Source organism: Rhipicephalus microplus, chromosome 2, assembly GCF_043290135.1.
Source record: "Rhipicephalus microplus isolate Deutch F79 chromosome 2, USDA_Rmic, whole genome shotgun sequence".
Classification (NCBI taxonomy): Eukaryota; Metazoa; Arthropoda; class Arachnida; order Ixodida; family Ixodidae; genus Rhipicephalus; species Rhipicephalus microplus.
The window spans coordinates 54,002,798-54,074,886 of NC_134701.1; the positions used below are offsets into that span (position 1 = coordinate 54,002,798).

Genomic DNA, 72,089 nt, shown 5'->3' on the forward strand with positions numbered 1-72,089 from the left:
ACTGCTGGTTATTTTTTCATCCACTTTTCTTTCTTCTTATTTACATTTCATTGGTTCTAATAACTTCCCCTGTACATTCCTTGGCATTACTGTCTGTGACATCTGATTAATATTGTGTTAAAGCACGGAAAAACGAGCCCTTAGGTATACACATCTTTCCGGTATTTAATTAAACGAGGGTCTCGTACTGGCAGACTTGGTGGCATTCGATTGTATATGAGGGACCATTATTCAGCTGCCCGCTCATAATAGGTTCACTTGCTACGTGAGGCCAAACATGCGCATAGAAGAGTGTTTTCACACTCGTCGCTGGGCTTATAAATGGGGGTGACTGTCACTCCTACTTCGAAATTCACGTGTAAACCCAAAAAAGTGGATGGAGGGAAGGCCGCTGTGGTAGCTCAGTGGTTATAGCAGCGGACGCGTTATTCGAAGGTCGTAGGTTAGATTCCTGCTCACGGCTGGTTATTATTTTTTCATCCACTTTTCTTTCTTCTTATTTACATTTGATTGGTTCTAATAACTTTCCCTGTACATTCCTTGGCATTACTGTCTGTTACATCTCATTATTATTGTGTTAAAACACGGAAAAAGGAGCCCTCAGGTATACACTTCTTTCCCTTATTTCATTAAACGAGGGTCTCGTACTGGCAGCCTTGGTGTCATTAGTTTGTATACGAGGGACTATTAATCAGCTGCGCGCTCAAAATAAGTTCACGTGCTACGTGACGCCAAACATGCGCAGAAAAGTGTGTTTTCACACTCGTCTCTTGGCTTATAGATGGCGCTGACTGTCACTCCTACTTCTAAATTCACGTATAAACCCAAAAAAGTGGATGGAGGGAAGGCCGCTGCGGTAGCTCAGTGGTTGGAGCATCGAACGCGTGAGTCTAAGTTCGTAAGTTCGATTCCTCTTCAGGGCTGGTTGTTTTTCATCCACTTTTCTTTTTTTTTACATTTTAATGGTTCTAATGACTTCCCCTGTACATTCCTTGGCATTACTGTCTGTTACATCTCATTATTATTGTGTTAAAACACGGAAAAACGAGCCCTTAGGTATACACTTCTTTCCCTTATTTCATTAAATGAGGGTCTCCTACTGGCAGACTTGGTGTCATTAGGTTGTATACGAGGAACTATTAATCAGCTGCCCGCTCATAATGAGTTCACGTGCTACGTGACGCAAAACATGCGCATTAAAGTGTGTTTTCACACTCGTCGCTTGGCTCATAGATGGCGCTGACTGTCACTCCTACTTCTAAATTCACGTATAAACCCAAAAAATTGGATGGAGGGAAGGTCGCTGTGGTAGCTCAGTGGTTAGAGCATCGAACGCGTTATTCGAAGGTCGTAGGTGCGATTCCTGCTCACGGCTGGTTATTTTTTCATCCACTTTTCTTTCTTCTTATTTACATTTCATTGGTTCTAATAACTTCCCCTGTACATTCCTTGGCATTACTGTCTGTGACATCTCATTAATATTGTGTTAAAACAGGGAAAAACGAGCACTTAGGTATACATTTCTTTCCCTTATTTCATTAAACGAGGGTCTTCTACAGGCAGACTTCGTGTCATTAGGTTGTATACGAGGGACTATTAATCAGCCGCCCGCTCATACTAAGTTCACGTGCTACATGACGCCAAACATGCGCATAAAAGAGTGTTTTCACACTCGTCGCTTGGCTTATAGATGGCGCTGACTGTCACTCCTACTTCTAAATTCATGTATAAACCCAAAAAAGTGGATGAAGGGAAGGCCGCTGTGGTAGCTCAGTGGTTAGAGCATCGAACGCGTTATTCGAAGGTCATAGGTTCGATTCCTGCTCACGGCTGGTTATTATTTTTTCATCCACTTTTCTTTCTTCTTATTTACACTTTATTGGTTCTATTAACTTCCCCTGTACATTCCTTGGCATTACTGTCTGTTACATCTCATTAATATTGTGTTAAAACACGGAAAAATGAGCCCTTAGGCATACACTTCTTTCCCCTATTTCATTAAACGAGGGTCTCGTACTGGCAGACTTGGTGTCATTAGGTTGTATACGAGGGACTATTAATCAGCCGCCCGCTCATACTAAGTTCACGTGCTACATGACGCCAAACATGCGCATAAAAGAGTGTTTTCACACTCGTCGCTTGGCTTATAGATGGCGCTGACTGTCACTCCTACTTCTAAATTCATGTATAAACCCAAAAAAGTGGATGAAGGGAAGGCCGCTGTGGTAGCTCAGTGGTTAGAGCATCGAACGCGTTATTCAAAGGTCGTAGGTTTGATTCCTGCTCACGGCTGGTTATTTTTTCATCCACTTTTCTTTCTTTTTATTTACATTTCATTGGTTCTGATAACTTCCCCTGTACATTCCTTGGCATTACTGTCTGTTACATGTCATTATTATTGTGTTAAAACACGGAAAAACTAGCCCTTAGGTATACATTTCTTTCCCTTATTTCATTAAACGAGGGTCTTCTACAGGCAGACTTCGTGTCATTAGGTTGTATACGAGGGACTATTAATCAGCCGCCCGCTCATACTAAGTTCACGTGCTACGTGACGCCACACATGCGCATAAAAGAGTGTTTTCACACTCGTCGCTTGGCTTATGGATGGCGCCGACTGTCACTCCCACATCTAAATTCACGTATAAACTCAAAAAAGTGGATGGAGGGAAGGCCGCTGTGGTAGCTCAGTAGTTAGAGCATCGAACGCGTTATTCGAAGGTCGTAGGTTCGATTCCTGCTCATGTCTGGTTATTTTTTCATCCACTTATCTTTTTTCTTATTTACATTTCATTGATTCTAATAACTTCCCCTGTGCATTCCTTGGCATTACTGTCTGTTACATCTCATTAATATTGTGTTAAAACACGGAAAAAGGAGCCCTTAGGTATACATTTCTTTCCCTTATTTCATTAAACGAGGGTCTTCTACTGGCAGACTTCGTGTCATTAGGTTGTATACGAGGGACTGTTAATCAGCCGCCCGCTCATACTAAGTTCACGTGCTACGTGACGCCACACATGCGCATAAAAGAGTGTTTTCACACTCGTCGCTTGGCTTATGGATGGCGCTGACTGCCACTCCTACATCTAAATTCACGTATAAACCCCAAAAAGTGGATGGAGGTGGCCGCTGTGGAAGCTCAGTAGTTAGAGCATCGAACGCGTTATTCGAAGGTCGTAGGTTCGATTCCTGCTCATGTCTGGTTATTTTTTCATCCACTTATCTTTTTTCTTATTTACATATCATTGATTCTAATAACTTCCCCTGTACATTCCTTGGCATTACTGTCTGTTACATCTCACTAATATTGTGTTAAAACACGGAAAAACGAGCCCTTAGGTATACACTTCTTTCCCTTATTTCATTAAACGAGGGTCTCGTACTGGCAGACTTGGTGTCATTAGGTTGTATACGAGGGACTATTAATCAGCTGCCCGCTCAAAATAAGTACACGTGCTACGTGACGCCAAACATGCGCATAAAATAGTGTTTTCACACTCGTCGATTGGCTCAAAGATGGCGCTGACTGTCACTCCTACTTCTAAATTCACGTATAAACCCAAACAATTGGATGGAGGGAAGGTCGCTGTGGTAGCTCAGTAGTTAGAGCATCGAACGCGTTATTCGAAGGTCGTAGGTGCGATTCCTGCTCACTGCTGGTTATTTTTTCATCCACTTTTCTTTCTTCTTATTTACATTTCATTGGTTCTAATAACTTCCCCTGTACATTCCTTGGCATTACTGTCTGTGACATCTCATTAATATTGTTTTAAAGCACGGAAAAACGAGCCCTTAGGTATACACATCTTTCCGGTATTTAATTAAACGAGGGTCTCGTACTGGCAGACTTGGTGGCATTAGGTTATATATGAGGGACCATTATTCAGCTGCCCGCTCATAATAGGTTCACTTGCTACGTGAGGCCAAACATGCGCATAGAAGAGTGTTTTCACACTCGTCGCTGAGCTTATAAATGGGGGTGACTGTCACTGCTACTTCGAAATTCACGTGTAAACCCAAAAAAGTGGATGGAGGGAAGGCCGCTGTGGTAGCTCAGTGGTTATAGCAGCGGACGCGTTATTCGAAGGTCGTAGGTTAGATTCCTGCTCACGGCTGGTTATTATTTTTTCATCCACTTTTCTTTCTTCTTATTTACATTTGATTGGTTCTAATAACTTTCCCTGTACATTCCTTGGCATTACTGTCTGTTACATCTCATTAATATTGTGTTAAAACACGGAAAAAGGAGCCCTCAGGTATACACTTCTTTCCCTTATTTCATTAAACGAGGGTCTTCTACAGGCAGACTTCGTGTCATTAGGTTGTATACGAGGGACTATTAATCAGCCGCCCGCTCATACTAAGTTCACGTGCTACATGACGCCAAACATGCGCATAAAAGAGTGTTTTCTCACTCGTCGCTTGGCTTGTAGATGGCGCTGACTGTCACTCCTACTTCTAAATTCATGTATAAACCCAAAAAAGTGGATGAAGGGAAGGCCGCTGTGGTAGCTCAGTGGTTAGAGCATCCAACGCGTTATTCGAAGGTCATAGGTTCGATTCCTGCTCACGGCTCGTTATTATTTTTTCATCCACTTTTCTTTCTTCTTATTTACACTTCATTGGTTCTATTAACTTCCCCTGTACATTCCTTGGCATTACTGTCTGTTACATGTCATTATTATTGTGTTAAAACACGGAAAAACTAGCCCTTAGGTATACATTTCTTTCCCTTATATCATTAAACGAGGGTCTTCTACAGGCAGACTTCGTGTCATTAGGTTGTATACGAGGGACTATTAATCAGCCGCCCGCTCATACTAAGTTCACGTGCTACGTGACGCCACACATGCGCATAAAAGAGTGTTTTCACACTCGTCGCTTGGCTTATAGATGGCGCTGACTGTCACTCCTACTTCTAAATTCATGTATAAACCCAAAAAAGTGGATGAAGGGAAGGCCGCTGTGGTAGCTCAGTGGTTAGAGCATCGAACGCGTTATTCAAAGGTCGTAGGTTTGATTCCTGCTCACGGCTGGTTATTTTTTCATCCACTTTTCTTTCTTTTTATTTACATTTCATTGGTTCTGATAACTTCCCCTGTACATTCCTTGGCATTACTGTCTGTTACATGTCATTATTATTGTGTTAAAACACGGAAAAACTAGCCCTTAGGTATACATTTCTTTCCCTTATTTCATTAAACGAGGGTCTTCTACAGGCAGACTTCGTGTCATTAGGTTGTATACGAGGGACTATTAATCAGCCGCCCGCTCATACTAAGTTCACGTGCTACGTGACGCCACACATGCGCATAAAAGAGTGTTTTCACACTCGTCGCTTGGCTTATGGATGGCGCTGACTGTCACTCCTACATCTAAATTCACGTATAAACCCAAAAAAGTGAATGGAGGGAAGGCCGCTGTGGTAGCTCAGTAGTTAGAGCATTGAACGCGTTATTCGAAGGTCGTAGGTTCGATTCCTGCTCATGTCTGGTTATTTTTTCATCCGCTTATCTTTCTTCTTATTTACATTTCATTGATTCTAATAACTTCCCCTGTGCATTCCTTGGCATTACTGTCTGTTACATCTCATTAATATTGTGTTAAAACACGGAAAAACGAGCCCTTAGGTATACACTTCTTTCCCTTATTTCATTAAACGAGGGTCTCGTACTGGCAGACTTGGTGTCATTAGGTTGTATACGAGGGACTATTAATCAGCTGCCCGCTCAAAATAAGTTCACGTGCTACGTGACGCCAAACATGCGCATAAAATAGTGTTTTCACACTCGTCGATTGGCTCAAAGATGGCGCTGACTGTCACTCCTACTTCTAAATTCACGTATAAACCCAAACAATTGGATGGAGGGAAGGTCGCTGTGGTAGCTCAGTAGTTAGAGCATCGAACGCGTTATTCGAAGGTCGTAGGTGCGATTCCTGCTCACTGCTGGTTATTTTTTCATCCACTTTTCTTTCTTCTTATTTACATTTCATTGGTTCTAATAACTTCCCCTGTACATTCCTTGGCATTACTGTCTGTGACATCTCATTAATATTGTGTTAAAGCACGGAAAAACGAGCCTTTAGGTATACACATCTTTCCGGTATTTAATTAAACGAGGGTCTCGTACTGGCAGACTTGGTGGCATTAGGTTGTATATGAGGGACCATTATTCAGCTGCCCGCTCATAATAGGTTCACTTGCTACGTGAGGCCAAACATGCGCATAGAAGAGTGTTTTCACACTCGTAGCTTGGCTTATAGATGGCGCTGACTGTCACTCCTACTTCTAAATTCACGTATAAACCCAAAAAAGTGGATGGAGGGAAGGCCGCTGTGGTAGCTCAGTGGTTGGAGCATCGAACGCGTGAGTCGAAGTTCGTAGGTTCGATTCCTCTTCAGGGCTGGTTGTTTTTCATCCACTTTTCTTTTTTTTTACATTTTAATGGTTCTAATAACTTCCCCTGTACATTCCTTGGCATTACTGTCTGTTACATCTCAATATTATTGTGTTAAAACACGGAAAAACGAGCCCTTAGGTATACACTTCTTTCCCTTATTTCATTAAATGAGGGTCTCCTACTGGCAGACTTGGTGTCATTAGGTTGTATACGAGGGACTATTAATCAGCTGCCCGCTCATAATGAGTTCACGTGCTACGTGACGCCAAACATGCGCATTAAAGTGTGTTTTCACACTCGTCGCTTGGCTCATAGATGGCGCTGACTGTCACTCCTACTTCTAAATTCACGTATAAACCCAAAATATTGGATGGAGGGAAGGTCGCTGTGGTAGCTCAGTGGTTAGAGCATCGAACGCGTTATTCGAAGGTCGTAGGTGCGTATCCTGCTCACGGCTGGTTATTTTTTCATCCACTTTTCTTTCTTCTTATTTACATTTCATTGGTTCTAATAACTTCCCCTGTACATTCCTTGGCATTACTGTCTGTGACATCTCATTAATATTGTGTTAAAACACGGAAAAACGAGCACTTAGGTATACACATCTTTCCGTTATTTAATTAAACGAGGGTCTCGTACTGGCAGACTTGGTGTCATTAGGTTGTATACGAGGGACTATTAATCAGCTGCCCGCTCAAAATAGGTTCACGTGCTACGTGACGCCAAACATGCGCATAAAATAGTGTTTTCACACTCGTCGATTGGCTCAAAGATGGCGCTGACTGTCACTCCTACTTCTAAATTTATGTATAAACCCAAAAAAGTGGATGAAGGGAAGGCCGCTGTGGTAGCTCAGTGGTTAGAGCATCGAACGCGTTATTCGAAGGTCATAGGTTCGTTTCCTGCTCACGGCTGGTTATTATTTTTTCATCCACTTTTCTTTCTTCTTATTTACACTTCATTGGTTCTATTAACTTCCCCTGTACATTCCTTGGCATTACTGTCTGTTACATCTCATTAATATTGTGTTAAAACACGGAAAAATGAGCCCTTAGGCATACACTTCTTTCCCTTATTTCATTAAACGAGGGTCTCGTACTGGCAGACTTGGTGTCATTAGGTTGTATACGAGGGACTATTAATCAGCCGCCCGCTCATACTAAGTTCACGTGCTACATGACGCCAAACATGCGCATAAAAGAGTGTTTTCACACTCGTCGCTTGGCTTATAGATGGCGCTGACTGTCACTCCTACTTCTAAATTCATGTATAAACCCAAAAAAGTGGATGAAGGGAAGGCCGCTGTGGTAGCTCAGTGGTTAGAGCATCGAACGCGTTATTCAAAGGTCGTAGGTTTGATTCCTGCTCACGGCTGGTTATTTTTTCATCCACTTTTCTTTCTTTTTATTTACATTTCATTGGTTCTGATAACTTCCCCTGTACAATCCTTGGCATTACTGTCTGTTACATGTCATTATTATTGTGTTAAAACACGGAAAAACTAGCCCTTAGGTATACATTTCTTTCCCTTATTTCATTAAACGAGGGTCTTCTACAGGCAGACTTCGTGTCATTAGGTTGTATACGAGGGACTATTAATCAGCCGCCCGCTCATACTAAGTTCACGTGCTACGTGACGCCACACATGCGCATAAAAGAGTGTTTTCACACTCGTCGCTTGGCTTATGGATGGCGCTGACTGTCACTCCTACATCTAAATTCACGTATAAACTCAAAAAAGTGGATGGAGGGAAGGCCGCTGTGGTAGCTCAGTAGTTAGAGCATCGAACGCGTTATTCGAAGGTCGTAGGTTCGATTCCTGCTCATGTCTGGTTATTTTTTCATCCACTTATCTTTTTTCTTATTTACATTTCATTGATTCTAATAACTTCCCCTGTGCATTCCTTGGCATTACTGTCTGTTACATCTCATTAATATTGTGTTAAAACACGGAAAAAGGATCCCTTAGGTATACATTTCTTTCCCTTATTTCATTAAACGAGGGTCTTCTACTGGCAGACTTCGTGTCATTAGGTTGTATACGAGGGACTGTTAATCAGCCGCCCGCTCATACTAAGTTCACGTGCTACGTGACGCCACACATGCGCATAAAAGAGTGTTTTCACACTCGTCGCTTGGCTTATGGATGGCGCTGACTGCCACTCCTACATCTAAATTCACGTATAAACCCAAAAAAGTGGATGGAGGTAAGGCCGCTGTGGAAGCTCAGTAGTTAGAGCATCGAACGCGTTATTCGAAGGTCGTAGGTTCGATTCCTGCTCATGTCTGGTTATTTTTTCATCCACTTATCTTTTTTCTTATTTACATATCATTGATTCTAATAACTTCCCCTGTACATTCCTTGGCATTACTGTCTGTTACATCTCATTAATATTGTGTTAAAACACGGAAAAACGAGCCCTTAGGTATACACTTCTTTCCCTTATTTCATTAAACGAGGGTCTCGTACTGGCAGACTTGGTGTCATTAGGTTGTATACGAGGGACTATTAATCAGCTGCCCGCTCAAAATAAGTACACGTGCTACGTGACGCCAAACATGCGCATAAAATAGTGTTTTCACACTCGTCGATTGGCTCAAAGATGGCGCTGACTGTCACTCCTACTTCTAAATTCACGTATAAACCCAAACAATTGGATGGAGGGAAGGTCGCTGTGGTAGCTCAGTAGTTAGAGCATCGAACGCGTTATTCGAAGGTCGTAGGTGCGATTCCTGCTCACTGCTGGTTATTTTTTCATCCACTTTTCTTTCTTCTTATTTACATTTCATTGGTTCTAATAACTTCCCCTGTACATTCCTTGGCATTACTGTCTGTGACATCTCATTAATATTGTGTTAAAGCACGGAAAAACGAGCCCTTAGGTATACACATCTTTCCGGTATTTAATTAAACGAGGGTCTCGTACTGGCAGACTTGGTGGCATTAGGTTATATATGAGGGACCATTATTCAGCTGCCCGCTCATAATAGGTTCACTTGCTACGTGAGGCCAAACATGCGCATAGAAGAGTGTTTTCACACTCGTCGCTGGGCTTATAAATGGGGGTGACTGTCACTGCTACTTCGAAATTCACGTGTAAACCCAAAAAAGTGGATGGAGGGAAGGCCGCTGTGGTAGCTCAGTGGTTATAGCAGCGAACGCGTTATTCGAAGGTCGTAGGTTAGATTCCTGCTCACGGCTGGTTATTATTTTTTCATCCACTTTTCTTTCTTCTTATTTACATTTGATTGGTTCTAATAACTTTCCCTGTACATTCCTTGGCATTACTGTCTGTTACATCTCATTAATATTGTGTTAAAACACGGAAAAAGGAGCCCTCAGGTATACACTTCTTTCCCTTATTTCATTAAACGAGGGTCTTCTACAGGCAGACTTCGTGTCATTAGGTTGTATACGAGGGACTATTAATCAGCCGCCCGCTCATACTAAGTTCACGTGCTACATGACGCCAAACATGCGCATAAAAGAGTGTTTTCTCACTCGTCGCTTGGCTTGTAGATGGCGCTGACTGTCACTCCTACTTCTAAATTCATGTATAAACCCAAAAAAGTGGATGAAGGGAAGGCCGCTGTGGTAGCTCAGTGGTTAGAGCATCGAACGCGTTATTCGAAGGTCATAGGTTCGATTCCTGCTCACGGCTCGTTATTATTTTTTCATCCACTTTTCTTTCTTGTTATTTACACTTCATTGGTTCTATTAACTTCCCCTGTACATTCCTTGGCATTACTGTCTGTTACATGTCATTATTATTGTGTTAAAACACGGAAAAACTAGCCCTTAGGTATACATTTCTTTCCCTTATATCATTAAACGAGGGTCTTCTACAGGCAGACTTCGTGTCATTAGGTTGTATACGAGGGACTATTAATCAGCCGCCCGCTCATACTAAGTTCACGTGCTACGTGACGCCACACATGCGCATAAAAGAGTGTTTTCACACTCGTCGCTTGGCTCATAGATGGCGCTGACTGTCACTCCTACTTCTAAATTCACGTATAAACCCAAAATATTGGATGGAGGGAAGGTCGCTGTGGTAGCTCAGTGGTTAGAGCATCGAACGCGTTATTCGAAGGTCGTAGGTGCGTATCCTGCTCACGGCTGGTTATTTTTTCATCCACTTTTCTTTCTTCTTATTTACATTTCATTGGTTCTAATAACTTCCCCTGTACATTCCTTGGCATTACTGTCTGTGACATCTCATTAATATTGTGTTAAAACACGGAAAAACGAGCACTTAGGTATACACATCTTTCCGTTATTTAATTAAACGAGGGTCTCGTACTGGCAGACTTGGTGGCATTAGGTTGTATATGAGGGACCATTAATCAGCTGCCCGCTCATAATAGGTTCACTTGCTACGTGACGCCAAACATGCGCATAGAAGAGTGTTTTCACACTCGTCGCTTGGCTTATAGATGGCGCTGACTGTCACTCCTACTTCTAAATTCACGTATAAACCCAAAAAATTGGATGGAGGGAAGGTCGCTGTGGTAGCTCAGTGGTTAGAGCATCGAACGCGTTATTCGAAGGTCGTAGGTTCGATTCCTGCTCATGTCTGGTTATTTTTTCATCCACTTCTCTTTTTTCTTATTTACATTTCATTGATTCTAATAACTTCCCCTGTACATTCCTTGGCATTACTGTCTGTTACATCTCATTATTATTGTGTTAAAACACGGAAAAACGAGCCCTTAGGTATACACTTCTTTCCCTTATTTCATTAAACGAGGGTCTCGTACTGGCAGACTTGGTGTCATTAGGTTGTATACGAGGGACTATTAATCAGCTGCCCGCTCAAAATAGGTTCACGTGCTACGTGACGCCAAACATGCGCATAAAATAGTGTTTTCACACTCGTCGATTGGCTCAAAGATGGCGCTGACTGTCACTCCTACTTCTAAATTCACGTATAAACCCAAACAATTGGATGGAGGGAAGGTCGCTGTGGTAGCTCAGTGGTTAGAGCATCGAACGCGTTATTCGAAGGTCGTAGGTGCGATTCCTGCTCACTGCTGGTTATTTTTTCATCCACTTTTCTTTCTTCTTATTTACATTTCATTGGTTCTAATAACTTCCCCTGTACATTCCTTGGCATTACTGTCTGTGACATCTCATTAATATTGTGTTAAAGCACGGAAAAACGAGCCCTTAGGTATACACATCTTTCCGGTATTTAATTAAACGAGGGTCTCGTACTGGCAGACTTGGTGGCATTAGGTTGTATATGAGGGACCATTATTCAGCTGCCCGCTCCTAATAGGTTCACTTGCTACGTGAGGCCAAACATGCGCATAGAAGAGTGTTTTCACACTCGTCGCTTGGCTTATAAATGGCGGTGACTGTCACTCCTACTTCGAAATTCACGTATAAACCCAAAAAAGTGGATGAAGGGAAGGCCGCTGTGGTAGCTCAGTGGTTATAGCAGCGGACGCGTTATTCGAAGGTCGTAGGTTAGATTCCTGCTCACGGCTGGTTATTATTTTTTCATCCACTTTTCTTTCTTCTTATTTACATTTGATTGGTTCTAATAACTTCCCCTGTACATTCCTTGGCATTACTGTCTGTGACATCTCATTAATATTGTGTTAAAGCACGGAAAAACGAGCCCTTAGGTATACACATCTTTCCGGTATTTAATTAAACGAGGGTCTCGTACTGGCAGACTTGGTGGCATTAGGTTGTATATGAGGGACCATTATTCAGCTGCCCGCTCATAATAGGTTCACTTGCTACGTGAGGCCAAACATGCGCATAGAAGAGTGTTTTCACACTCGTCGCTTGGCTTATAAATGGGGGTGACTGTCACTCCTACTTCGAAATTCACGTATAAACCCAAAAAAGTGGATGGAGGGAAGGCCGCTGTGGTAGCTCAGTGGTTGGAGCATCGAACGCGTGAGTCGAAGTTCGTAGGTTCGATTCCTCCTCAGGGCTGGTTGTTTTTCATCCACTTTTCTTTTTTTTACATTTTAATGGTTCTAATAACTTCCCCTGTACATTCCTTGGCATTACTGTCTGTTACATCTCATTATTATTGTGTTAAAACACGGAAAAACGAGCCCTTAGGTATACACTTCTTTCCCTTATTTCATTAAATGAGGGTCTTCTACTGGCAGACTTGGTGTCATTAGGTTGTATACGAGGGACTATTAATCAGCTGCCCGCTCATAATGAGTTGACGTGCTACGTGACGCCAAACATGCGCATTAAAGTGTGTTTTCACACTCGACGCTTGGCTCATAGATGGCGCTGACTGTCACTCCTACTTCTAAATTCACGTATAAACCCAAACAATTGGATGGAGGGAAGGTCGCTGTGGTAGCTCAGTGGTTAGAGCATCGAACGCGTTATTCGAAGGTCGTAGGTGCGATTCCTGCTCACTGCTGGTTATTTTTTCATCCACTTTTCTTTCTTCTTATTTACATTTCATTGGTTCTAATAACTTCCCCTGTACATTCCTTGGCATTACTGTCTGTGACATCTCATTAATATTGTGTTAAAGCACGGAAAAACGAGCCCTTAGGTATACACATCTCTCCGGTATTTAATTAAACGAGGGTCTCGTACTGGCAGACTTGGTGGCATTAGGTTGTATATGAGGGACCATTATTCAGCTGCCCGCTCATAATAGGTTCACTTGCTACGTGAGGCCAAACATGCGCATAGAAGAGTGTTTTCACACTCGTCGCTTGGCTTATAAATGGCGGTGACTGTCACTCCTACTTCGAAATTCACGTATAAACCCAAAAAAGTGGATGGAGGGAAGGCCGCTGTGGTAGCTCAGTGGTTATAGCAGCGGACGCGTTATTCGAAGGTCGTAGGTTAGATTCCTGCTAACGGCTGGTTATTATTTTTTCATCCACCTTTTTTTCTTCTTATTTACATTTGATTGGTTCTAATAACTTCCCCTGTACATTCCTTGGCATTACTGTCTGTTACATCTCATTAATATTGTGTTAAAACACGGAAAAAGGAGCCCTCAGGTATACACTTCTTTCCCAATACATTTTGGCGAGATGAAAAAGGCATATCGCCGTGATTATGTGTTTTTCAGTAGAGCTGCTGTGTGCATACTGCATTTCTTATATGTCTGAACAATTTTGGGTCTGACAGTTTCTTAGTTCTGTACAAGAGCATATTATTAGAGTTCAGTGCTCTCTAATAGGCTTTATGAGGAGGCAGTGTGCACACAATGTCACTTTATATTGAATATATTGTGAAGTGAGTGTATGAGTATGCAGGTTATCACTTCAGACTTCTGGCATTGCTTAAGTGTTTGTGTGCCTTTATCTGAGACTCGAAGCATGTAATTACGTCTGAGTGTCAATGATCTTGAGTACACTCAAGATCATTGCCACTCAGACCTAATTCTCAGGCCGCGAGGGTTCCGACGTCGACCAGTGGCAACGCCTTTATTAACGCGTCAGCGCCACATACAGGCGGCATCCCACACCTATGATCGCAAACGTCATCTTTTCTCTCGAAGGAACCCTCGAGTTTGGTTTAACAAACACAATCGTGACATTACAAGCTGGGACAGCTTCAAGGAAAAGAGCCGTGAGAGCCCTTCAAAGAAAAGAGCCGGCAAACCCTTTGGTTGTTGTGAAGCTAAGAAGAATGAGTCGTCGACTCGCGCACAATCTTCTACGGATTCCTACATCAGTTACATTCAGGCTGTCCTCTCACTATGCCGCTAAGCTGACGAAAACAAGTCCGAGCCTGACAAGGTTGCGCATATTTTAAAGGGTATCACCGATGATGCGTTCAACCTCTTGGCATTAAACAATGTGTCGCCTGTTGATGCGATTATTCAAGAATGCTGCCGGTTCCAACAAGCTAAAAGCAGGCGCATCTCCCACTCGTTCTAGTGCCTTCTGAACACCACTGCAACGTCCTCGTGTCTAGAAACATATCATCCCCCAGGCACCTGTGACAACTTGCCGTGACTTGTCAGGCGGAAACATGAAGTGGCTGCTCCACCTAAAGTGGGACCAACTGCCTCTGACCCTTCTCGTCCAACTACATTGCCCCTCATTCAAGCAGTAATCCGGCAGGAAATCGCCAGCTTGGGAATTCACTCTATTTCACCGCCTCCTCGCACCGGCTTCCAGCCCCAATACACGACCACAAGTCCCTTCCCGACCAGCTCTCCCTCAACGTTTCGTAATGCCTCCGCAAGGAGAACACACGATGACAAGCCAATCTGCTTCTCGTGTCACCAAATCGGTCGTATTTCTCGCCATTGCAAGAGTCGCAGGTGTCCTCTTGCACAAGCCTCCTTCCGTCGCTTTTAGTGTGTCCTGCGTATTACCATGAGAACAGCCGCGACCACTTTGTCCAGAAACCTGCTACTGAACACCGGTACACTCGCTCTCCATTCCCCCAACGTCCCCAGTCTCAATCTCTACAGCCCCGCCACCGTCTTCCCCCGCCTTCCCACAAGGTTCTTCGACGGAAAACTAGGCGTTGCAGCCCCCGGAGATGGCGCTGCATCACTCGGACAGACAGAAAATCCTCTCTTTACGATATATACAAAACGTAACCTTACAGACGTACAAGAATACGGCGTACATGTCACTGCTCTTGTCGACACCGGCACTCAATTTTCCGTTATGACGAGTAATTTTGGCCGTAAGCTCAAGAAGGTTCTCACAACTGTGACCACCCAGTTCGTCCGTGTTGCGGATGGCGGAACAGCATCTATCGTTGGAATGTGCTCCGCTCATGTAAGCATTGCGGATCGACAGACAGTTGTTCTCTTCACCGTCCTTGATAAATGCACCCACGACGTAATCTTAGCAGTCGACTTCCTGTCCGCGCGCTCTGCCCTCATAGACTGTTCCACCAGTACGCTACGTCAACATTTGCCCGCTATAGAACCTTCTGCACAACGGCCGAGTCGGCTTTGCACAACGGGACATGCGCGCCTCCCTCCACAGACACTGACCTAGGTATAGCTCGTCTCAATATCACCAGTTCCCGACGGTGACTATGTTCTGACCCCTATCACCGAAGTCCTCATAAACCGCGGCATTACATTAGCGCGCACCATTCTGTCCATCGTAGGAAATTCTACGTGCCTCCCAGTTATCAACTTTAGCTTGACACCTCAATGCTGCCATAAGGGATCTCCTTGGCGTTGGTCTGTACACTAGAAGACAATGCGGTAGATGTTTTCAAGATGGCCGAGCCTTCTGACGACCACGCTCAACATCAATCTGACACTTGCTCCGACAGCGCTATTACGTCGATGATCGCTTCCAACTAGACGCAGCAGCAGACTGACGAGCTCCACCGGGTTTTGCTGTCCTACATCAAAGTTTTTTACCTCAGCGGCCGCCCGTTGGGGTAAGCTACGGATATGGCCAACCACATAAACACTGGTAAAGAGCATCCTATTTATAGGTGCCCATATCAGGTGTCAGCGGCCGAGTGTCACATTATCCAAAGTCAGGGTGACAAAATGCTCGCCAAGAACATCATTGAGCCATCCTGCAGTTTTTGGGCTTCTCCTGTAGTGCTAGTCCGCAAGAAAGACGCCACATGGCGTTTCTGCGTTGATTATTGACACCTCCACAAAATTACCAAAAAAGACGTTTAACCTCTGCCACGAATAGATGATGCGCTTGATTGCCTCTATAAGTCCCACTATTTTTCTTCCATACACCTTCGTTCCAGCTACTGGCAGATAGAGGTAGATGAAATGGACCGTGAAAAGACGGCATTCATAACCCCCGATGGCCTTGATTAGTTTATTGTCATGCCCTTCGGCCTTTGTAGCGCTCCAGGCACCTTCGAACGAATGATGGATTCCCTGCTCAGAGGATTCAAATGGTCCAAAAGTTTGTGCTACTTCGACGACATCATCGTCTTTTCACGAACATTTCAAACTCATAAAGTACCTCTCAGCCATCTTAGGCGTCTTCTGTCGCGCTGGCCTGCAGATAAATTCGTCCAATTGTCACTTTGAATGCCATCAAGTCACAGTACTTGGCCAATTGGTAGATGCCAACGGTGTACAACCAGACCCGGTAAAAATCAGCGCCTTCGAAAATTTTCCTGTACCACAATGTCCGAATGATGTACGCAGTGAAACGGGTTGTTGAACAAGCAGGAGTTGACTCGGCGGAGGAGAGCTCTATTTAGCGCAAGGGCTAACTGAACGCAAGCCTGCGATCACAGCAAGTCTTCTTCCTTTTCTATACTCGAGCTCCATGCCCACTGCCTTCGTTACAATCACCCCCGGCCGATAAGGGAGCCATCCTGGTGACCTAAGGACAAGTGTACACAGAAGGGTCATGGTATGGCTTGAGCCCAGAGATGTGTACGATTTCTTTTCCCCGACGGCGCTTGTCCGGAGATGCATCCAGCGGCTTAACAAGGTAGTTGACAGGGGATGTTTGGCGTACAACTCGATAAGGGCCATGGTACCTGGACGAAAGCTTGTGGGAGAGTCCTGGAGTAGTAGAAGGAATCCATAACCACACCAGTGAGTTCGGAGCAAAGCTCATATGCGTGGTTGACACGTCGTGGCGATGTTTTTGGCGCGTCTGGTCATGTGACGTGAACGCACGAACAAGCTTCCGACATTCTTCAGCGTGTGCTGCTGCTCGAGAAACGGTAGTCATCTCTGAAGGGTCCGGTCGATAAGGAAGAATGGTATCCATTGTTGATGATGGCTCGCGTCCATAAAGAAGGAAGAAAGGCGAAAATCCAGTGGTGCTTTGCGTTGCAGTTTTGTAAGCACATGTCACAAAAATGATTATGCTATCCCAATTTGACTGCTCGGATGAAGCGTACTTGGCCAGCATATCCCCAAGTGTACGATTAAAACGCTCTGTCATCCCATTAGTTTGCGGGTGATAGGCTGTGGTAGTGCGGTGTATGATGCGACACTCGCTCAACAATGCTTTGATGACATCGGAGAGAAAACCGCGGCCACGGTCGCTTAGTAACTCCCGAGGTGCTCCATGCCTTAAAACCAGGTTTTGCAGTATAAAACACGCAACGTCTTTTGCGGTAGCAGAAGGTAACGCAGCTGTTTCAGCGTACCGCGTTAGGTGGTCGATAGCGACAATGACCAAGCGGTTGCTACTCGAAGTATAGGGAAGCGGACCGTAAAGGTCGATTCCGACACGATCGAAAGCTCGTGCTGGACATGGCAATGGCTGCAAGGAACCTGTGGCATGTTGAGTGGGCATTTTGTGTCGCTGGCACGTAAGGCAAGACCTTACGTAACGGCGAACGAAACGGTACATACCGCGCCAGTAGTACCGCAGCTGCAAGCAGGTGTATGCTTTTAACACACCAGCGTGGCCACATTGCGGATCATCGTGGAACGTGGCACAGATGTCAGAGCGCAGATGTCGGGGGATGACGAGCAACCACTTACGGCCGATCGAGCTGTAGTAGCTTCGGCGGTAAAGCAGGTTATCCCGAATAGCGAAGTGTCCTGCTTGACGGCGACGCGTCCTGGAAACTGGAGCGGGCGTCCGGTTTGAGAGAAAGTCCAAAAGAGAAGAAATCCAAGCATCTTTGCGGTGCTCGGAAGGCATGTTCGAAATGCTGATGGCCAAGGCAGCACTAGTGGAGATAGGCGAGCCGACAGGCTCTGAAGCCAATGGCAAACGTGACAGGGCATCGGCGTCGGAATGCTTCCGGCCCGAACGGTAGATAACACGGATATCGAACTCCTGTAACCACAATGCCCAACGAGCGAGCCGACCATTAGGATCTTTTAGTGAAGATAACCAGCAAAGCGCATGGTGGTCTGTTACAATATCAAACGGACGTCCATATAAATAAGGCCGAAATTTTCCGATTGCCAAACTAATGGCGAGGTACTCCTTTTCAGTTACACCGTAATTCTTCTCGGCTTTACTGAGGGTGTGGCTGGCATAGGCAACGACGTACTCGTCAAAGCCCTCCTTGCGTTGGGCCAGTATGGCCCCTAGCCCGACACCACTAGCGTCCGTATGAAGCTCCGTTGGAGCAGACGGATCGAAATGTCGGAGTATGGGAGGCGTGGTGAGGAGCCGTCGGAGTTCCTGAAATGCATCATCACACGCCCGCGACCACGCTGACAAATCAGAACTTCCGGCAAGAAGATTGGTCAAGGGGGCGATAATGGAGGTGAAATTGTGGACGTAGCGCCGGAAGTAAGAACATAGGCCGATGAAGCTTCGAAGCTCTTTGATGGTAGTTGGCTTTGGGAATGCCGCGACTGCATTAAGTTTTGTAGGGTCCGAGAGAATGCCGTCCTTAGAAACCACATGGCCGAGAATTACAAGCTTGCGAGCGCCGAAGTGGCATTTCTTCAAGTTAAGTTGAAGTCTCGCCGTGGAAAGGCACGTAAGAACTTGCTCGAGGCGGCTGAGGTGGATCGCAAAGTCACTTGAAAATACCACAATGTCATCGAAATAACAGAGGCACGTTTTCCCTTTCAGACCTCGCAAGACGGTATCCATCATCCTTTCCAAAGTGGCAGGCGCATTGCAGAGGCCAAAGGGCATAACGGTGAATTCATATAGTCCATCCGGTGTTACAAAGGCTGTCTTCGGGCAGTCACCCTCTGCCATGGGCACCTGCCAGTAGCCGGAGCGTAAATCTAACGATGAAAAGAACTCTGCTCCTTGTAGGCAGTCCAAAGCATCATCGATGCGCGGCAGAGGGTATACGTCTTTGCGCATTATCTTGTTGAGTCGGCGGTAGTCAACGCAGAACCGGATGGATCCGTCTTTTTTTTTGACTAGAACAACCAGTGAAGCCCAGGGACTATTGGAGGGCTCGATGATGCCACGTTTCAACATGTCGTCCACTTGTTCGTCGATGACACGGCTTTCAGCAGATGACACACGGTACGGACGCTGCCTTAGCGGGGCTTGTTGACCGGTGTCAATACGGTGAACGACCGCAGAGGTTCGGCTTAAGCCTGACTGGTCACGATCGAATGGAGAACGAAAGCGGAGAAGAAGATTTATAATCTCTTCGCGCTGAGTTGGTGCGAGCTCAGAGTCGATGGCATTCGAGAATACGTCCAGAGCATCATTAGGCGCGTTGGTAGGAGTGACAGCACAAATTGCTGGCAAATTCATAGAATCGGGTATAGTAGCCGGAAGAATGAACTCGTAAGGTTCGTAGCTTCCCAGGCATTCTCCACGTAGTAGGGATGACGGGCTGTCCGAGGGATTGCACACATAAATTGCAGCGTGACCATTGCGAAAAATGACGACGGCGAACGGAAGCGTGATATTTTGACGGCACGCAGATGGGACCGATGGCATAAACAACACAGGCGATTTCGGAGGGGAGGCACACGACACCGAGACAACATCAGCTAAGAAAGGCGCAATGTCAACGTCAGAAGCAGCAAACACTCTACAAGAAGCACCATCGTCGGGGTCATAGCACGGCACAGATAACGCGAGTTCAGGACGAGCACAGTCGACCAAAGCAGAATTTGACGAAATAAAGTCCCACCCAATTGATTGATTGATATGTGGGGTTTAACGTCCCAAAACCACTATAAGGATAACGTCATGCGAAGAACGGAATGAAACTACAAATGTGATGACGTACATCGCACCTTGAATGACGACTCGTGCAGTGCACAAAGCTGAAGGCTGAATATGGGGGGACGTAGCTGTCTGCAGAGATAGGTCGGTAAGTTTTGTGGTCACTTTCTTCAATTTCGGCACAGCTTCTCGCTAATTACAGATACGGCAGCTCCAGTGTCAACAAGTCCGTGCACCTAAATGCCATCAATATAGAGTTCGATTTCGTTCGGGGGACAGCAGTTAGGTCTTGAAATTTTTGCTGCCAACGCAGTTCTTGCCTCCGGAACTGCGCCCGTCAGTTTTCCCCTCGCGGTGGGCTGTTGCGACGTAACATCGGAGAAATAGATCGACTACGAGGAGAAGGTGAACGGCTTGCGCCGGATGGTCGGCGACCGGGACGTACGTCTAGAGGTGGATCGGCAGGAACGGGATATCGTGGCTGAGTGGGCATGGTGGGCATGTAATGTGAGGCCCTTGCAATGTCGTGAGAAGGGAAGCTGCGACAATGGCAGTGATGAGCTACGTGGCCTGGGATGCCACATGAAAAACATATCGGCCGATTGTCCGGAGTGCGCCATTGGCTGACGATAGGGGCACTGTTCGCTGAATAAGGTACCGTAAATGGTCGTGCAGGCGGCGGCGTCATATAAACGTTCTGACCTATTTCATATACAGCTGGAGACGGGAAGGTCAGCGAGCGGGAAGGTGGCGTCGACGAATAAACGTGGCGAGTAGCTTTGTAGATGGCCGGAGACGCTGGCGCACGTGGCCGAGCTACTGCGGCTGCATACGTTAGTGGTGCGGTAACAGTTGGTGGAGCCTGAGCTGGCAGCAATGCCTCGGCAACTTGCGATTGAATGACCTGGCGAAGCGAAGGCGACAAGGGTGCCATCGGCTCGGTAGTTCTTGTGATTATAGATAGCTGCCGGGTGACCTCCTCGCGTATGAATTGCTTTATGACTGGCATCAACGCAGAGTGGTCGGCGGTGTCATGGCGATAGTCGAGGGATGAGATGTCCGCGGTGTCTTGAGAAGCGCAACGTGTAGAAGCGCGCTGCCTACGCAGCTCATCATAGCTTTGGCACAGCTGAATCACCTCGGCGACCGTCTGGGGACTCTTCGAAGCCAGCATTTGGAATGCACCGTCGTCGATTCCTTTCATGATGTTCTTGATCTTGCCTGCCTCGTCCAGAGTCGAATCGACGAGCTTGCAGAGAAATAGCACATCTTCGATGTAGCTCGTGAAAGTTTCATCTGCTCTTTGTACTCTGCCCCGCAAGCTCTGTTCAGCACGAAGGCGGCGGACAGCAAGACGGCCAAAGACTTCCGCGAGGGTTTTCGCCAATTCCGACCAGGTACTGAAATCACTTTGATGATTTCTGTACCATAGTTTTGCCACGTCGGTCAGGTAAAAACTCACATTTGTGAGCTTATCGGCTGCGTTCCACTTATTGACGGCGCTCACTAGTTCATACTCGGCAATCCAGTTGTCCATATCTTGGTCCTCTGTGCCACCAAATATATGGGGGGTCGCGCTGCCGGAGAGCGCCAGCGCAGAAGACAGGCACAAGTGCGAGATCTGCAGTAGCAGCATGAGATGGCCCCGGATCAGTCATTGTAGAAGGTCGTTGGAGTGTGCGGCTGCGAAGTTCCAGGGTGAGGACCAGATGTACCCAGCACTTCCACCACTTGAAACGGGTTGTTGAACAAGCAGGAGTTGACTCGGCGAAGGAGAGCTTTATTTAGCGCAAGGGCTAACTGAACGCAAGCCTGCGATCACAGCAAGTCTTCTTCCTTTTCTATACTCGAGCTCCATGCCCACTGCCCTCGTTACACTTATCGCACTATGTTCCTACTTCCGACGCTTCGTGGGAAATTTTGCGCACACAGCGAGGCCGCTTGAGCAGCTCCTCAAGAAAGACGTCCCGTTTTCATGAGGCTCCGAAGAAGCTTCTGCGTTCTTGACAGTCATCGCTCTTCTCACTACTCCTCTGATTCTGGCGCACTTCAACCCTGCTGCCCCTACGGAAAACCGTACAGATGCAAGTAGACGTAGCAATGATGCAGTCCTAGCTCACAAACATTAATGCATATGACAGCCGCCTCCTATCCGCCCTTGAACGCAACTATTCGATCACAGATCGTGAGTGCTTGGCTCTTGTATGGGCGGTGGCGAAATTCCGACCTCATCCATACGGACGCCCTCTTTTGGTATTTACCGACCACCACGCGCTCTGCTGGCTACACTCTCTGAAATACCCATCAGGCCACCTTGGTATCTGGGCTTTGCGCCTGCAAGAGTTTTCCAATTTGGTGGTCTACAAATCCTGCCGCCTACACCATGATGCCGATTGTTTCTCCCGGTACCCTGTCGACGATTGTGAAACACTGACGAGCCCACGGAGAACTCTTTCTTGTGATGTTTGACTTCCTTAACATTGGGGAAGTACAGTAGTGCGATTCAATACTGCTTGACATCATCAGTCGTACGGCATCCTCCCGAAATGATGCTTCTGTCGGCTACTTTGTCATTCAAAAGGGTGTGCTATACCGCCACAATATCCGACCAGATGGGCCTTACCTTCTCATCGTTGTGCCTAAGCATTTGCGCTGCTGTGTTCTCACCGAACTTCACGACGCTCCCATGGCTGAACACCTTGGCGTGTCCCGCACGTTTGAGCGCGTCCGGCGCCGTTTCTTCTGGCCAGGCCTTGCTCGCTCGGTACGCTGATACATCACCCCATGTGACCTATGCCAACGTCGTAAAACACCGTCACCCCTAACCGCTGTCCGTCTTCAACCTGTCGACATACCCACAGAACTATATTACCGTGTTGGGATAGACCTGCTTGGTCCTTTTCCCACATCAACATTGGGAAACAAATGAATTTACGTGATTACAGACGATGCTACACGCTACGCTATAACGTGAGCTCTACCGACCAGTTGTGCAAGCGACGTCGCTGACTTCTTTTTACGGGGCGTTATATTGATTCCCAGTGCTCCAAGACAACTCCTCACAGACCGCGGCCTCACATTTCTATCCCAAGTCATCGCCGACATTCTGCGTTCTTGTTGCACGCAACATAAGCAACCACTTACCACCCTCAAACAAACGGCCTCACGGAACGATTCCACCGTACTCTAACAAATATGCTCGCTATGTATTTGTCGCCCGGCCACCAAGACTAGGACTTTGCCTTACCCTACGCAACTTTCACGTATAATTCATCCCGTCACGACACAGCGGGCTTTTCGCCGTTCTACTTATTGTACGGAAGAGATCCGACTCTACCACCAGACACAGTCATTTCGCTCATACCTCGTCCATCAGCGAGTATGCCCACGACGCGATTTTTGCGAGCCGATCATGCCTGTCAGCTCGCCTTGGCTGACGGCGTCGCAAACCAACCAATGCCGTCGGTACGATGCGGAACATAGAGACGTACATTTCGCTACCGGTACCCTAATTTTGGCTCTGTTGAAATCATCATCAGCTGGTTCTATATGAGAAACTTTTCTCTCATTACACGAAACCTTACCGTGTATTGCGTCAAGTATCACCTGTCACATATGAGATCAGCCTCTTCTATGCATCATCACCTGTTGTGTGGTCCAGTGGTATTGTACACCTCGCGGATCAAGCGCTATAAGAATGCGTCAGATAATGGCCGTTAAAGCACCGGTACGGTGCCTCCGGCACCGGGGGTCATGCTACGGGCCAGTGCATGGAGATGAAGAAGACAAAGCATATGGACTGGCGCAAGCTGATCTCTGTGGCGGGCGCTGCTCGCTTAACCGGCTGTAAATACATCTGTGACTAACCCTCAGAGTCGGTCTTCTTCTCGTAATAATATTTTCGTTGCTTTGAGTTCGAGGCACTCCAAATTGCCAAATATCTTTCTGGAGCTAGTCTCAGTGCATTTCATATTCTTTTGCTGACCTAAACATACATGTGCCTCGAAAGTTGTGTATTAAAGTAGACACCAAAAATTCTGTGTTTCTTGCCGTTTTTTTAGCGCATTATCTACCTCATGATGGGTATTTGAAGCGAGGTGAGTGTTTTCGGGGGCGAAATTAGTATATTTAGTTTTAGAGCTGTTGGCATGGGGTTGGTTTGCATAAAGGCCAAGACGTTAAGTATTTCATGGCTGTTGCTGCTTTGTTGCATATGCAAGGGAGTTTAATAGCGACGCCAGGTAGCAGGCAGGCAGCCGGTACGAACAGAAATGCTCGAGCAGTCCAGCGTCTACAGCTCGTGCACACACTCGCGCTTCGCACTGCGAGAGAGATGGTCCCACTAGTTAGTACCTTGCGAGTTCCCCACTACAATACCCCGGCGACGAAGACGAGCCATCCTGGCGACTCAAGGTGACGAGAGAACAGGAGAGTCGCAGCAGGGCTTGAGGCGACTGACGTGGACCACCTCACGACCAAGGCGGCGCTTGTGTGTGGATGGCTTGAGCGGTTCAATCACATAGGTGACAGAAGAAGGGTGCTGTATGACGCGGTAAGGGCCCGTATACTTCAGTGCAAACTTGGGAGTCAGCCCAGAAGAGTGGAAAGGCAGTCGGAGCCACACGAGAGAACCGACAGGGAAAGTGTCCTGAACAAGATCACGGTCGTGGCGTTCTTTTTGAAGGGCTTGATTATCGGCTGTGAAGGACCGTGCAAGCTGACGACACTCTTCGGCATGTTCTGCCATTTCAGAAAGTGGGCTGAACTCGGAGGCATCAGGATTGTATGGCAGAATTGTGTCGAGTGTGCTGCATGGGTCACGACCATATAAAAGAAAAAATGGAGAAAAGCCCTTTGTTGATTGAATCGCCGTATTGTAGGCATACGTCACGAGAGGAAGGACAACGTCCCAATTGGAGTGGTGGGAATCAATATACATAGCGAGCATGTCTCCGAGGGTTCTATTGAAACGTTCTGTTAGGCCGTTTGTCTGAGGGTGGTAGGCTGTTGATGTGTGGTGTACCGTACGGCATGAATGTAAGAGCTGCTGCAGAACTTCGGACAAGAATACACGGCCCCTGTCACTCAGGAGCTCCCGTGGTGCACCATGACAAAGAACAAATTGATGCAAGATGAAGGCTGCAATGTCATGAGCACCAGCCAAAGGTAGCGCTGCCGTTTCGGCGTACCTTGTCAGATGGTCGGCAGCCACAATCACCCATCGAATACCACCAACAGAGCACGGTAGCGGGCCGTATAGGTCAATCCCAACACGGTCAAATGGGCGTGCAGGACATGGTAAAGGCTGCAGTTGACCGGGTGAATGAGGGAATGTCTTGCGCTGCTGACACAGGAACTTGAGCGAATGTGTTTGCATAGCAACATGTACATACCCCGCCAGTAGTAACGTTGGCGGATCCGTGCATACTTCTTTAGCGCACCGGCGTGTGCGTGTTGCGGCTCAGCATGAAAATATTCGCAGATATCAGAGCGCACATGGCTGGGTATTTCTAGCAGCCATTTACGACCCACCACTTGATAGTTGCGACGGTATAACAGGCCATCTCGTATGGTGAAATGCGTTGCTTGGCGGCGAAGAGCATGCGGGTAACCGGAAGTTGATGCGTCAGAAAGCATAATCAAGAGCGAGACAATCCAAGGGTCTTTCCGCTGTTCGGATGACATGTCTGTGACGCTGACGGCAGAGAGGGGAAGGTCAAGGGCTAATGTTTACGTATCATCAGATTTCACGGGTGATCGTGAAAGCGCATCTGCGTCAGAGTGCTTTCGCCCCGATCGGTAGACGACGCGTATGTCGAATTGCTGGAGGCGTAGTGCCCAACGTCCGAGGCGGCCGGAAGGATCTTTCAGTGAAGCCAACCAACAGAGTGCGTGATGGTCTATTACCACGTCAAAAGTTTGGCCGTACAAATAGGGACAAAATTTGTTTAACGCCCACACAATCGCCAGGCACTCTTTTTCAGTAACAGAATAGTTGGCTTCTGCCTTAGTGAGGGCGTGGCTGGCATAGGCGACCATATACTCCGTAAAACCTGGTTTGCGTTGCGCGAGTACTGCACCAAGGCCGACGCCACTAGCATCCGTGTGTACTTCGGTCGGCGCAGTAGGGTCGTAATGACGCAGTACGGGTAATGAGGTAAGGAGTTGGCGCAGTGTTGTGAAGGATTCGTCACAGGCTTCTGTCCACTTTGAAAAATCTGCAGGGCCAGCAAGGAGTTTGGTGAGCGGAGCGATGATAGAAGCAAAGTTTCGGACAAACCGACGAAAATAGGAGCACAGGCCCACAAAGCTCCGTAGTTCTTTAACTGTAGTAAGCTTAGGAAATTCGGTAACAGCACGAAGCTTGTCAGGGTCAGGAAGGATGCCGGCTTTCGAGACGACATGACCAAGTATGGTGAGTTGGTTAGCCCCGAGATGACATTTCTTCAGGTTAAGCTGAAGCCTGGAGTTTGTAAGGCACTGTAGAATTTCACGCAGACGAGTGAGATGCGAAGTGAAATCGGGTGAAAAGACCACAACATCATCAAGATAGCACAAGCAGATGTTCCAATTGAGATCGCGTGAAATGCTGTCCATCATTCGCTTGAATGTGGCGGGCGCATTGCAGAGTCCAAATGGCATTACGGTGAATTCATAGAGACCATCTGGTGCGACGAACGCCGTTTTTGGACGTTCAGACTCCGCCGTTGGGACCTACCAATAACCTGAGCGAAGGTCAAGCGAAGAAAAGAGTTCTGCACCTTAAAGACAATCGAGAGCGTCGTCTATGCGGGGAAGAGGGTAAACATCTTTCCTCGTAATGCTGTTTAGGCGCCTGTAGTCTACGCAGAACCGGATCGAACCATCCTTTTTTTGACGAGTACCACTGGTGGAGACGAAGGACTACAAGAAGGCTTGATGACTCCACGCTGTAGCATGTCGTCCGCTTGTTCTGCAATTACGCGACGCTCCGCCGGAGACACATGATAGGGGCGCTGGCGCAAAGGAGTACTCTTTCCTGTATCAATTGTGTGCACAACGGCGTTCGTTCTTCCTGGAACCGCTTGGGGAAAGTCGAACGAACGCCTGAATTCGTGCAACAGGGTAACAAGCTGCTCTCCTTGAGCCGGGGCTAGATGGCAGTCAATAGAACAATGAAATGCATCGGACGACACACTGTTCGAGGCAAAGTGAGGAACCAACGCGTTCAGCTCCATATTCGGCTTGGTGTCGAAGAAGTCGGCAGGCACGATAGTACCTTCATCGATAAGCTGAATGTGGTCGAGTGTCTCGTTGCGGCGCAAACTGAGGGGGCACGAGTTCGCATTGGAAATAAATATTCCGGTAGTGTCTTGACAAAGCGCAAGTACGGCGAATGGCAGCGATGTGTGATGGCGGCAACCGATGATGTGAGATGGCGTGAATAGGACGGTAGCGTCAGAAAGTGAAGTGCAGCAGGCGGGGACAAACTGTGGCCCTGAAAGGAGGAAGGTCTATGTCCGTCGCAACGACAACGTTAGCCACACTAGATACGGCCACATCAACAGAAGGCGCATCACGAAACGGTAACAGCTCAACTTCGGCCCGAGCGTAGTCAACGACGGCGTGATGACGTGATAGGAAATCCCATCCTAGGTTGACATCGTGGAAACACGAAGCCAACACGTGAAATTCAATGATGTACAACACGTCTCGAATAACCACTTTTGCCGTACATGCCGCGACGGGCTCAATTTGTTGGGCGCTCGCAGTGCTAAGAGAAACTACGGTAGAAAGCATCGTCACTTTAAGAAGACAGCGGCAGAATCTTTGACTAATCACAGATATCGCGGAACCGGTATCGATGAGTGCAAGTGTTCGTACACCTTCGACGATTACATCGATAAGATTGGCGGGAGACAGGCGAGGACTTAAACGATTAGACGATGACGCAGCTCGTGCCTCCGGAGCTGCTGCAGTTAGTTTTCCGTCTTAATGGAGGTGGGTCGTCGACGCACAGGCGACACGGAACGACGACTTGGTGAAGGGGAAGGCGAGCGGGAAATAGAACGTCGAGAAGCGGAGCTGCTCCGTCGAGAAGCGGAGCAGTTTGCGCATCGCGTTCGTGAACTTCAGGTGGCACGTGAGGCGCGTGGCATGGAGGCCGAAACGAGTAGTCAGGGTATCTTGGTGTATTAGCTGCGAAGCGCCGACGACATAGACGCGCAACGTGACCTGGAATCCCGCAAAAGTAACATATCGGCTGGTTGTCAGCAGTGCGCCAAGGATTTCCAGCGTGCTGCTGTGTAGCTGGAAACGGCGCAGTGGAAGGTCGCACAGGTTGTGGCGTATACAATGGCAGACGAGGCGGAGGCATTGTCGCGACGGCCGCATAAGTCAGTGGCGCGGCAACAGGTGTTGATGGAGACGCACGCGTAGGTAATGGCAACGCCTCGGAGACCTGCTCCTGAATAGCGGGTCTGATTGTCGCCGTTAGACGGTTCGTTGGTGCTTCGGTGGTCGGCAGATACGAGAGAACCGAAAGCTGTCATGCGACCTCGTCACGTACATATACTTTTATCTGCTCCAGCAGGGTGCTGTCACCACCGACGGCCAGGGAAGCGAGAGAGTCGTCTGCTGTCATTGACCTCCGAACTAATGCACGTTGCTTGCGAATCTCTTCCAAGTTCTGGCACAAGGTCACAAGTTCGGATACGGTACTTGGGCCCTTTGCCAGCAACATTTGAAAGGCATCATCGTCTATTCCTTACAAGATATGCCTGATCTTGTCTTGTTCGGTCATCTCAGGGTTAAAGCACCGGCATAAATCGATAACATATTTATTGTAGCTGGTGAAGTTTTCGCCCTGCCTTTGCGCTCGTCCGCGTAGGCGCTGTTCAGCACGCAGCTGGCGCACTGAGGGGCGATCGAACACAGCTGCAAGGGTGGTCTTGAAAGCGACCCAAGTGGTAAATTCAGTACCGTGGTTTGTTAACCACAGGCTGGCGACGTCTCTGAGATAAAATGGGACGTACTCTAATTTCGAGGGGTCGTCCCACTTGTTGGTGACACTCACCTTTTCAAGCAGTTGCAACCAGTTTTCCACACCTTGCTCCTCGGTGCCGCTGAAGAAGGGGGGATCCCGTTGGCGCAGGGTGGTAAGTACGATGACCAGTTGAGATTGGGCCATGCTCTGCAGGGAGGTGCCTTGCTCGGTCGTCTGATCATGCATTGCTGATGCAGTGGGCAGCTTCCGGCTTCGAAGTTCCAGGTTTGCGTACCCAGCCCACTTCCACCACTTTGCAAGGGAGTTTAATAGCGACGCCAGGTAGTAGGAAGGCAGCTGGTAGGGACAGAAATGCTCGAGCAGTCCAGCGTCTACAGCTCGCGCTTCGCACTCCAAGAGAGATGGTCCCACTAGTCAGTGCCTTGCGAATTCCCCACTACACATAGTATATTTTCGTTTCTGTCTGTTGCAAATGTAATAATGTCGTCAGCTTAAAGGATACAATCTTCATATGTGATGGATGGTAGATATTATTAAAACGTAAAATACAAAATTGGCCCCAGAATGAATTCTTGCAAAAAGCACTAGTGTTTTATACATCAACATAATGACACAGCTTTTGCATATTGTCACGTTAAAGAGACAGGAGACGTTTTTAAGGCGTCCTCACAAAAGTCCGAAGAGCGGTCGGCTCAGCGCAGCCAAAAACAGAACAATGGCACGAGGGGAACTGCCACTTCGTCTGCCTCTTTTGCGCTGGCAGCTCAAGCGCGCGGCACTGCCCCTCCTCCCTGAAGAGCATCGCCTCGATGCTAAACGAAGCGTGTATCGTAAAAAAAAAACATTGTCACAGTGTGTGGTACGGTTTTAACCGCACCACGTGCACAATCTCGGGTCGTAGCTGTCGGCGTCGGGGTGGTTGGCTTCCGTCCGGAAGGACTTCGTAATTGACGTCGCTCACTTGTCGTAGCACTTTGTACGGGCAAAAATACCGACTGAGAAGCTTCTCAGAGAGACCTTTGCAGCGCACAGGGGTCCAAACCAACACCTGGTCACCTGGTTTATAATCGACTTGTCTGTGGCAGCGGTTGTAGCGCTGTGCATCGACGCCTTGTTGTTTCTTGATGTTTACGCGGGCTAGTTGACGTGCTTCCTCGGCTCGTTGCACGAAACACTCAGCATCTTCGTCGAGATTCTCGATGTTGTCAATGTCGCATGGGAGCATTGCGTCCAACATCGTCTGAACGTCCCGACCGTATAGAAGACGAAACGGAGTGAATCGTGTGGTCTCTTGCGTAGCGGTATTATACGCGAATGTTACGTAAGGCAGTATTTCATCCCACGTCTTGTGCTGTACGTCTATGTACATAGACAGCATATCAGTCATCGTTTTGTTAAGCCGCTCGGTCAGTCCATTTGTCTGAGGGTGATACGCTGTTGTCTTGCGATGCGTGGAGTAACTTAACTGAAAAACTTGTTCAAGGAGCCTTGCTGTAAACGCTGTTCCTCGGTCTGTGATGACACAGGATGGAGCACCGTGGCGTAATACAATTCTCTCGATGAAAAACTGAGCAACTTCACAAGCCGTGCTTTTAGGAAGCGCCTTAGTTTCAGCATAGCGGGTTAGATAATCTGTAGCGACGATTATCCACTTGTTGCCGGAAGATGACAAGGGAAACGGACCCAGGAGGTCCATGCCGACTTGATCGAAGGGTGTTCTGGGTGGCTCGATAGGGTGAAGTAATCCCGCAGGCTTAACAGATGGGGATTTTCGGCGCTGGCATTCGCGGCAGGCTTGAACGTACTGTTTAACGCAAGCGGCAAGTTTCGGCCAGTAGTAAGACTTTCGTACCCTAGCGATGGTTCGGGTGATGCCCAGATGGCCCGATGGAGGCTCGTTGTGGCAGGCAAATAGAATTTCCTCACGCAGCTCTGCGGGGACGACCAACAGGTAAGTTTTGTTGCTGGCGGCTGCGTTCTTCTTGTACAACACGCCCTGTCGTAAGCAGAAGGATGACAATCCGCGAGTTATATGCTGGGGCAGTGATACGTTGCGGCCCTCTAGATGTTCAATGATAGGTCGCAATTGAGCATCTGCTCGCTGCCGTAAAGCCAAGTCTGTTACGCTTACGGAGCCAAGGAAAGGGCAGTCCTCTTCGAAGCTCTGAGCGGCAGGCTCAACTGGCGCGCGTGACAACGTGTCCGCATCTTCGTGTGCACGACCGGACTTGTACACGATAGTGACGTCGTACTCCTGCAGACGTAGGCTCCACCTTGCCAGTCGTCCGGAGGGGTCTCTGAGGTTCGCAAGCCAGCACAGCGAGTGATGATCCGTCACTACTCTGAATGGACGGCCGTAAAGGTAAGGTCGAAACTTAGCAATTGCCCACACGACAGCAAGGCACTCCTCCTCCGTGGTACTGTAGTTTGACTCCGGGCGTGTTAGGGTTCGGCTTGCGTAGGCGATGACCTTTTCAATTCCCTCCTGCCGTTGGACGAGTACCGCGCCCAGACCGACGTTACTGGCGTCGGTATGAATTTCTGTTTCGGCTTCCTCGTCGAAATGTCCAAGAACAGGTGGTGATGCCAGGCGAAGCCGAAGCTCTGTGAATGCTGATTCTTGTTCAGCACTCCAAACGAACGGCGTATCGTCTCTAGTGAGTCTAGTTAATGGTTCGGCAATTTTCGAAAAATTGCCTATAAAGCGCCGGTAGTACGCGCATAGACCAAGAAACCGCCGCACACTTTTCTTATCGGCAGGAGTCGGGAAGGCTGCGACAGCGGCGGTTTTCTCAGGGTCAGGACGGACGCCTTCTGCACTTACGACATGTCCAAGGGACTTTAGTTCTTCGTAACCGAAATGGCATTTTTGCGGCTTTAACGTAAGGTTAGCCGTCCGAATCGCCTCAAGTACTTGTCGTAGTCGCTTCAGATGTTCGGAGAAGCTGGTTGAAAACACGACCACATCATCCAAGTACACAAGGCAGCTTTGCCATTTTAAGTCAGTCAACACAGTGTCCATCATGCGTTGGAAGGTAGCTGGCGCAGAGCAGAGTCCGAACGGTAGCACCCGAAATTCGTAGAGGCCATCCGGCGTGACAAAGGCGGTTTTTTCGCGGTCGCGCTCATCAACCTCAATTTGCCAGTAGCCACTCTTTAAATCCAGGGAAGAAAAATACTTCGCTCGTCGTAGTCGGTCAAGCGAGTCATCAATACGCGGCAGCGGATAAACATCTTTTTTTGTGACGTTGTTGAGCTTTCTGTAATCTACACAGAAGCGAAGCGTACCGTCCTTCTTCTTAACCAGAACGACCGGTGAGGACCAGGGACTGTTCGAAGGCTGGATAACGCCGTCGTCGATCATTTCTTTCACTTGCTGCTTGATAGCTGCGCGTTCTGTCGGCGAGACGCGGTATGGCTGTTGGTGAATAGGTCTTGCGTCGTCGTAAGTGATTATCCTGTGCTGTGTAATTGGCGTCTGACTCACTTTAGACGACTGAGCAAAGCACGCCCTGAATTCAAACAATAGCTCTCGCAAGGCCCTCTGGTTCTCTTCTGGCAGTGCACTGTTCATGTCAACATCTATTACGGTTTGTCCATTGCGGCTACTGTCTTCACAGGCAAAACACTCAATGACGTCCTCCAAGGCTTCAGCGTAGGCGACCGCAGTGCCCCGGAAAAGGTGACGATGCTCATTGGTGAAATTTGTAATCATGACCTCGGCTGTACCGTTCCGAATGTCAATGATGCCTCGTGCCACAGAAATTCCAAGCGCCAGCAGCAGGGAGACGTTGCACTCTGCCACTGTTTCACCGTCACTGGTTCCTTCGGAAGTCACCTGAATTAGGATACTTGCACGAGGTGGTATTGTGACACTGTCGTCGGAAACACGGAGGGCGGTTGTACGGCGGTTGGAGTCCCTTGACGTAGCGTTGACTGTCGAAAAGGAAATGCAGCGTCGCCGTAGGTCGATTACGGCGCCATATTCCCGAAGAAAATCGAGGCCGAGAATTAATTCGCGGGAGCAGTCACGTAGCACGATGGAGCTGACCAAAAACGTGCAGCCTCGTATTTGTAGCCTGGACGTGCACAAACCAACCGGCGTTACAACATGTCCGCCAGCTGTACGTACATGCGATCCTGTCCAAGGCATTATCACTTTCTTCAAGGTACGTGCCAATTGTCCGCTAATAATCGAGTAGTCAGCACCAGTGTCTATTAAGGCAGTTAAATTGCGACCGTCGAGCAGCACAGGTATGTCCATTGAAAAGTCGCTCAGCTGGGATACAGGCGCCGGCGTAGTCGAATTTCCGTTGGTCCGATGTCGCGTCGATTGGAGGGCGAGGTCTTCATCACGTCGAGAATCAGCGGCCTCGCCTCGAAAGGTCGCTGGCGTTAGTTTTCCAGGCGAGGGCTCGGAGACCGTCCTTGCGGCCTTCGATTTCCGTTGCCTGAATAAGATGACGACCGCGGTGACGGTGAGCGCGACTGACGCCTGAGTGGGACGTTCTGCCGAGCGATAAAATCTTCAATTTCTGGTGGTCTCTGTCCAAACCGGGGGCGGGGTGAATTGGCAGGAAAACCCTGCAGCCCAAGTCGGCGGTACTGGCAGTCTCGGTAGAGGTGACCCGCTTCACCGCAGTGGTAGCAAAGCGGTCGTCGGTCGGGCATGCGCCATATGTCGGATTTACGCATGACGGGTCGAGTGTCTGCAAAATAAGGGACCACCTGTGCGGACTGCAGTGTGGCGTACGGGGTTGCGGCTGGTAGTGGGACTGGTGCAGGTGCGTTGTGTTCGAACGTGTCGGTATAAGTGGTGCGCTGGAAACCACTCACTGGGGATGGTGTCGTGGACGACGGAACGGTGCGTCTCAATACGTCTGCGTAGGTCACCCCTAGAGGTTCACTTGAAGTTGCGAACGCCTGAAGTGGTGCAGCAACCTGCGTTGGTGTCTCGCGGCGAGGTGTGCCGAGCGCATGCTGAACTTCGTCACGTATGATGGTGGCGATGCAATTCGTGGAAGGCTGCTGCTGCGCCTGGTTCAGCTGTTGCAGCTGTTGTAGCTCGTCGCGAACAACCGAACGTATCAGCTCGCGAAGCGCTCCCACGTCGGTCGGGAACGAGCCTAGCCCGGTGGTATAGGTAGCATTCACTTGCCGATCGTACTGGTTCCGCTGCTGCAGCGCCTTTTCCATGGCGACGGCTTCAGTGAGGAACTCCGCGACCGTTCTAGGCGGACTACGAATGAGTCCAGCGAAGAGCTGCTCTTTCACACCTCGCATCAAGTGTCGCAGCTTCTTGTCTTCCGGCATGGTTGGATCGGCGCGAGTGAACAGATGAACCATATCCTCCACGTATGTAGCCACACCTTCATTAGGCATCTGCATGCGGGACTGGAGGGCCCTTTCAGCGCGCTCTCGACGATCGAGACTCGAGTACGTTTCGCGGAGCCTGTGACAGAACTCATGCCACGACGTTAGGAGGCCCTTGCGGTTCTGGAACCATGTGCGAGCACCATCCAGAAGACTAAAGTACACATTCTTGAGCTTCGCTACTTCGTCCCACCCGTTGAAATCCGCTACGTACTCGTACTCAGCCAGCCAATCTTCCACATCTTCATAGAGGCCACCACGAAAGGGACTCGGAACACGTGGTTTTTGTAGCGTGTAATGAGTGGGTGCAGCTGCGGGTGCAGCGGTTGGAGCAGCGGCGGCTCCAGCGGTAGGGGAAGCGGTGACAGCAACAGTATTCTCCATACCAGTCGACGTACTTGTACTGTGAGGCACAAACTCGGGGGACAGTCCTCGAATCCTCCGACTGAAACGGTGTACCGGCGTAAGCTCTGGGTTTTGGGTCACGTTCCGGCTGCTAGAAGGAGTCTGTTGCATAGGGGAGGTTACCCCGCACCTCCACCATTAAAATGTCACGTTAAAGAGACAGGAGACGTTTTTAAGGCGTCCTCACAAAAGTCCGAAGAGCGGTCGGCTCAGCGCAGCCAAAAACAGAACAATGGCACGAGGGGAACTGCCACTTCGTCTGCCTCTTTTGCGCTGGCAGCTCAAGCGCGCGGCAATATATATGTATAGATATTTCTGTTTATTATTTTCATATTTAGACAGAATTGGTAATGTGGTTCATATTTCATAGTGTTCCAATTTGGTTATTAATGCGCAATTGTCAAGCATATCAAACGCTTTCTTGAGGTCAAGAAATATGGTCTTTTTGAGTATTGTTTTCTGAATTACTTTTTTATGAGCAATATTAGGTAGAGGACGTTTCGTTGACTTTGCCTTTCTTTCAGATGCATGCAATTGATGTTTCTCAAAAGCATTGTTAGGTATTACGTACACTGCCCTTTCAAAAGCTTCTGTCGATGCTCGCAGTATGGTGGTTGGACGATAATTAGCAACGTTCATCCTGTCACCTTTCATTAACGTGGGCATTGTTTTGGCGACATCTAGTTGGTTTTAAAGGAAACAAACCTGTTTAGCAAATAATATTGTTGACATACTATGGTATTGGCTGAGCTAGTGGTGTAGATAAATGTTATATAATGCCATACCATACACCATCGCCTCCAGACGGTTCCATGACTTTAGTGCAAGAAGTGCTTTCGTATTCATTGTTCATTGCTGGATAAGAAAACATAATTTCAAGCTTTTTGTGCCAGTCGTGAATGCACAAGTGTTGTAGCATGATATTGTGTTTCAGTGGCTGAGTTTCCAAAGTGATAAATAAAAACATTGCTTATAAGGGTAGTTTTATCCATATTGCTATCATCAATTATAATCTCTGCAGCGCATTCACCGTTTCTCTAGAGACCCTTTAGAAAATTTTGTCTGGCGGCTTGGCTCTTCCGTCGTGTCTTGTCCACTCGTGCGAGCTTGCGCACTGTGTGTCCCAGTGACGCCGATCAGCGTTCCCTGCACACCATACGCACACCACTTGCGTTCCTGCAGGACGGGTACCGTGTTTGGACGGCACGCCAATGAGCATTCCTTAGGTGAAGACATGGCGGAAAGAATGTGTTTTCGGTTTTATTCGATATGTGGCACTGAATTAGGAAAAGGGTCTATTGGGGTGCTGAATAATAACTTTCCGCCGCACCTCACTGTTGTTATTAGTTTGTGCTACTTTCGAACTGAAATAGTCCCACTTGTAAACTTCCAAAGCTTTGTTATGGTGGTCAATGTATCACTTGTATCTTGCTTCAAGACTGATGTTATGCTGTTGATGCTTCAGCTTTCTACACATGCTGTTCTCGTGATTCATGGAGCGCCAAGGAGCAGCAGTTATCCATGGTGTGTGCCTAAATTACATCTGGTAAGAGTGGTCAAGGTGTCTTCAGCCGTCACGTGTGTTTAAAAAATGTTTATGAATGCGTGAAATTTTTCTTGTTTGATCCTCCAGAATGCATTTCTTGCCTGTTTTTTTTTTCTGGCGAAAGACTGCAAAGTATGTTTTTGTTATAACTCATGTAGATTTGGGAAAACATTCGAATGCCTGAAATATTTTCGTCAGCTCGTTTTGCTTGCGGTCGGTGTGTCTGCTAATATTCTCGGCTGTGGATCACGTAGTAGTCACCCAAATGCATTATTAAGCGCTAATATTCCTAGGTCTAGTCAGCGCAGTGTGTGCGACCAATAGAGTTTTCGTTCAGCTTGCTCTTCAGGCGGTGAAATTCGTGTCCATTGAGACCATTAAGTCGTCGCAAATCGGCGATGTCGTCTCGAGGGTTCTCGGTTTTACCGTTACACCGTCTGATCCCTGGAACAGCCTGGCACCTGTGAACCCTTTCAAGGTCCCCAAAGCAACACTTGTGCCAGACTTTGATGGCTTCGATGGCGACACAACGCTGGATGTCTCGGGCAAAAGCTTTCCCCTCAAAAATTATTTTAGCCTTCAGCAGCGACTGGAGTTGCTGTCTGTCAGGACACTGGAGAGGTTTGCAGAGCAGGAACCGGTGGTCCTCTACATGAAGACAGGTGAGAAGCTGTACGGCGCCAAGATGGCCTATCTAGAACTGCTGCTGACCGTATCACCAGAGGTGAACAGCCGCCTGAACGAAGCCGTCAAGGATGCCGAGCTGGCCAAGGTGCTCCGCGATGGCCCACTCATTGTGTCCTGCCGGAGAGGACCAGTTTGCTGTTGAGCTGCACACTGCTAAGCTGATGTTGGAGCAGCTGTCTCAGCAGGCAAACAAGCGTGGCGCAGCTCCGAGCATGGTGTGACTGCGGCTGAGTGACCTCCACCATGTCGTGGATCGCTATACAGAGGAATCGTACCAGGCCTCTCATGCCCTGTGACTCATCCGCGAGTTTGTAGACAAGGCAGAGAACGCGCTGAACAAAGCATACGGTGACAGGGCCCTCCTGCAAGTGATCACACAAAATGACAAGACAGGAGGTGTTGTCCGCAAGGCTCGTTCACTCATTGCAGCTGGTGACTTCGTCTTCGGCCTGCTGATTGGCTCAGGCGATGTGCACCGCAGCACTACCGGGGCTGCTGTGACTGCGCTGGACCGGCAAGCATAGAATGACCACGCATCGACGATGCCAACAACGATCTTCGACTATCAACTGCATCAGCCCACCGGCACATGCGCCTACCTACCTGCTGTAGAGCGACACCCTGCGTCTGCACCGCCTGCTAAATATCTGCATGACGAGAAAACATCTGTCACTGGGAATGGCGGTACCGTTGACATGCGGCTCTCATATTGCTTTTTCGCTTACATTTTGCAGGTGAGAAAGCGGTTTGTAAATTGCATCCGCTCAAGTGACCATTTCTTGTTGGTATTGCCATGCCCGTGGCAGTGTAGTGCTGTCTATGAAATGTGCATGACATCTCTTAGGAAGCTATTGCTGATGGGTAGAGATATTGAAAGCAATCCCGGTCCTGACATGAAGGAAATAGCCAGACAACTTACCAAAATAACTTCGAACAATAAAGATATCAAAAAAAGTGTCTAGCAGATATCGATGGCAAGCTTGATGGCATTACGAAACTTGAAGCTGAAGTCCTTGCATGCCATAAACAAATGGATGGCAAGAATGAAGTACATAAAAGCCTCGAAGCGAGAATAGATGACCTAGTAAACCGCAGCTGAAGGTCAAACCTAATAGTTTATGGTATACCAGAAGCGGTAGATGAAGCCAGCAAAGCGCTTGCAGAGGTTGTAAACGGGGGAATAATCACAAAAACCCTTGAACTCAAACCTATGGCCATCGAGCGCATACATCGCTTAGGAAGAAGAGGACTAAACTAGACGAGGCCAGTCTTACCTAAAATACTTGGTGAAAAAAGTAAAAATGCAATGCTCGTAAACTGCTTCAAGCTGAAAAATACGGATTATTCGATAGGAGAAGATTTCTCATGGAAACTTAGAGAAAGCCGCAAGAAACTCTGGGACAGGGCTAAGCAAAACCGTGAAAACAAAGACAAGGTGTCGTTAGTGTAGAACAAGTTGTTCATTAATAACCATGTTTACATCTGGGATGGCAAAAAGAATGTCAAAGTTGAAATAAGAGAGCATGAAAAAATTGCTCAAAAAGGACGAGAGCGTAGAAGAAAGCAAAAAGGATGCGTACCGTTCAGGATCTCGGCAAAACCAGCAAAAGAAAAAATAACTCTGCTAAACATAAACACTCGAAGTGTTCTGAATAAGGTACAGCCCTTTGAAAACGTATTGCTCGATTGTGAACCAGATATAGTAGCAATGGCTGAAACATGGTTATCCGCGCCCGTTTTGAGTGATGAAATTACTCCCCCAAACTATGTACTCGTTCGGAAAGACAGGCAATCACGTGGTAGAAGCGTAGCCTTAGCTATAAAGAAATCAATCCGACTGGTCATTCTGCCAGAGGTAACTGATACCGAGGCAGTTTTTAGTAAGATTAGTACAAATGGCACTAGTATGTCGTTCGCTGTATCTATCGAAGTCCCACATGTGGACATGAATGAATTATGGCGATACAAATGTATTTGCAGCAGCATGCTCAAAACTGCCGCATCATTATCATAAGTGACTTTAACCTTCCCGACTTTAATTGGTCTACCATGCAGTACACATCCAAGGCTTCAGGACCCCTTCTCGACATTATGTTAAACTTTAACCTTCGCCAAATCGTGGAAAGCCCCACAAGGGAGCAAAGCAAAAGTCAGAGTGTACTCGACCTAATTTTAATAAGCAGTAATTTTCTCTCAGAACAGGTGAAGGTTGAGGTAATAGAATGAAGATCCGACCATAATATTCCAATGTGTATTTTACCTCTAGGCTACGAAATATCAGTGCCAACTGCTGTCCAAACCATAATCAATTTCGGTAAGCTGACGACGACCATATACAAACATATCTAGCTAATAAATACGAAGACTTTTTGGTACTGGTCTCAGGTCCTTTCACTGATGTGAGTGCTGTCTGGTTGCGCTTCAAAGACATAGTGTCACACTGTGTAACAAATTTTATTACCGTCATAATAAAAAAGACATTCAAAATAACGCGTGGATTTCTCGTGAAGTGATACACGCAAAGCGCCATTTAAAAAAAAATTCCGCCATATCCACGAAGTGAATGATGATGAGTGGGCGAAGCTCCGGAGGTAAACCTGGTAAACCATGAATCCTCTGTACATTTTGCTCACTCGATTTTATTACATCGCTCCCCCTAGCGTACGTCGCCGCACTAAATCGAACGATTGCCTTCAACCAATGACACGCGTCATATGGGACATCATTCCTATTTTATAAGATCTCGCGTCTTTCATCAACTACAAGTACCGCTTTCTAGTTTATAACATCTTGCATCTTTTCATCATCAGCTACAAGTACCACCATCTAGTAAACACTACAAGAACTAAACGAGAGGTGGTACATACAGGAGACGGTACCGCCATCTAGTGAACACTGCAAGAACTAAACTAGAGGTGGCTACATACAGGGGACGGTACCGCCATCTAGTGAACACTGCAAGAACTAAACTAGAGGTGGCTACATACAGGCTACAGGGGACGCACAGCCCACGCCCTAAGGAGCTTCGCCCCTAAAAAATTACGGAAAGTTAACAAGGCTGCCAAAAATGACTCATTTAGCACCGCCAAATTTGCGCTTGCTGCACAAAACATTAAACAAAAATCCAAGGAAGCCAAACACTACTATTTCAATACTGTCTTCCCTAGGTTCCTCAAAAGTAATCCACGAAGATTTTGAAACCACTTTCACCGAAAGAACACGCCCACCACTCAACTATCGTCAGTTGAAAAATTTTATAAAGGCAACAGATATAACCAGTTCTTTCATTCAGTTTTTTAAAAGACAAAGGCATCATGCCAGAATCTGTTCCACGCGCGGTGTCTGTGAGAGACGCTTTCGTTATCATAGACACTGATGTTCTTAATCTCCTGCTTGCTCCAGATACTAAGAAAGCGTGTGGTTCGGATAATATACCTAACCAATTTCTGAAATGGTACGCAGATTGGTGTAGCAAATATCTCGGCAGTATTTCTCGTTATTCAATTTTAACATCAAGACTACCAGAAGATTGAAAAATAGCTGAAATTATTCCAATTTATAAATCGGGAGATAAATCTATTGAATCCAATTTCAGACCGATATCTTTAACAAGCATGGTATGCAAACTTCTCGAGCGTGTAATCTTAAAACATTCAACAATTTCTTTTGAAAACGAGGGCATCCTGTCTCCAACCAGAATAAATTTCGTAGGGGTTTATTGACTCTGACGCAGCTGACTGAGGTCACACACGATCTTGCGCTAGGTATTGACGATCACAGCCAAACGGACATATTCTTACTTGACTTCAAAAGTGTTTGATTGCATTTATAACACCAAGCTAATCGCTAAACAATAAAACATTATCGGGGATGGAGAAACTGTTGCTTGGGTGCGTGAGTATTTTTCTAACAGGTCTGAGTTTGCTGTAGAAAACACCGCATGAAATATTGTACCTGTTATGTCAGGAGTGCCATAGGGTTACATGCTCGGGCTCTTGTTATTTCTCGTGTATATCAATGACTAATCTACTAATGTAGACTGTAAAATAAAGTTATTCATGGTTGACTTCATCAATTATAGAGAAATTAGAAAATGACCAAGATCACCATTTGCCCAACCGATCACTCTCTGCTATTTCTGAATGGTGTTCAAGCTGGCAGATGACAAACAATGTGAAAAAAATCTGCTTGCTTGACCATAACGAGAAAGAGAGAGCTATAAAAATTTTGCTACACTACAAATAGCACTGCTTTGCGCAGAGTACGCAAACATAAATACCTGTGCTTAACAATTACGTCTGATTTAAGGTGTGTTGAGCACATTGTAAACATTACTTCAACTGCCATGCAAAAGTTATTTTTTCTTCGCAGATCACTTCAAATGGCTACCTTGCTAACAAAGCTCCTTGCCAACAAAACATTCGTCAGGTCTATTCAAGAATACGGAAGTACAGTGTGGTTTCCTCACATCCACACAAGCATAAAGAAAATTGAAGCAGTACAGAGGAAAGCCATAAGATTTATCCACTACAAATATAAACGTAAACACTCACCCACTAGTCTGCTAACTCTTTCTGAACTTCCTACGCTAGAAGTATGAGCAAAACGGGCACGTCTAAAATTTCTTTATCAACTCCTGCACAATTATTTTAAAATAGACATCTAAAATTACGTGTCTTATTCACAAACACGAGCCACAAGACACAAACATACACTTATATTAGTACAATACAAATGTAGCGCTGATGTATTTATATTTTTTTCTTCCGGTTGCTATTCGCGAATGAAACATGTTGGCCCCTCACATCACCAACACTGAGTCACTGTCTTAGTTAGAGTTGGAAATTGAAAACAATTCTTAGCTTCTTTAAATACCCAGTTACAATGGTAATGAAACCAGTACGTACTTCCTGTATGTTCTGTAAACAGCCATGTAAGCAGCCCTATTGTTTAACTTGCCAATTTTGTATGCACTTGTAGTTTGTTTCTTATGGTGTGTAAATATTGCTAACGTACAAGGTGCCAGGTTGATGTTGCTTTTATGTTCTGTATTACAGTTTTTTACTGTGATGAGCCATCATAACATCTGTACAGATTTCCCACCTGCAATGGTCTCAGTAGAGGCTGACAGTATTGCAATTAAAAAAATAAATAAATTTCAACCAATAATAGAGTACTTGAAGTCACTTCGATTCAAGTTTAAAATATTGAAAACTTTGAAGTGTACAAAATAAACGTAAAAATGTATCCTAACCCACATATAAACCGCAGTAGAAGTGGTCTCACTGTCATAAAAAAATCGCTAAGGCATGAAAACATTGATGTAGTATATAATAATTAGCATGTAAGTACATGTGAACAAAACTTCATTACAGTAAAAACACTGTTAAGCAGTGAAAACATTTTTAGAAGAAATTAGCACTGCCACAAAGCTCCACTATAGGTGAAGAACATATTACCTTCATGTCCATTCTTTTTTTTAAGTTTAAAAGCTTTCTTTACAGTCTTACATGCGCTAAGTGTATTATTCTCTCAACATTTCATATTTCACAAGTTATCACTAGCATTCTAGAGAAAATTATTTTTGCTATCAAAGAAAGTTGTTTCTCTTTATTTGAAATAGAAAAAAAGGCATTTGTAGAGGCCTTGTTTCAATATTCATAAATATTGGCAGGTTAATTAAGTTATGACTGAAGTGTTTACTTTTCTTTAAAATATCTAATATACACTACTCGACTTCGATTCAAATTTATTCAGCCAAAATTATTATTCACTTCTACCCTAAAATTCACTATTCACTCGAGCCTAAATATATACATTTGTCTTTACCTTCCATTTTTTGGTTAGTTGGATTTGATATTGCAAGCACTAGCAGATGATCAGTAATGTCACTTGAAAAGGGGCCTGTTACAAAAAAGATCAGTGATGAATGGTTCGTTTCAACGTGGTCAATTGCACTTTGTCGGTGCTTGTTATCAGAGTAGCAGATGTTCATCTTAACTTGAGCAGTGCGCCGGGGGACGAAAATTACGAAGAAAGATTGTGCACTTGTGCACATTCCTTTTAGTCTTTGTCCCCCAGTGCGCTGCTAAACTCAAGATTAATACTTACCAATTTGCTAAAGTCTTGAATTTTTTGTTGCCGGTGTTGTTGATTGCACCAGACATTCGCCAGTGAGGAAGCCAGCATAAGAAGATTCAGCGCAGTCCGTCTGCGTTGCCGAAAATACAGATAACAAGCAACAATATGATGTGACCATTGGATTCAGTGTAAGGAACGAGTAGTTTTCTAAGTTGGGTTTAGTGTAAGCATTGGGCAGTTTTTCAAGTCCTTGATAAAACTGTTCAGTTTTGCTAACTCGTTACCTGTACGCGATACTTATCAAGATTTTACAGTCTTATGTGGCAACAGTGCTTTGATATAATTCTGCATTACCGACAGTTACTGATTTAACTAATAAAGAATGCCCATCACCTTTTATTATAACACATTGATTCGAACATTTTCTTCTGTCTTCTGCAATGATTGCCGATGCCCTACTTGCCGAACTGATTGTGCAGTCATTACAGTGAAGTGATTGTTCACGTGCCGGCGAATGTATCAAAACTAAATTATTTGCTGAAACACAAAATTTATATCCTGGTTCTCGAAAGTGTGAATACCAGTGCTGTTGTAATGCTCCAAAAAACCTTTCAAGCAGTAAATAAATACATCTTCACTGCCGTACACTGCAAGCTGCACACCACGTTATGAGTATTGAAATTTACTTTAAAAGGAAACTCAGCGTAACTTTCGAAATCTTGACTAGTCATTGATTACAAGACACTCATGATGCCATCATCATTCACAGACTGAATTGTTCTGAAATTGGGTAACAGTTTCCATAACGTTTGTCATAAACATTGGCATCAAAAGTCATGTGGCCTGGGCATTAATATTTTTAGTGGATTAAATGCTTCCTATATAACCACACCCACAAAGGTAACCCTCATTTGCCGTTACTTCACTCTTTGAGGCATAACTTCTGTAGTGCACTAGTTCATTATTCAGGTAAACCAAGTTTGTTCTCTGTTTATACCAACATCTCTTTTTTTTCTTTGCTATCACCTAGAATTTACTGATAGTTTGCTGGTAATTGTGTGATCACTTGTGAAATACCTATGACAGACTATTTAAACGACCTGCCATTATTACTGTGTACAGCTATCTGGCATGAAAGTAGGCGTTAGTGCATATATCGCTCAAGTATTGCATATATCATATATCATAACATATTGTGACGCATATATCATAACATAATGCATATATCACTCACGTATTGTCACTTGGAGCATTTTAGGCATTTTGGAAGAGCAGTTGTCTGTTGAGGTATTTTGAAACACTCCTACTTACTAAAAAAGTTACCAATGCTAACAACGTGCTTGGCTTTTGTTATAAATTTTGACAATTTCCTCTCTAAAAATACTTCTTTATACTATTTTCATACAACAAAACAAATATATGCCCATGCACGTACCAATAACAAGTTTTCTAGGCTTGTGCAAATATTCGAATGATTCAATCACTTGAACGAATAGTAGGTTATTTGAATTCACTTCGATTCAAATTTAAATTATGGAAAATTTCGAAGTATTCACAAGGAACGAACAGGGGCTTATTATTTCGAATGTGTTGTTTGCAAAGGTTGTTTCACTGCAGTTTTACCCTGAAATCACCTTTCCGAAAGAAATTCGCTCTGCCGCGAAGCCCCCCTTCAAATTTCAAGGTTCGCTGCAACACTTTAAGCATTGTCAGAAAAAGCTGCCGATTGGTAGTCGAGGCTACCAAGCGCACGTAAGCCAAATAATATAGCGCAGCACGCGGCGCGTGATTCACAATGAGTTCTCGAAGACAGCCAAAGATTGCTTTCTTATCTCGGCAATCGGTTCCACAATCTTTAAAAGCATGCACGACGTATTTTCTTTTCGCCTGCCATCCCTCCCTGCTTAGCTTCCAGCACTTTATTTGGGACGAGAAGAGAAAATGCACTTACAGCGTGCTACAAATACTGACAAATTCACGCGCAATGGAGGGATTTTTAAATTTTCTGTGGGGTATAAGCTTCTTTAGCGAGTTCATTCCATGGCTACTTGAAAAAGCGTCGCACAGTTCTTTTTATTCAAAATATTACCCTAGATAAATTCACTTTATCAAGCTTAAAAGATTGTTGTGATGGCTTATGTGATTTAAGTATAATATTTTTAATGTTGCGTACTGTAAGAGTCAAATTATGACTCGCGTGTCGCCGGAAGTCAAATTCCGCTACTACTGAAAGTTAAATGAAGTTCTTTGGAATGAAAAAAAATGGTAATTGCATATAGGTGCAATTTAATGATATGCGAGTTAGTTAGGACAAAATACGTTTGCTCATTTTTTCTTATATGTCATACAATATTTGAATTCATTTCGAAATTATTTGACCAAAATCACAATTCGGACCTAAAATTCACTATTCGCACAAACGTATTATTTTTGAAACAAATTTGTCCAGTGGCTACAAACAAACCTTACAATTATGCCATTTCTCCACTCGAAACTTTAGCGGCTTCACTCAAGACATCATATGGGCTCATTAGAGCACTATTTTGGGCTAGTTGGTACTAGCTTCATATATGTTGCGGAAACTTGCGCTGCTTAGTTGTAACAAGGGGATCATTCACGAAGGCACATAAGTTACACTTACCCGTTATGAAAATTTTTTTTCTGTGACTTCGTGAGTATCCCCCTTTTTACCGCTATGCAGCACAACCTTCCATGACATACATCAAGCGCCATAAAGGCACAGGCACTTTGGAAAAACAATATGGGTTTTAAAACTTGTGGCTTGATTCCAGAGCGACTGTACAGTGACAGTTGATTCAATGTGTTTCGATACCGTGGTAATTGAATGAGTTATTTAAAAGTGCCGAACAATGGTATAAATAATTTGTCAAAAAGAACCAAACACGCGCCCTTATAATGAGAGAATATTAACGTCAGAGAAACATTTGTGTATCAGAGTCACTTGTAGTTTGATTCTAATTACAGAAATTGCACAATTACCTGTTTTCTGTCATAAAATGTGTCATGGGAAGATGTGCAGTGCAGTCTATATTAGTTACACAAATACCTATGTGCATTTAAATATTCTATGTTGGTTCCTCTGGACTTGATAATAGTTCAAAACAATAGAGCAAGAGCGGTGAAGAAAATTTGCTTAATGATTTCAAGTTTTTTAGCGGCATTACGTCTAAATGCATGCCTATTCGACAAGTGTTTTGTGGAGTGATACATGCATTTTTTTACAGTTGCCACTTCAGATAGGCACTGTACATGGACATTGAAATCGGAGCTATTGTTGCAATATAGACAGCAAGTTTTTGTTACTTCTGGGGCTTCAGTGGTGAAACGTTATATTCGTCTTAAGCAAAAAAAAAATTGAATATTCAGTGTAAGAACATGAAGGGGCTTGCCATGCATGCAAAAAGAGTTTATTTTTATTTTTTAAAAACCAATGCAGTTTGTTTCTATATCTGCTATGGAGGTTGAAATAAACGAGTAGAACCCCAAGGCTTTGCCCGAGCTGCTCTTTCACACTTATATGAAGACTTCCCCCTAGTGTGTTTTCCAGTATAATATATGGCTTTTTTCAGATGATAGTGCATCGCGCCAACAACATTCATAAAACAGCTCTACTGTCTAGCACGACCTTCTCCTAATCCAGAAATAGTGCTGCAAATTGCGAACGTCTCTTAATGTAAATAAAATGCCCCCTGTGTCTTTTCATAAGCGTCGTAGTAATGTAGTCTGCTCCTACCCCTACCAAAAGCCACATTTTATATCAGTACAAAGCATCATAACGTCTAGGAGGGCATGCATCTAGTGATGTGTCTTGGACCCATCATAATAATGAGTTAATAAATTCCTGCAATTAGTCACTTTGTAATTATGTCTTTGCCAAAACTCGCCATAAGCATCACCTTTAGCCAGACTAACCGCATAATAAACCTCAACTCAAGTATAATGTGCCTGTTTATTCGATAACAATCATCAAAGTCACGCAATTATTTCTTTGTAATATTGGTCCAGGTAAAATGTGTCAGATTCAATCTTGTGGGCAACGTATAAAGTGTTTCAGCTCTAATACCTAGATTGTCTCTTCTCTTAAACAGCTGTCACTGCATTTGTGCTCAACAACTATTTTACTGCCGATTTTTCCATTTGTTACCCGTTACCCCTGAAAAATAATTCAATATTCCTGCTAATGTTTTTCATACGGCATGCATGCATAAAAATGCTGCGAATATGCGGCGTGTGCATCAGTGTTGATTTTTTCTGCATAGTTCCTAACAATGTCATGCTCTTACATCAAAAAACGATCTACTAACCAATATTTTTCTCGCTTCAAAGTGACAATTCGAGGTAATCTGTAAATTTGCAAAATTTAACCCAACCAGTCATTTCTTCTATGTGCTCGCCCTCATCGTAACCTTTGTGGTATTATGAATGAATAGGTGAATAATTAAACCAAATTGCAGGTAGGTACATAATGTCCCACTTTGTTCAGGATAAGATGTCAAAACAAGGTCAAGGCTGTGTGTACACACACATCAAGCGTTGATACAGCGTCGGATGTTTTACTAGCTTTGAGAATGAAAAACTCTATATTCTTAGCTTATGAGTAAAGAGGAAGATAGCAGACTTGAATAATCACACTCGATTATGTTTGGAAATCTAAAATGTCCCAGAAGTACAATGGGTTACAAACATCTCATGTTAGCATTGTTAAATACTATTATAAATCTTATATAATATGCGGTTGTAGTGAAAAAGTGAGCAATAACAGAGCATACATCGTAAAATTTTTTATGACTACAACATGTATATGCCCAGACATTCTAAAGATCCTTGCTTGAAGAGATAATAAAATTCATAGCGTCATTCGAAATTGCCAAAGAGGCTGTCACTTGGTCTGAATGCAGTACAGTTGTAGAATAAACGAAAAATAGGCAGCCCCGTTGCAAAGTTTTGTTGTATGGGCATTCAAGCACATTCGAAAAAGCAAAATTATTTTCACAAGACATGCTTCACTTGCAAGCAATGAAAAATTGTTACAGAGACGCCCAAATTTCACATTAGAGTCTGCAAAACTGAAACTTAAGAGAATGAGCCGATGCTCCTCTCTCTTTCTGTGCCCGAAGATGTGGCTGAATGAAGCATGCATACTGAACATGTTGCACTCAATTTCATTATTTACATACAAGTAGTAGGACAAAAGTTAAAAAATAGCACTTGATTACAGGAATAGCAAGGCTTGGGTCGGAATCGCTCTGCCAGCCAAGCATGAAAGCAGACAGAAGATTGATCACGCAACCTTTTTTGAAAAAGGGTCTTTAATCATTTCAGCATCAGTTCAATAAAAAAATACACTTTTAATATAGCGCTAACAAATGAAACACATGTCCGTTTTTGCACTTACACTATTGTTTTTTGCAGTTATCCTTTTAATGGGATGATACAAAAATCTGTGGTGTGAATTATTTGCAACCAGGTGCACATATAGTGGCCGACTGTTATGAGCGCACGGGAGGGGTTTCAATGCGCAGCCGGTTTTACACTTTACTATTCTGCGCTGACATATCATATCGCTGTGTTTAAGGAAAAGATTAGGAGAGACTTGGAATCTCTTACTGAATGCTACCTAATTGCCGTGTTGATGCGAAACTTTCCTATTGATCTGAGACTGCTTAGAGACAACTTTCTGTTATTCACTTGTGTAGACCGTGTCGCTGACCAGGTTTCGCCTAATGATGCTTTGTGTGCAGTTGAAAAATGGTGTGAAAATGGGCCACGAAAATCAGTTTTTACAAAACTACCTGTTATTCAATCAAGAATAAATACGAAAGCCACTGAAACGTACAAAGTGATTATTAACATTTGACGCAATAAATTCAGATAAAATATGTGGTATTACACTGCTTTAAATTTAACTTGGAACAAGCATATTGAATTTATCTGTACTTTGGCTAAATAAGTAGGTGTTCGATGCCAAAACTTCCGAAAGGTCATGTCTGAAACAAAGCTGTTCGCCTATAAAACAGCAGTGTGCCCAACCTCTGATTGTGGTATCATCTGGGATCTCCCAGCCAGAAGCTAGTATATGATCCTAATTGAATCCAAGAAATGAGCAACTAGGTTTACTTATTTTAATACCAGCAAACGCCGTCAGTGACCGTGTTGCTTCAAAGAGCTAACCTTCAGAAGTGTAAACAAAGAGAAATCACATGCTTGTCGCCCTTGCGCAAACTATATATTAAAACACTCAACAAAAGCCCTACCTTGTGCTCCTTGCGCCCTCCAGCCATAGTCGTACTGCGAATAAATCATTTACATGCTGTTTCACTCTGTACTAGAGGCAATGATGTACCTTTTTCTACTTAGCAAAATTATTGAATGAAATATTTAGACTTGATCCAAGTGAGTTTGTTATTTGTCATCCAGCTGAAGTTTTTCAGTCACATTTGAACTGTTTTTACACAGCAAAGTGTAAATATCATCTCATACTTATAACAGCCTGCAAGCACACACAGAGCTGTAAAAAATCGCACACATGCACACATATTCAGAAGTGTTCATGCAGATCCACTGCTTTGTATGCACTGGATCAATTAGAAATGACAAACGAACTTGTGCAACTATTTTTCTTTTAAGGTTTCGGTAGGAGGACCTGCCTTCGCCAGGGAATACAGAGCACAGGCGAAAACGCACTTCTTAGGTACATGTGTTAGGCGGGGGTCCCCAACACACGCCTAACTATTATTGTCGTAGGCATGTCTTACATAGACTCTTTATACTTGAAACTCTGATAATTAACACTTTCCGTCTATTTAGGTAAAATCAAGTTTTTGGTTGGCCCTCTTTCTTTCAATGTATTAAAAACCCTGTTATTCAATCCATCATTCACAATTCCCATTTTTGGCACTTCCATATCATAAAGTATCTGCTGCGTTCCCACTACTAGTTAAAAATTTGCGTACCCATATAATGCTAACAGTCTAAAAAACAACAATAAGTACACCAGGCCTTCAAGAAAGAAAAAAATTGCTAGTGAACACTTGTTTGAAACAAAGCATGTGCATGGTAAACCATGATGCTCTTCAACAGGTAGAGCGGGCTTTATGCTGAAAGCACATACCTATGGCAAAAAAGCAGTTGCTAATTCACAATTTCTTAAAAAGGTGTGAGCAGCATAAATTGGCCGATAAGCCTCTGCAGCTTACACTTCTGCTTTAAGTTTATTGCGTGCAGTTTGTGTTAAAAATACTTGAAAAGTTTTAAATGTTTCAAAGTCAATGTCTAATCATAATTTGCGGTGTCATCTCGCCCAGAGTCATCTATCTGAGAACATTTGGTGATTCAAACTTCTTGACCTATAAAACAAAATTCAGGGTTCCTTCGAGTTTTAATTATTGGGAATCGACGTATCATGTAACTAGAAATAAACAGAAGTACTGATTAGATGCAGTTTTGACTGCATGAAAAAATTCCCAGCAAGACACAGTTTTTAACAACAACGTGTGGGCTATGCACACAAACAGGCCTATGTATGGAAGCAAGAACATACATATCGAAGGAATTCGATGAAAAAATGCAACAGCAGTAAGCAAAGGTAGTGAATGTGTATAAAAAATAAGTGTGCTGATGGTAAAAAGGGTAAACAAACTAGAAATCGAAAAGTAAAGTTTAAAATCTAAAAGCAGTGACAGTAATAAAAATGAACTCCACAAGGTGCGCCAAAAAAGCAGGTAAAAACAGGTTTAAACCAAGCATAGAAAACGTGGTAAATTAGCAAGTATATCCTAAAATGCTTCATATATTACGTGTCAGGAGTGTCAGCTTTCCAACGCTTAAGTAATTGCCAGGTGACGCCACCCGAATTTGTATATAAGGAAAGATTCACACGCCTCTCTTTGGTGGTGGGATCAAAAACCAGGTTCAATTAGTGTTTCTGTTAGTTAATCAAGCAAATGACATCTTTGAAAGGGGCAGGTTAGGATATGTGGTCACTAGTGGGTTGCGGTTATTAAAACGAACCTAAATGGCGTTTCAGTTTGACTTAAATATTGAAATTAGCCAGCTGAGAATTCTAGCATATAAACACAGTTATTGGTATTGCCATCGAAGCTTCCTTTTGTTCACTTTAGATTGATTTATTTAGAGTGAGAAAGGCGGCAGCAGCGACAATACAATGCTCATGCGGTGCTTCTTTAATGTGCAGTTTCTGGCCAGCCTTGTGGATTCCCCGGCACTCTGCCTGGATGGCGCGTCGGTTCGGAATGCGTCAACTTGCGCAAACCAACAAGCCGATCACCGAAGATATATGCAATTAGCCCTTCCTGTCTTGCAGCTGAAAGATCAACTTAGTTCAGCTAATGTGCCTCCACTGTCCCCAAGTATCTACGCTGACTATCAACTGAGCCAACAAACCTTGATCGACCCCAACTTCATCACGTCACCAGCATTGGATATAAAAGACTCCCAGCCAGAGCACAGCTTCAGTGAGCAAGGCGGCAGCCGCGACAACACAATGCTCACGCGGTGCTTCTTTATTTTGCAGTTTCTGGCCAGCCTTGTGGATTCCTCGGCACTCTGCCTAGATGGCGTGGCGGTTCGGAATGCGTCAACTTGCGCAAACCAACACGCCGATCACCGGAGATATATGCAATTAGCCCTTCCTGTCTTGCAGCCGAAAGATCAACTTAGTTGAGCTATTGTGCCTGCGCTTTCCCCAAGTATCCACGCTGACTATCAACTGAGCCAACAAACCTTGATCAACCCCAACTTCATCACGTCACCAGCATCGAATATAAAAGAATTCCAGCCACAGCGCAGCTTCAGTGGGCAAGGCGGCAGCAGCGACAACACAATGCTCATGCGGTGCTTCTTTACGTGCAGTTACTGGCCAGCCTTGTGGATTCCCCGACACTCTGCCTGAACGGTGCGGCGGTTCGGAATGCGTCAACTTGCGCAAACCAACACGCCGATCACCGCTGATATATGCAGTTCGCCCTTCCTGTCTTGCAGCCGAAAGATCAACTTAGTTTAGCTATTGTGCCTGCGCTGTCTCCAAGTATCTACGCTGACTATCAACTGAGCCAACAAACGTTGATCAAGCCAACTTCATCACGTCACCATCATCGGATATAAAAGGCTCCCAGCAACAACGCAGATTCAGTGGGCAAGGCGGCAGCAGCGGAAACACAATGCTCACGCGGTGCTTCTTTACGTGCAGTTACTGGCCAGCCTTGTGGATTCCCCGACACTCTGCCTGGACGGTGCGGCGGTTCGGAATGCGTCAACTTGCGCAAACCAACACGCCGATCACCGCTGATATATGCAGTTCGCCCTTCCTGTCTTGCAGCCGAAAGATCAACTTAGTTCAGCTATTGTGCCTGCGCTGTCTCCAAGTATCTACGCTGACTATCAACTGAGCCAACAAACGTTGATCAAGCCAACTTCATCACGTCACCATCATCGGATATAAAAGGCTCCCAGCAACAACGCAGATTCAGTGGGCAAGGCGGCAGCAGCGGAAACACAATGCTCACGCGGTGCTTCTTTAATGTGCAGTTTCTGGCCAGCCTTGTGGATTCCTCGGCACTCTGCCTAGATGGCGTGGCGGTTCGGAATGCGTCAACTTGCGCAAACCAAGACGCCGATCACTGGAGATATATGCAATTTGCCCTTCCTGTCTTGCAGCGGAAAGATCAACTTAGTTCAGCTATTCCGCCTGCGCTGTCCCCAAGTATCTACGCTGACTATCAAATGAGCCAACAAACCTTCATCAACCCCAACTTCATCACGTCTCCAGCATCGGATATAAAAGACTCCCAGCCACAGTGCAGCTTCAGCGAGCAAGGCGGCAGCGGCGACAACACAATGCTCACGCGGTGCTTCTTTACGTGCAGTTACTGGCCAGCCTTGTGGATTCCCCGACACTCTGCCTGGACGGTGCGGCGGTTCGGAATGCGTCAACTTGCGCAAACCAACACGCCGATCACCGCTGATATATGCAGTTCGCCCTTCCTGTCTTGCAGCCGAAAGATCAACTTAGTTTAGCTATTGTGCCTGCGCTGTCTCCAGGTATCTACGCTGACTATCAACTGAGCCAACAAACGTTGATCAAGCCAACTTCATCACGTCACCATCATCGGATATAAAAGGCTCCCAGCAACAACGCAGATTCAGTGGGCAAGGCGGCAGCAGCGACAACACAATGCTCATGCGGTGCTTCTTTACGTGCAGTTACTGGCCAGCCTTGTGGATTCCCCGACACTCTGCCTGGACGGTGCGGCGGTTCGGAATGCGTCAACTTGCGCAAACCAACACGCCGATCACCGCTGATATATGCAGTTCGCCCTTCCTGTCTTGCAGCCGAAAGATCAACTTAGTTTAGCTATTGTGCCTGCGCTGTCTCCAAGTATCTACGCTGACTATCAACTGAGCCAACAAACGTTGATCAAGCCAACTTCATCACGTCACCATCATCGGATATAAAAGGCTCCCAGCAACAACGCAGATTCAGTGGGCAAGGCGGCAGCAGCGGAAACACAATGCTCACGCGGTGCTTCTTTAATGTGCAGTTTCTGGCCAGCCTTGTGGATTCCTCGGCACTCTGCCTAGACGGCGTGGCGGTTCGGAATGCGTCAACTTGCGCAAACCAAGACGCCGATCACTGGAGATATATGCAATTTGCCCTTCCTGTCTTGCAGCGGAAAGATCAACTTAGTTCAGCTATTCCGCCTGCGCTGTCCCCAAGTATCTACGCTGACTATCAAATGAGCCAACAAACCTTCATCAACCCCAACTTCATCACGTCTCCAGCATCGGATATAAAAGACTCCCAGCCACAGTGCAGCTTCAGTGAGCAAGGCGGCAGCGGCGACAACACAATGCTCACGCGGTGCTTCTTTACTGTGCAGTTTCTGGCCAGCCTTGTGGATTCCCCGGCACTCTGCCTTGACGGCGTGGCTGTTCAGAATGCGTCAACTTGCTCAAACCAACACGCCGATCACCGTAGATATATGCAGTTCGTCCTTCCTGTCTTGCAGCCGAAAGATCAACTTAGTTTAGCTATTGTGCCTGTGCTGTCCCCAAGTATCTACGCTGACTATCAACTGAGCCAACAAACCTTGATGAAGCCAACTTCATCACGTCACAATCATCGGATATAAAAGGCTCCCAGCCACAACGCAAGTTCAGTGGGCAATGCGGCAGCAGCGCGGTGCTTCCCCTCACGCGGTGCTTCTTTATTGTGCAGGTAAGTAATCCGTTCAAATTATCGTTTCTTGCTGCTACTCTGTTGCCCACAGACTGTTGTATCCGTATATGTTTTTATTTATGCTCAGCTTGTGTACTGTTTGAGTTCTCTACGCTTGAGGGGAGACGTTGAGCTAAACCCTGGGCCAATGGGTATAAAAGGTACCTCTACTAGTAATTCAAGCACTGACTCTTGAGCATCTACTGTTACCGAATGGGGATGTGCGTGAAGCCAATAGCCACGTGGTGTCCATAGATAGTGAACCTTCTGTTTCTGCCATGGTTTCCAGCCTGCAAGGTGGGCAAAATCTAAGTATGGTGGAAGATTTAAAAAGCTCAGTTTGTTCTCTTAACTAAAGGTGATTACGCTCGCGGTTCAGCATGATGAGCTAGAAAATAGACTGCACCGTAATAACTTGATTCTTCACGGTATTCCTAAATCCCCAGATGATGATGATAATAAGGCATTGACCAACGTTGTTTCAAAATTTTTCACGGAAACTCTGGGCATGGATTGCCCACAAACCGAAAGGTGTCGCAGGTTATACAGACGTCATACAGGCCACGCCCGCCCTATCATTTTCAGGCTGCTGAATTTTCGTGAGAAAAGTCATATTCTTAAAAACGCATCAAAGATGAAGGGCTACAATCAACACATACCTGAAGACTATTCTCACAACGTACGTTTCATCAGAAGAAAGCTATGGGAGGCAACCCAAACCCATCGAAACAGCGGCTCTTCCGTGCGCAGTGTTTACAACCACTTGTTCATTGATAACATACGATACCACTGGGACGCGCAGTCTAACACAATTTTCCCGTCTCGTAATCGCGATATTGTGGTGATGGCATATCCTTCGGCCCCTACTCCTACTTCTTGTTGACGCCCCCATGTGTGCAAGACGTTTGGTCAACATGTTTTCTGATATCTTGTCACTTTGTCCTACTCCCCTCATATCATTGGTGTCGCGGAAACTTGGTTTCATAACGAAGTTTGTGATGCCGACATTTCGCTGCCAAGCTTCAATGTCGAAAGAAATGATCGAACCGATAGTAGAGGCGCTGGCGTTGCTTTGTTTTTACATTCCGACTTAAGGTTTTTTGTTCTTGATGCTCCGTCTCAAACTGAATCGATTTGGTGTAAAGTTTACTTTAAAACATTGACTTTTGTTATTGGTGTCTTTTACCGTCCACCTAACCTGATCGCGGACTCTTTGGTTTCCCAGAATGCATTCGTCCAAAAAATAGCTTTTCATTCGCCAAATCTAATATGTATGATTGATTTTCATGTCCCCAATATAAACTGGATGTCGTTATCTCTGCTAGGTCATGCTTCCTAACCTCACAGAGAAACATTGAACTTTCACTAACTTCCGGACTAAATCAAATAGTCAGTGACGCCAAAAGAGGCACATCGATTTTAGATCTTGTCTTCTTCAGCCCTAGAGCCTGAGATTATGGTTGTGTGCGCACTGTCGTGGATGGCATATCGGATCATAAAGCTGTTTTTGCATCTGTTTCATGTTCTGCACCAAAAAGCCCAATACATCTATTCTACTTTCCGCATTATGAGCTATGCTGACGATATTGGTATTATTGATACACTTAGCACTTCTTTTGCCTAGTTTGAAGCGATTAGTATTGCGGAAGATATTGATACTTTAACAAAATTCTTCAGTGATATTGTTTCAAAGTGCATTAGGCGTTTTGTACTGTTAAAAACAAGAAAGACGAATTCAGAGTTGCCTTGGATCACACGAGAAATTTTGCACCAGTCGTGACGACTTGGGCGCTTGCGGCGTGCTAAACGCACTGGTGATGTTGTTCTTGCCGCACAATTCATTGCTCTGAAGGAGGAACATCAAAGCAAAACAAATGCTGCTCGTAATTTTTACTATCGAGCTACACTCCCCGGTTTGCTTAGAAATAATCCACGTAATTTTTGCAAACCTGTCCTACCAATGGATTCTGCCACTGACACATTTGAAATAATCGGCACAGTTACAGGCGATACAGCTCTTATTGCAGATGCATTCAATGATTACTTCAAATCTGTTTTTACACTTGATAACTCTGTTGTTCCTCTTTTTAAAGGGCGTACTCGCAGTTCTATTGACGACATTGTTGTTTCAAACCAGGGTTTGAAAACTCGATCTGAAGAAGAAAGAGTGTCCTGATACTATATACCACGAATTCCTCATTAGGTACTCCTTATGGACAAGTCGGCATTTAACCATAATCTTTCAGAAATCTGTCTCGACATCTGTTGCCCCTACAACATGGAAATCGGCTAAAATTCTTTCATTATACAAATCCGGAAAAAAGCCGTCCTTATTGAACTACAGACTCATCTTTGTCACATCCCATTCTTGTAAAATACTCGAACACATAATTTTCAAGCAAATCATGGAATATTTTGAGTGCAATCATGTTTTATCTGATGGCCAGCATGGTTTTCAACGCGGTTTTAGTACCATGACCCCGCTCCATGAAGTCACTTATGACATCCTCCAAGTCCTTGATGCTGTTGTTCAAATTGACGCAATATTCATACACTTTTCCAGAGCTTTCGACACTGTTTCACATTACAAACTGCTAAACAAACTCGCTGCTTTTTTTTAAACGAAACATTAGTAAACTGCATTTCTTCTTTCCTAACCAATAGGTCTCAGTACGTACTATTCAAGTCTCCTCATTCTTCCACTTCAACTGTAACGTCTGGCGTCCATCGTGGTTCAATATTAGGCCCTCTTTTCTTTCTAATTTTCATTAACGATCTGCCAAGTAATGCTCCTGTTAAAATCCGCATGTATGCTGATGATTGTGTTTTGTATCATACTAATAAAACTGCTCATGATCATATCATACTTAACGATTTATTTGCTTTATTTCAATCATGCTGTGACACTTGGCAAATGTAAATCAACTTCCGAAAAGCGGTATCCATGTCGTTTTCCAAGCGTTCTTTCCCCTCTCTATTTACCTATTCGCATGTTGGTTGCCCTCTCGGAATTGTTTCACAATACAAATATCTAGGTCTCCTTTTCACTCAGGATTTATCTTGGTCTCAACACATCGATCTCATGTGCAACCGTGCGCTTAGAAAATTAAGCTACCTACAACGCACTTTACGTTCAGCACCTCTCAGCATACGACTCCTCATTTGTAAAACACGGGTTCGTCCAAAATTGGAATATGCATTTGTTGTGTGGAACTCACACTAGATTTCGCACATCAACAAAATAGAATCTGTTCAGAAGAAAGCTGTACACTTCATTTACTGTCGCCTTGACAGGTATTTTTCACCAAGTTCCCATCTTCCTATCTTACAGCTTACCACTCTCTCTTCCCGTCGACACGTTGATTATTTGAGGTTTCTTTATACCTTGAATAATTCACCACGGTTTACTCTACCCAGCAAATATATAGCACACACTAGACCATTGACAACCCGAAAAAACCACGAGTTAAGCATGTCTACTTTCGCTCATCGTACAGGGGCGTTTAAATATTGTTTTTTTTGTTCATTCTATTCAATTTCGGAATTCTTTGCCTGGTTGCGTTCGATCTTTATCACTGGATGAATTTTTTTTGTATATTACCAACCATTGATGTAGACCGCACTTGTTACGTTCTTCTATGTATGTATTTGCCTACTCCTGCGATAGCCCTGGGGGGCTGCAGTATGTTGATATAAATGAATAAATAAGTAAATTTATCTCACTGTGTTCAATAATTCAATGTATTTGCAAATCTTCAGAATATTTGCAGTGTTGCAATTTTATAGTGCATATAATTTTTGATGTTGGCTTTATTTGATTCCTACTAACAGTTTCTGTGACATATTTCAACAAAGACATCATAGAAAGTTTTCTACTCATCCTATACTTGTTTTTCACAAAACATCGTATTCGTCTATATTCATCTTCGACAAAGTTAAGGATGTTGCTATGTGATTGATATATTAGTGCCCATTCGCTCTACGACCTAATGAAGTTTGGAGGTGGGTTGGTAAAAGCTAACGCTGTCTAGAGTGGATGGAAAAACTTGGCTTATTGTTGCGTGAGGGATTTATTGATTGATATATGAATTTACCTTCCGAGAACCACTATAAGAATGCGAGGGATGCCGTAGTGGAGGGCTCCGTAAATTTCAACTACCTGGGGTTCTTTACGTGCACCCAAATCTGAGCACATGGTCCTACAACATTTCCACCTCCATCGGAAATGCAGCCGCCGCAGTGTTGTTGCGTGGGTGGCAGAGCATGTCAGTAGAGATTAGATATCAGATAAGGATTTCAGGAAGGGGTTGTTATAGAATGACATGTAGACTGTTGGAAGCATTTCATACTGAGAAGGGAGTGACATATGTAGTAATAACGACACATGTGCTAAAACTTAGGAAGGTGCAAAAGTCCTTCAAGCAATGGGTTTTGATGCTTTTTGACGTTAGAAGACTGACATAATACATTGCCAAACTATGCATGTGTCTGAGTTCTTGCATGTTTGCTGGCAAAGCGATAAATGCAGATAGATGGAAGTTCACACAAGTCTTGTGCTCTAGCCTTGTGAATGTCTCACGTATTCCCACACTGAAGCTGTGCGCCATTGTGCCAAGTCTTAGCTATGTTAAACTAATGCATCGTATGCGGTATCATTGGCCCGAGTGACAACGGGGCATATGCTGAAGCTTTTGTATGATCACCACCTGAGGACGACAAGCAGTATACCTTTGTTAAAAAAATTGTTGAAATTCAGGACATTGCTGTCTTCATATCTTGTAAGTGCTTCAGTAAAATTTGTAAACCTAAAAATATAGTAATTCGACAGAGATTATTCTTGATTATCCCCTAGTCTCTAAAATATATTTCAATTCAAAGAAAGCTTTGAAGACCCTCTGTAAAGGTTCTAACCAGCGCGGCCATTTGTTCGATGTGCCCAAACCTCATGCAATGTCTCGCGTCAAAACATTTGAGGTTCTGACGTTGCATATTGCTGGGCTGATTGTTTGTGCGCTGAACGCGAGCACCCTGTGTTTTTTTTTCACGGTGCTTTGAGCCGCTGCTCACCATGGAACCTGGCCTTGAAGAGCATTTCCGCCGAATGACCGATTAAATGGGTCTGGAACTATAAAGCGACACACTTTTCGCAATCTTGCGCTTCGTGCAGAGAATGACAGCTGTGATCCGCATCATCATGACTCTCCGGACTTCCAAGATGATGGCAACTATCACGAGTAGCCTTTTTTGTTCGATACTTGTTCATACTCGCGTTGCTGCCGCGTTTGCTGTGTCGCGCGTGTAACTTGCGTGATGTGCTCCATGATCCCAAGCGTACAACTATTTATTCATGACAATAGACAGATTTAGCTGCGCGTCCGCAGCCACAGTATGGACGCAGCTTCCCATTGCGAATGGCTTGCAGGCGAATGGAGGTGCGACTGCTGGATTTGTGCAGCAATGCCTACGGCTCTTGAACAATTCTGCTGTCGCGACAAACCGCAAGTTTTCGCGAAAGCGCGGGCTGCTGCATAACTCGGCACGAAGAGTTTTGAAAGGTGTGCCCGAAGATGGGTGGAATAATATTACTGTGCCCTGTAAACCCGGCGGTAGCTAACGCCACCTAGCCGTAATACTTAGTGAAAAAAAAAACTAGATTTACCTTTTCGTTTTCTTTGAATAGCGTTAAATAGTGAAGAAGTGGTACTTTGCACTCCTTCTACAGGTTAGTTTTACTCACCTAACGTATGTTTCACCCTCTCTGTATTGAAAACCAAGGGCTTTGAAAAACTCTGCGCCATCAACCTCAACTATTGGGTGACGCCCTTTACAGAACGTTATTAAGTGTTTGGCAGTTTCCACCTCCTCCATGCACGCACTGCATACCGTGTCTACCCCTTCGAATTCGGCCCAATAATTATTGGTTCGCCATATTCCCGTGCAGACCTGAAACAATAGATAACTACCGTGAGAATTATCATAGATCCTTCCCTTGAAAATTTTCCGCTCAAAATATTGATATATCTCTAGTGCCAACTTCTTTATCACGCCTATCTGCACATTTCAGTTTCAGTTTCCTTCACCTTCTGCTCAACCAATACTTCTCTTTAGTTTGGCCACCTGCTGTTTTTTGAATATTTACGCGTCAGTTTTCTGGTTCGCTTCTTTCACTTGCATCAATATTCCTCATGTACGAGTAGCTGAAAACCTTTCTAGTCCACCGCTTTTTCCCCATTTCTCGCAATCGCTTCTCAAACTTTATCTTGCCGCTAGCTTCCGTGTCCTCGAATGATGTGTATCACGCATCATCTTGTACTCCCGGATTAGGTGTAATCCCGTGAGCTCCCAAAGCAAGCCAACCTATAAAATGTTGCTTAATTTCTAATCTTCCTTAAACCTGAATGTCAGAGCAGGTACCATGACCCCTTTACAAATTCTTCTCACAACATCATACTTATCGTAATTCCTCTGTGCCCTATTTTTCTTCACCTCTGCATTCATGTTACTTATAGTCGTTACGCATATTTCATGTTCTCATAGATTCTCTGTCCCGCTGCTTATCCATATGCCCAGATATTTGTATTTACCCGCTATCTCTAGCTTGACATCTTGTATTCTAAGCTCACTACTTTCAATATCATTAAAATTCATCACTGATGAGCTCCATGGTGCTGTGTGCTCTATAATGTGAGCTGCAGGAAAATAACGTCGCGGTAGAAGGAGAAGTGCACAGGTAGTACGGAATCAAACAAAAAAAACAGTTTGAAGTTGCAGTTCCAGCACCGTCATCCTTTGTTTTATTCCAAAAAGTATCACTTTCTCGTGAATCGCTTCTTCACACGACAAATTTGGAAGAGGCTTGGGCGACGCAGCACAGTTGTAGTACCTGCAGTTTCGGAAGCAGTTCCCGTCAGCCAACTACGTGGGCTTCTGATATCCACTCTCTGGGCACGTGAATTGTTTTATATTTTAACTTAAAATTATACCGCGTGCTGCCCGTGCTTTTAGCTACGCATCAAATATTTTCATGAATAATTAATTTCTGCATACATTTAAATTTAGGTTGACCTGTTTTTTCACAAATTCGCTTTTTTCTAGTGAACTTGTTATGCAACCTTTCGCTTCAAAGTAGTTGTGCTTCAAGCATAAATTACTATGAGACTAATACTTAGAGCTTGCTCACTGCATTTACAACCTATAATGATGATCACAGTCTATTTAATTAGTAAACAGTTTAAAAGTAAGTGCACAATTACTAAACAGAAGCATTATGGAGAACACAGAAGCTATATTATCATGATTGAGCATTTCTTTCCTGACTCAACCAAACAAGAAACTAGGAAAATTTCCCAAATACTCCCATATAATCATTCTGTAAAACTTGTGATGCCATATAAAGTACATTTAGCTCTTTTTGGGTTGCTTCCTGTAGCACACAGACGTAAAAATAAGACGTAGCTCTCTCGCTCGATTGACTCAGTGGCTCTTTCTGTGCTGCCAGTCACATAACACACATGCAGAAAATAACAGTTTACAGCACTTTCCACAAATCTGTCATGGTTGCTTGCTTGCTCAACTTCCATGAAGGTTTGTTACATCGCACTTGTGTCAGAAGACTTCAGCAGCAACGTCGCTATGGTTGCATATTCCTTGCTTCACCGAGCTTTCAACGTTGCCCAATTCACAAATGTCAGAACACTTCAGCTGCGTCGTCTTCACGGTTGCATTTTCTCTTTTTCACTGAGCCTTCGACGCTGTTGCCATGCAGTGTAGCTCTCTCTCTCTCAATGCACAGTGGCTGTATGTGTGCTGCCAGCAAGAGCACACAGACGTGAAAATAGATCTGATTCCAGTTTGAAGGTACGCTTTTGATGCTGTGCCAAGTATTGCTGACTACCCGCCGCTGTGGGCTAGTTATTATGGTACTGAACTGGTAACCTGAAGGACGCTGTATGAAATCCTGGCCATGACGACTGCAATTTCAGTAGAGGCGACAATTATTGAGCCCTGTACCTAAATTTAGGTACATGTTGAAGACCACCATACGACCAAAGTTCTTGGCAACATCCACTGTAGCGTACTTCTTAAATGCAAAGAATGTGTTAGCGAAAGTCAGCGACTTTGAGCGTATCTATCTATCTATCTATCTATCTATCTATCTATCTATCTATCTATCTATCTATCTATCTATCTATCTATCTATCTATCTATCTATCTGTCTATCTATCTATCTATCTATCTATCTATCTATCTATCTATCTATCTATCTATCTATCTATCTATCTATCTATCTATCTATCTATCTATCTATCTATCTATCTATCTATCTATCTATCTATCTATCTATCTATCTATCTATCTATCTATCTATCTATCTATCTATCTATCTATCTATCTATCTATCTATCTAGCCGCCTACGACATTTAGCTGTCCAGGCCGTTATAATAATGGTATCGATACCAAACTTAGTATGACATAACATGACTGTATGAAGAACATATTTGATTTCCCATGACATGAAAATTATGGCATGTATGTCATAATTTACAATTCATGATCCTGCAGCTCTTGTGGTGGTTTCGTTCAGATGACGGGCTGCAAAGCTGGTATGGTATGACATGATTTCAAGGCGAACACAAGCGACAGACCCTAACATGATAACCTTGAAGCGTGTCTTGTAAAAACATCACTACATGCCACGCTCATGATGCACTCACAACCGTTTCGCTAACGTCACTTATACCAACTTTGGTATTACAGTACGTGAATGGATGACAAAAGGTATGTGACTGGTGCAAACGTGATAATCATGAGATGCGAGTCATGTAACAACATGACTACATGCCACGCTCATGATGCACTGGTGGCCGTTTCGCTAGCATCACTTATACTAAATTTGATATTACGAGACATGAATAGAGGACGAAGGTACGATACTGGTGCAAACATGATAGACAGGATATGCGTATCATGTACCAACATGACTGCATGCTACGCTCATGATGCGCTCATGGCCGTTTCGCTAGCTTCACATGTAAAACTTTGTATTACGTGACGCGATAGGACGACATAAGTAAATTACACATCTGTACATAATAACCACGACATGCGTGTCGTGAAACAACAAGACCGTACGCAACACACATGATGCGCTCGAGGCCATTTCGCTAGCTTCACATATGCCAAATTTGGTAGTACGTGACGTCAGTGAATGACGAAGGTATGTAACTGGTGCAAATACGATAATCATGAGATGCATGTCGTGTCAGAACATGACTACACGCGACAGTCAAGGCGTCAATACATTTCGACGTGAGGCGAAGCGCGTGCTCACCGGTGTTCATTTCATTGTGTCACGCCGGCGTTGCAGTGCCAAGCGTCGGTTTTGCCATATACTCGCAGGTGTGCGCCGCGCTGCGTTGCCTTGACGCATGCGCCTTTCAGCGCGTCCGGCGTCCCTCCGTCACGAAAGGAGGGAGATGCAGTATTGTTTCGGTAAAGCGGGAGACACATGGTGCGATGCGGCGCGCGACGCCGTGAACGACAATTCGCGACACATCGGGTGAACGTCATCAACATGGGACGAACAACATCAGCACGCAGACTCCGCCCACATAAGGCCCCTCAGCTTGCACGCTCGGAAGGCACCGTATCCTATTTACTAGGTGCAAAATATAGAAGCTCATGCATCCATGCTTTATTGTCTGATAACATCGCCGACGCAGCTACGCCTTCGCAAGCGACAAACATCGACACAGCCCACATTCATTATCGACTCCGAGCGTAGGCCTAGCAAGGCTGACGTTCTCGGGAGTGCCGCTCTCTATCCAACGTGAGCTCATTGTCGAGCGCTTCTTTTTACCAACACGATACAAACTCGTACACTTATATGAGGCTTTCATATGCGCAACTGGTTTATTCTACGGCGTCGATGTAAAAAGAGAAGGCGGGAACGAAGCAGGTCGGTTCGCCGAGACCGCCGGTACCACTGTTTGTTTACCTGCAAAATGGGCTTCCGTCACGGCTCAACATCTCGTCGTTGGTTCGGAAACGGACGTTGCCTTGCAGAAATAACACGCTTCAAGCATCACTTTATTCAATAATGAGTTATTTATTGTCAGAAACAGTCCATCGAATGTTTTTGATGCCACTGGCAACGGCAATATCCAAAAATACAAGGGTGATCAGAGCTGCGAGGCAGAAACTTGCGATGGTGCCCACCAGTGGCACCCCTTTTCACGCTCCCGCGTTGCCAATGGCTGCGGCCACGAAACCAGCGCGGCTGCCGCATAGTTACATTCAGCAAGTTGGATGCACGTGAGGCGTGCGAATCGTCGCCGCATGCTGTTGGACGCCGGTCGGATATGGCTTTCGGCACGAGCAGCCGTACGGCAAATCACATCCGAATCCGCACCATGTGTCTCTTGCTTAACGCATCGGCGCGAATTTCGCACCGGTTGATGTCGGGCCACGCCAACGGACGCTGGTAACGCCGGTCGCGCTAGGCGTCAGACTGCAGAGTTATAGCGTTTTGCTGACGTAGCATCTCTGTGCCCAGCGTGCGCACGTGTCAACGCTACATTACAGTATACTGGGCCCTTCGTGATGCACTCGCAGCCGTTTTGCTAGCTCCACATATACCGAGTTTGGTGTTACGTGACGCCAATGGATGACGAAATATATGACTGGTGGAAACATGCTAATCCTGACACGCGTGTCTTGTAAGAAGATTACAACAAACCACGCTAATAGAGTGCTTGGGGCCGTTTCACTAGCTCCACATATAATAAATTTGAAATCACGTCACGTGAATAGATGACGATGGTAAACGACACATTCAAACATGCTCATCATAAAAGGAAGTCATCTACGGCAGCATTTAACTCTACCTCGTAACGTAGCGCTGAATTTATATTCACATATCAACTTTTCTTATTCGTGCATCGCATATCACCGACTCCCAATGTACCAGAGATCTGTCAATTTTTACTGAATTACGGTTTAGCGACTTTGAACTCAAACCAACATCATCAGAACAAATGTCACTGATTCGAGGCTGATATTGTTGGAAAGCACGTGCGCCTCTGAGCAAAGAGCTCCTCTTTAGATGGCCGATCGTAGGTGGGGGACATATGCCACGGCTTCGCTGCCCCACAGCTTGTAAAGCTTTTCTTATATGAAGAGAGTTCGTGGAGATCCATGGCATGTTATAACTGCTCTTCAACATACCTTGCATGGTGAAGAGAGACAAAGCCACTATCATGCCAGGAGACATTACAAGATAAAATTGATTACCGTATTTACTTGATATGACAACCTGCCTTATGAATGAGAAAAATCCAAGCTTGGAAATAGGGGGGGGGGGGGCCGTGTGACAATGAAAAGTAATTTGTTGCAGCTGGTGATGGCCACTAACGTAAGAAGGACGCATGTTGTGGCATGGTTACGACGTTATATTTCCCTTCAGTTTCTGCTTTTAGCATGTATTTATTGCACGCTGGTTTAAATATTTTTCTGTTTAACTATCGCCTTGCCGCTCCTTGCTATCTGGCTTGCCACAGTTTTTTTAGAAGCGCATCTCTCCAATTACGGGTCAACACTCCTTACCAGATGTGCACTCTTTTTTTAACTGCCTTTTCTAGCTGCGCCAGCTGAAAGCTCCTCTGCAGTGGTGACAATACAGAAAGTAGCAGTCACCTTCAAGTCTCCCTATAGGAAATTATTGAAGGCTAGCTCATACAGAAGTCAATAAAGACATTATTACGAGAAGGAGACCGACTCTGAGGGTTAGTCACAGATGTATTTACATCCGGTTAAGCGAGCAGCGCCCGCCACAGAGATCAGCTTGCGCCAGTCCATATGCTTTGTCTTCTTCATCTCCATGCACTGGCACGTAGCAAGACCCTCGGTGCCGGAGGCACCGTACCGGTGCTTTAACGGCCATTATCTGACGCATTCTTATAGCGCTTGATCCGCGAGATGTACAATATCACTGAACCACACAACAGATGATGATGCATAGAAGAGGCTGATCTCATATGTGACAGGTGATACTTGACGCAATACACGGTAAGGTTTCGTATAATGAGAGAAAAATTTTTCATATAGAACCAGCTGATGATGATGGCAACAGAGCCAAAATTAGGGTACCGGTAGCGAAATGTACGTCTCTATGTTCCGCATCGTACCGACGGCATTGGTTGGTTTGCGACGCCGTCAGCCAAGCGTGGGCAAGCTGACAGGCATGATCGGCTCGCACAAATCGCGTCGTGGGCATACTCGCTGGTGGACGAGGTATGAGCGGAAATGAGTGTGTCCGGTGGTAGAGTCGGATCTCTTCCATACAATAAGTAGAACGGCGAAAAGCCCGCTGTGTCGTGACGGGATGAATTATACGCGGAAGTTGCGTAGGGTAAGGCAAGGTCCCAGTTTCGGTGGTCGGGCGACACAGCGAGCATATTTGTTAGAGTACGGTTATATTGTTCCGTGTGGCCATTTTTTTTAGGGTGGTAAGCGGTTGTCAGTGGGTGTTGCGTGGAACAAGAGCGCATAATGTCGGTGATGACTTTTGATAGAAATGTACGGCCACGGTCTGTGAGGAGTTGTCTCGGAGCACTGTGAATTAATATAACGTCCCGTAACAAGAAGTCAGCGAAGTCAGTTGCACAACTGGTTGGTAGAGCTCGCGTAATAGCGTAGCGTGGAGCGTAGTCTGTATTAATGGCTATCCATTTTTATCACTGTTGTTGTGGGAAAAAGACCGAGCAGGTCCAACCCAACATGGTAAAGTGGTTCCGCGTGTATACTGTTTGGTTGAAGATTGCCAGTGGGTAGCAGTGACGCGGTAAATAGAACTGGGGAGATGGCATGCCCTTGGTTACACACTTGTTTATGGGTATTTTTTCGGTTTTCTTATAGAGCACTATGGCGGCAGTTGATCTGCGACATGTAGGACGTTTGTAATCTGTCGTCGACAGCCTGATTTCGCAGTATCCGCATAGCTGCTCATATCTCTATTGAACCAAAGGCCTTCTCGTAATCAAGAAAACTATGTATCAAGGCTTTATACAAGACTTTGTATAGTATACAGTCCAGTGCTTTATAAGGACAAGGTTCAATTTCGTGTTATGCCGACTACTATGACGGGGGGTCAGCTATGTTTCTTTGTCGACCTATACCTTTATATTTCATAGAGTTCCACAGCTTTCTCATTTAAAGGCGACAACCCCATCCCAAAGCTCGAAATAACGTGCGAAATATCGCTGAGTTCCCAGCGAAAGTGCGAGCGATTTTCAACAAATCATAAAATTCTAAAATAACCGAAAAACATGACAATTCAAGAGCTCTGAACGGTATTAAGACAAACTCCTATTATAATTGCGCATACGAAGAGACCATTGCGACTCAAGGACAGGAAACTTTCAGTTCCAGCTGCGTCTGTGAGGCTAAAAAAATGGTCATACATTACGGACAGCTCTAGATCACTACACGTATTTATTTTCGCCAAATATTCTTTGATATGCCAGCCACCTGAAAAGGCACAGTGCGGAAAAACCAGTTTTCCTAAGATCAGTTTTTCAAAGCTGGTGACCTACCTTTGAGACCTTAAGTAGAGCAGGCATTTTAATCTTATGAATTTAGAAAATAACACCCCATCAATTAGAGTTCTTTTTGCTGTTCTTAAATGGTTCGTATGATATTGTCATGGTGATAATGTGGATTTTGTGCTGACCGGTTGTGCCCCCGCGATTTCTGACGACAGTGCAGCTCTGGCCAACTGGCTCGCCCTACGCCATCTACCACTGACAAGAGCTCTCGATGTGTGGTGCCTCGTCCTCGGACTCCTGCAACCGTGTTTATCTTTCCTATCTTCTCCTTGGTTCTGGGTGTTGCCGTTCCTGTGCCACGCTCTCTCCTTTCCCCTGTCTATCTCTATACCTTTTAGTCCTATCATTTTATTCTCTCCTTACCCCCATGCCTCCTGAGCTACTGTTAAGGTGTCACACTCTGAAGCAGACAGTTATGGGGCTCACATTTATCTTCTTTTCTCTTTTAGGAATCACATAGGTCTATGACAATAGCCTGCTTGAATAAACAGGCGTCCATGTTCAGCTTTGAAAGTCACCACTGCTGTAGACGGCTTTGTGTTGGCCCTGGGTACTTTGATTTATGTGTATTTGTTTTTTAACCTTCATTGTTTTCGCACGTGCTCTTTTATTATTTATTTCATATTACCAGCTTATTGAAACGTAACGGCTGCCTTGCGCGAAGCACACCTAAACGACTGGGAACTATCTAGATAATCTTATAACCATTTAGTGAGATTTTCTTCACAATGCCAACAGTAGAGTTAAGTATGCAACTTAGGCGCTAGGAATAACGCTCAAATCTGCGATCATACATGTTCACAAGCAAAAAGTATCACTTTTTCGTGAATTGCTTCTTCACACGATAAATTTGGAAGAGGCTTGGGCGACGCAGCACAGTTGTAGTACCTGCAGTTTCGGAAGCAGCTCCCGTCAGCCGACTACGTGGGCTTCTGATATCCACCTCTGGGAACTATCTAGATTATCTGGGACTGGGAACTATCTAGATAATCTTATAACCATTTATAGAGATTTTCTTCACAATGTCAACAGTAGAGTTAAGTATGTAACTTAGGCGCTAGCAATAACGCTCAAATCTGCGATCATACGTGTTCACAAGCCGACAAGCTTTACCACATTTCAGTTTGTCGACAACCGACTATGTGTTCGCTGCTGTAATTGTAGAGCTTGTTTTTTTTTTCTTTGCGTGAATTTCGCTTTGCCAGCGACAAGTTCTGTCAAGTAAGTATACTGTGAATGAATACAGCTAATGCTACATTCGTTAACGTCGCAACCCCGTGACATCTCGGGGAGGTTCTGCACGTTCGTGTTCTGGACACCTCTGATTAGACGTGACGGCGACGCTTTCACGCTCGCCTAAACTCTTTGCTAGTACCATATCATGTATTATAGCCGTGAGAATAGGATGGTAATCTTTGGTAAGAAAAAAAATTGGCAGATCTCACGCGCAGTGAGAATCAATGATATGCGAAGCACGAATGAGGAAGTTGTTATGTCACTTTAGAATCAGCCCAACGCTACGTTGTGCACGTAAATTATGCCGTACACGACTTCTATGTCATGATTATCATGTTTGGACGTGCCATGTATCTTCGCCGTCTATTTACGTCACGTCATACCAAATTTGGTATATCTGGATCTATCAAAATGGCTGTGAGCGCGCTATGAGCGTAGCATGTAGTCGTGTTTACAGCACGTTTATGTCATGATTATTATGTTTCGACGTATAATTTACCTTCGTCGTCTATTCACGTCACGACACATTAAACTTGGCATATGTGGCGCTAGCAAAAGGACCACGAGCTTGCTATGAGCATAGCGTGTGGTCATGTTTCACAGGACGTTTATGTCATGGTTATCGTGCTTGGACGTGTCATTAACCTTCGTCATTCATTCGCGTCCCGTAATACGAAAATTGTTATATCTGAAGCTTGCGAAACGGCCGCGAGCACATCATGAGCGTAGCACGTAGTCATGTTCTTATATAACACGCATCTCATGATTATCATGTTTCAACCAGTCAAATACCTTCATCATTCATTCAGATCCCATAATACTAATTTTAGCATAAGTGAAGCTAGAAAAACGACCACGAGCACACCATAAGCACAGCGTGTAGTCATGACTTACGTGACACACATACCATGATTTCCACGTTAGGGTCGGTCACTTACGTTCGCCATGTAGTCATCTCATAGCATACCAGTTTTGCAATATATAATGTGAACGAAATCCCCGCAAGAGCAGCAAAATAATGAGATGCAAATCATGACATTCATGACATACATATTATGATTTTCATCTTATGACTATAGTCCTTGACAAGCTAAGAATAAAAAGTAAAGTGCACCACTGTCTTTTGTTTTATGCGCGTTGAACTGCAGCCGCTGATTTCCACGGTGTAACTGTCACAATGAAGCAAGGACAAATTCAATAAGGCGCCGTTTGGACGGGAGGGGATGTGCTGCTGCACCGAAACCGGCAGGCGTCCATTCGGTTTTTCAGTGGTGTTTCCTTTGTCAAAAAGTAGCTATGCTATCCACTCGTCCTCAGCATCATCCTCGTCAGCTGACCACTTGTAGTGGTCGTAGTCTTACTCATTCTCGTAGGATGACCCCTCTCGACGATTGTCGTAGTGGTCATTCATGTGCTGCAAGGGGAAGTGTGAATGTGCGCACCTGTGTTTTCTGGAATGAGCACGCCTGGTATTTAACACCTGTCAAAACCATGGGATCCGCGTTGCCACATGTGCTTAAGTGAGGGTGTTTGGCAACAGTAAAATCTTGGCAATCTATAGCTCTATGCACGTGTTGTGCGCCCATATGACATTTCTAATTGCGGGTGAGGTTTGAGAAAAATTCAGCAAATCTCACGTAATTGGAATCGACATTTTGCGAAGCACGCGAAGGGAAGGTGACCATATTGCAATTTTTTCTCTTGAGCGACATGTCATGAAATGACGCTAAATATATGTACAGATGATGCACGCACAGACGTAAGCTGAAGAGTTTCAGATGTTTATATATCCAGTTGTTCGACATGCGCAACGATGTCAACCGGAACAAGTGCATTACAACACCAGAAGGTAATATGAGGCGCTGATGCTCGCTAAAATACTAGCTCTGAATACTGCTACATAAATCAACAGCAGTGCAAGACACTTAATCTCAATTGATGTTACCCGGACATTACGGCTGTGTCAAAGGAGTACATTAGTAATGTTTAAAAAATTGCGTAGACCGCCTTTCAACCACTATTCACGTTTCACGAAGACTAGCGTCTATGTATGAAACGGAGTTCCGAGACCTGTAGCTTTGTGGTAGAATGCTTGACTGCCACGCAGAATGCATGAGTTCGATTCCCGCTGAGAGCCTGATATTTATTATTTGCAATGCATTATTCGTCGGGGGGTCAGCACTGCTTATGTCAGCATTTTCTTTAAACTGACATTTATTCTATGCCTTCGTTGGGTCGACGTGAACGATGTCGGGTACGCGTGCAAGTTGCCCATGTGTGTTTTCGTCGTTCCTGGGTAATTAAGTGTCAATCACCTGTAGCACATACCCGCATACCAGCTGCACATACCACCCGCGGGTATGTGTCACTGTCTGACCGTAAGTTTTTGACGACGTACGAAACCGGATTAGGACATTAATCATGTCCTTACCAGTGCGTCATATTTATTGACCATCTTACCCTCCCATGCTAATTTTTGTTCACAGCAAGTTGAGGTGGCGATCACGAGAGCTCCCAAACGTCAGTGGCTAGATAGATAGATAGATAGATAGATAGATAGATAGATAGATAGATAGATAGATAGATAGATAGACACACTTAAAGTCGCCGAAATTTGTTAAGAAATGCTTGGCTCTTAAAAGGAAAGGTTTGAACGTCAGATTCAAGAGTCGATCATGACAGCTCGCTTTCGCATCGCCCTTTAGTCACCGGACAGCATTTGCTTCTTGGTGCATACCTGAACTGTGCTTCAAGGAAAGGATCGGGATTGTTTGAGCTCGAAACATACTATCCTCCAAGTATGCACATAGTTGCCAATTACCCGAAACGCCGTATTTGTACTTTTTACGGGTTGCTGAAGTTATCACTACATGTCCGCAAAGTGCGACACGCATCTAGCACAGTAACAATGATTAATTAGGCTTAGGGCTCTGTCATGAATTGGCCTACACTTCATTCACTAATTGCGCCTAGAAC

The 72,089-nt window shown here is 45.1% G+C and overlaps 1 pseudogene; it reads left to right on the top strand.

The window, feature by feature from the left end:
* Positions 1-26,339: 26,339 nt before the first annotated feature.
* Positions 26,340-37,534, top strand: LOC142789240 (renin receptor-like; annotated as a pseudogene).
* Positions 37,535-72,089: the final 34,555 nt, after the last annotated feature.